At 42.9% G+C, this 57675-nt stretch overlaps 2 protein-coding genes and 1 long non-coding RNA gene across 4 annotated transcripts; 1 reads left to right on the top strand and 2 right to left on the bottom strand.

The window, feature by feature from the left end:
* Window positions 1–522: 522 nt before the first annotated feature.
* On the bottom strand, window positions 523–20969 carry LOC109405053 (uncharacterized protein DDB_G0290685). 2 transcript variants are annotated; one of them, XM_062861129.1, is made up of 5 exons: window positions 20525–20968; window positions 20128–20456; window positions 19575–19835; window positions 18482–19352; window positions 523–1905 (listed from the first exon to the last, which is right to left on the bottom strand). In XM_062861129.1, exons 1-5 carry the CDS (start codon window positions 20712–20714, stop codon window positions 1850–1852), a joined length of 1707 nt encoding a protein of 568 aa, XP_062717113.1. In that variant the 5' UTR covers window positions 20715–20968; the 3' UTR covers window positions 523–1849. The 2 variants fall into 2 exon arrangements, with proteins under 2 accessions (XP_062717113.1, XP_019533596.3); XM_019678051.4 differs by having other exon boundaries at window positions 18482–19835; window positions 20525–20969.
* LOC134292198 (uncharacterized) lies at window positions 5550–9103 on the bottom strand. The gene is made up of 2 exons (XR_009999518.1): window positions 5997–9103; window positions 5550–5913 (listed from the first exon to the last, which is right to left on the bottom strand). It is a non-coding gene; the product is annotated as an uncharacterized LOC134292198 (long non-coding RNA).
* Window positions 20970–33915: 12946 nt separating the features above from the next.
* Window positions 33916–57238, top strand: LOC109405055 (aurora kinase C). Its single transcript, XM_029878437.2, has 3 exons — window positions 33916–34297; window positions 34357–34728; window positions 56347–57238. The coding sequence occupies exons 1-3, from the start codon at window positions 34073–34075 to the stop codon at window positions 57007–57009; spliced, it is 1260 nt and encodes a 419-aa protein (XP_029734297.2). The 5' UTR covers window positions 33916–34072; the 3' UTR covers window positions 57010–57238.
* Window positions 57239–57675: the final 437 nt, after the last annotated feature.

The raw sequence follows: 57675 nt of genomic DNA, 5'->3' as shown, positions 1-57675 counted from the left end.
CTGGAAATGCAGCCAGGAATTCCATTAATGCATTCTCACATAGTATCGTGGAAGTCCTTGAAGAAATATTCTACAAATTAAGGAATTCCACCAGAAAATCATTGGGATTCTTTCAGGAATGTCTTACTTAAGATCAACCAGATGTTTTGTTCATGGTGCTCACAGCTAACAAAAATACAAAAATTAAAAATAAAAGAAACAGCGTTCAAATCCTTTTTTTTTTTGAGTAAGATGACTATGGGAGCACTATGCTTAATATGGGAACCGATGACAACCTAAAATATATGTCTTAATATATTATACAATAATATCCCTTGGCACTAGATCCCCTTCAAAATTAAGGAATCCAAGAATTTTTCAAGTGAAATTAAATTCCTGACAATTCCACGTTTTTCAGAGTTTTCCAAGTAGTAGACACCCTGTGTATTTACTGGCAGTATAACTTTGAGGCAACACTAAAAGATGTTTAAGTTGGTTTAACTATAAGGAATTCTCAATATTTTCTCAGCAGAAACAGCATAGTTCGATAATAAAAATAAACGTGTTTATTGCGAATGCAGAAATACCTAACATTCATTCAGTTTTCTCTTATGTTGCCACATGAATGCAATTTTTACACTTATAAGTAAAACCCAAAGCTGTATTGCTACTCCAGTTAGTAGTGAGCTGGAAAAATTGATCAGCGAGAATCGATTTTCCTACATGACAAATCTTTGTGTGATGATTGCCAAAAGGAAGGCAGTACCATCGATTTTCGCTAGATAAACGTGTCCAGCATCGGATTTGCAATATGTTCAGCTAATCTCTTCCGTTTGAGAGATATAATTTTGACAACTATGTTATTAGCTGGTGCCGATCTAAATTTCTATTAAATGCAATATCCAAATAATCCGACACGAACCGAGCTGCTCACTTCCGGTGGATGATTGTTGTGATTGTTGTTACATGATCAGATACTTAACAAGAAATCAAGTGATACCAAAACATTTTGTGCTCAATAAATGGTTTCTACATTTATAAAGAAAAGAAACAAAACAACACAAAAAAATGCCTCGAACTCAGTGTTGCCCGCAAGCAATTAAATTGAATGTTGTGATCACAGCGGCAAGAAATTATAAACAGCATGGCAAATGAGGAGCATTTTAGGACACCAGTCAACGTTTCGACAATATTCGAGTTTAATAAATTTCTAACGTAAGTAGATAGCAGCTTAAAAAGATAGAGTCTAAATAATCTTAAATCACGTTTGAGCACGTTTTCTTTAATCAATAGAGATCTACATTATGGACGTATGTTTCGTGGTTTCATATCAGAACAATATAGGGATTATTTATATTATGGTTATGAACTCAACGCATCCGGCTTAAACTATATTAAAAAGAAACTACTGCAGCAGGACAAAACAAAGGAATTTGCTATAATTTAACAAGTACGGAAGATGTAATCATTTTTTCATTGCCACAAGAATTCAATCACATTACGGTTTATATGCACGTTAATTCTATGGAGATGTACGAAAAACAGTGCTGATTGCCTTATATTAGATAGGTATGTCATTTCCCTATGAATCTACATGTACACTGCCTGGCCTTAGGAAATGGTATCGCCACGTACTCGCGTAATAATTCTCATCGAAACGGAATGGGAAAAACAAGTCCTTTAACTAACCTATTGAACATATCCTGAATGTACATATGTACCACAGTGCTGACGACTTCGTACCTCGATCGAGCAAAGTAGTGTATGTGTACCGACACAATAAGAGAAAATAATGTTTCTCATTCTTTCAAATCTATTATTCCTAACCCTTGATTTCTCAACGCAATGAAATGACGTTACTAACGATGGTTCAGTTGCGCTCTGCGTGACCTTGCTTCAATGCATTAGGATCGTCATATTCTCCATCTGGGAAGTCGAAAATAGAGTAGATAAATAATTGCCTAATTAGTGAATGTTTTCAAACAGAATTAAAAAACAATTGATTTTTGTGCATATAAGAACAAGTTTATATCAGATTTCCCTAAAATATACTGCATGTAATTGCAAAACTATCCCATTCATATGAGATGGGGCTTAGCAAAGATGGAACTGATATGCGATTACAGGCATTACAGGCGGGATTAACACAAAAGGCCGAATCACGAAAGGCCGAATCACAAAAGGCCGAAACCAGTATAACTACCACAAAAGGCCGAAAGCACAAAAGGCCGAATCACGAAAGGCCGAAGGTAACGAAAGGCCGACTGTAACAAAAGGCCGAAGGTAACGAAAGGCCGAATGTAACGAAAGGCCGAAGGTAACGAAAGGCCGAACGTAACAAAAGGCCGAACGTAACGCGGCCTAATTACGAAAAACGCATATTCACTTGGTTTCCGTTTAGTCAAATACTCTATTAATTAAAAGAATGTATGTATGCTCGTATGTATGTATGTATGTTATAACCACAAATTGAATAGTTAAAAAATAACTCCCCACTCCAACGTTAAATGCACATAAATGTGCCGCATGGAGGATTGAGGAACTGAGGCGGCAGAAGGCCGCCGAAGTATCCGATATCCGATGCACCGTAATTGCGTCGACTCGAATCCAAGGAAAACAGCAGTTCCAATTGTGTGCTAGGTATAATGCGAACAGAAGTTGTTATCTTTTTTTAAGTCCGACGAGCGTTAGCGAGTTCGGACAGCAAGCGTTTCCCTATATATATAACAAACGTAGTTGTTCGGCCAACTATTTCGCCTTTCTATCATTTATGTGCTGCTGTTATAAGCTTATTATGTCATGTTATGTATAATTATCACTATACATGTCACATTTGTAGACAACAGTTCAAACTTCCAAAAAGATTTGAGTATAATGAATTTATGTTGGACAATATGTATTTGCTTATATGTTTTTTTCTTGTTATATGGTACAAGTAATGGAAAGGAAAGGGTTAAGTAATAAAATAACTACTTTTGTAATTCGGCCTTTCGTTACATTCGGCCTTTCGTTACATTCGGCCTTTCGTTACCTTCGGCCTTTCGTTCCATTCGGCCTTTCGTGCTTCGGCCTTTTGTTACCTTCGGCCTTTCGTGCTTTCGGCCTTTTGTGATTCGGCCTTTTGTGATTCGGCCTTTCGTGATTCGGCCTTTCGTAGTAGTCCCGCCGGTACTGCCTGTAAGGATCGGATGACCTGGGCTCCAAATGATGAGTTGACAACGTGAAGCGTCCAACAACGATCGTCAGCTAAGACGTGTGTGCTTAGCTGGTAGTGCAGCCTAAGCCCTTCTGACTTCAGCTAAATTGAAGAGGTACGTCCAGAGGGTCTGTCCACCAAGGAGGTGCGGCTCAAACAGCGTCTGTTCTGGCATCCAGCGACTGAATAAGGAACACTGTATCGCTTCAGCTGAAGCTACGAAGCCTTACACCACCACAAAAAATGAAGATAATACACGGAGAAATCAAACTACCTAATTTTTGGGTAAATTTTACTCAAAGCTGAGTATATCGAATAAACTAGTTACCCAAAATTAGGTTGTTTTCCCTCTTTCCCCCACCGATGTTGACAAAAACAAACAGAGATGCGTCTACCCAATGGGGGTCCTTGACCCTTGAGGGTCAATTTTCAGTAAATGTAGGTATACTCAAATTTGGGTTGAATGAGGGGGGGGTCTTGGGTTGAATTTACCTACTCTTAAGTATATTTTTTTGCTGGAGGTAAAGGCAATTTACCTAGTGTGAGTTTAATCGATTTACTCAAATTTGGCTTATTGGGCGGAACTATGGGATTGCGTCAAAAGAACTCAATTTTGGGTAGTTTGGTGGTTCCGTGTAGAAGAAAATGCAAACGATACTCTCCATTACAAAAATTCTTCACGTCGATGGTACGTGAAAACATACGTAAATTTTTTCCATCGCACTTTCCACATAACAGCTACGTGAACTGTGAGTGACGGAACTCAATGCCTGGTATCTCAAGGTCACTAAGATTCCACGTAACAACTACGTGGAGGTAAGATGAGTTTTACTGGAGACCAATAATAATTATTACCAGTATTCTTTTTGATTATCTTTTCTTTTCAAAAGCTTAATATGAAAGAAAAATTGTCAACTTTTTATAAATATGTACATATATTTCAATTATATACGAATATGCACTTTTAATTTGAATTTTTAGCACTTCGTAACATGAAAAGTACGAATGACTTTTAATCCACTAAAACTCCGCATAATCTGGTCTCCATGGCTCGGTTTTTGTGGTCAGTGCTGTCGGTACCTGAAATTCAACGTTATCTTGGCAAAGCATTACGAAAAAGTTATAAATAATTACAAAAATACCTGTAGATAGATATTCGAGAAAACAAAGTGATGGCTGCTGCTGCTATCTGCTAACTAAAATGTTAGGTTAGAAATTATTGTTTACATTCCTGAGTGGTGGTGGAGCACTCATTTCCATCCAATAACCACGTAGCAATGACGTGAAACTCAGGCGGAAATATGCTACGTGAAAAGTCACGTAGCTCTTACTAAAAACATCAGTACCGTTAACTGAGGCGCAACATGAGTGTCAAGTGGGTCCGGTAAATCCAAGTTGAGTGACTAAAACGAGAACTTACGGGATTTTTCACGTAGCATCGACGTTTGGATTATTTTGAGTGTCGGAAACCGAACCGGCAACGAAATAAGGACTAGGGCTTGTTCACAAATGTCATAACGCCGGAGGGGGTGGGTGGGTGTGGGTGTCCTTCATGGTGTTACAGCCCGAACAAATAAAATTTTTCCCCATATAAATAGTGTTACGGAGGGATGAGTGGGTGTCAGGAAAGGCCAACTTTAGCGTTATGAAATTTGTGGATGAACCCCTATGATAGGAAACTCGGTACCTGGAACGTCAGGACCTTAAATGAACCTGGACGAGCTAGTCTCTCGGCTCGTGAATTGCAGAAAGTTGGTGTGTGCGTGGCTGCTATTTAGGAAGTGTGATGCCCCTATTCTGATGAACGTGAATTCAGGGTGGATCCCGTCGCCATGACATCATTCAAATACATCATCTACCACAGCGGCAGCGATAAGGCAGCACATAGGATCGGATTCATAGTGATCGAGAAACTGATGAAGCGAGTTATGAGGTGTAAGTCTATCAACGAGCGGATCTGCGTATTGAGGATACGAGGCAAATTCTTTAACTACAGCTTGTCTATGCACTGACCAACGACAAACCCAATGACGTGAAATACGCGTTTTACGAATGTCCGGACAAAACCTACACTGAAAAAATGAACATAGTAACCGGCACCATTTCATAGGGTTAAAATAAAACACCTTTACTACTTGATTTTCGTAGACCATATTTTTTTCTTGATTCCACTAGGTGGAGGGTTAAATTTACTATACTGATTAATGTTTACATTTCATAGTATTCTTAAACATTATTTCGAGGGTAACTCTTACTATGTGCATGACAAACAACATGGTAAATGTAACCATTGCTACATGGTTCTGATTACTATGCATGTGGTTCAATGGTAATGGGGTAGTGTCTCCTATTTTGTTTATATTTAAAATAAATATTGAAAAATAAATATTTCATTAAATTTATTCAATATAAACAATATAAGTATAATAAATCTTGTGAACAATATTAATGATTTTGCACACAGGCAACTGCCAGATCTATATAATCGAGTCTAAGCAAGAGTCTAAGGTTCTTGCTGGTAGGTTCTCCGTATTCATTCCGTGATGCGAGCCGTGATGCGATATTCTGATGTCATCTGCTGCCCCGAAAATGAAATCCTCACCGTATCTTCGAAATAAGAAGTTCCGGACCCGCCCGGTGCGCCCGGTGCGGAGTAGCAAACAAACATGATAAGCGCCTACGAAGCGCTGCCTCCAATGAATGGTCTTTCGCAGTCCTCTGGGTGAGCCGCGCGCTAGCTGGAATTAAAAGTAGTTTCAAATATGATTATAATTAAACTTTGCCGGTTTTCTCGCCGGAGATCGATGAAAGATATACTCACCATGATGCACCATGAAAACGTTTCGCCGATTTCACTAGCAGCCGCAAAGTTCCTCAGATACTTCTTTTTCAGAATTTGTGTTTTGAACTTGGGCGAATTTTTGACAAGAACTGACAAGAAAACTGAAAGTACAATTGTGTATATTCAAACTAACCATGTAAATAGTAACAAGTAAACACGGAGATGGTTCTAACAAGTACGGAAAATGTGATTGTGTGTACCACGCTTGATAGTTCCAATTACTATGCTGTTATCTGTCAGATCATAGTGAGTTTGAGCAAAAACATCATTATTACCATAAAAATCATGGTTACCATTACTATTCTTGGATATGGTAAAATTAAACATAGTTGAATGGTTCAAATTACTATAAAATTTATTTCAGTGTATGGATGATGCCCAAGCAGGGATGGGAACACTCACTTGCACAGAGTTACACTCACTTGCTATTTCCTCAGCTCAGAAGCATGCAATCAAGAAACGATGTATGGACGACTTTTGCCTTGTGGTTTTGCCTAAAACATTGCCGAATAGAGTAAGGGTCGCACACGAACCCTAAAGTCGTGACAGAGCTGTGAAAGCGACTCTCCACGAGATGAGTGTAATTTACGTGGAGAGTTGCCTTCACAGCTTCCTCACGACTTCTGTATGCGTGTGCGACCCCTACTCTATTCAGCAAACTTTTAGACAAAATTACGGGGCAAATGTCGTCCATACATCGTTTTCCGATTACACGCTTCTGAGCTGAGGAAACTGCAAGTGAGTGTAACTCTTTCCAAGTGAGTGTTCCCATCCTTGTGCCCAAGACACGACGCGACTTTAAGATTGTCAAAAGGAGACGCCAACGCACACATCCGTTCAACGAGATTAGTCAACTTTGCTGCCGCCAGAGGGATACCAATTAGTAGCACCTACTTTGCACGCAAAAATATTCGCAAACACACTTGTAAGACATCCAAACGGCGAAGTTTGGAACAGATTCTTGGACGTCATTGATGTTAGCACTTTTAAGGGTCCCAACATCGATTCAGATCACTAGTCGTAGTTAGTAAGATTCGAGCTCGGTTATCAACCGTGCCAGACTCTACGAACAGGCGATCGACACGTTTCAACATCCAACGATTTCCAGCAGACGGTACGGTAGCTGACTATCACCACGGACGAGCGGATAAGTGAGATCAACGAGAGCGATAATCTCAACACTCTGTGGGAATCTATCCATGGAGTAATAAGTATGGATGCACAGGTGATGTGATAGTCACTGATCAAAGACGACCTTGGAACGGGTGGTTCTATAAGGAGTGCCAGAGGGTAGCGAACGAGAAGAATGTTACCAGAAGTCGAATGCTGGTGTCAGGGACCCGGCAGAGCAGGCAGCAATATAGTGAAGCAAGAGTATCCGAAAAACAAACCCACCGCAAAAAAAAAGATAATATGAGAAAAACTTGATTGCTCAGGCGCAAGAGGGCATGGAACAGAATGATATGCGGAGGTTTTACGAAACTGCCAATGGCGTTTGGAGGAAAACAGCGCCTTCTCCCGTCATGTGCAACGACCTTGATGGTGACTTGCTGACAGACAAAATAATGGTGGATACCAGGTGGAGAGAGAACCTCGAGGAATACATATTGTTGAATGGTGGAAATTGAAGAGCGACAGACAGAATTCAAATCAACGACGACGGACATGCTGTAGAAACTCCAACGCTAGGCGAGGTCAAGACAGCCATTAGAGGGCTGAAGAACAACAAGGCTGCCGGGAAGGGCGAACTTTTTATGTCCGAGTATTATTGAAGGAGATTTCTTTAATCTTGTTATCTATGGAAACAATGATTGATGGTTGAAATAATAAGAGAGCGATTCCCAGTTCGCCGTGTCTATTTATTTCAGCTTTATGAAAAGGTATTATTCGAGCATAACAATCGTTAGCGCAAATCAAATTACAAATGGTTCTTGAACTTATCGTTTTAAAGTGCTGTTCACTACACTGAAAGGCAGCTTGCAGTAATGACAAGCATAAAAATGTTTATAAATTTAACATGGCAAAACATGATCATCGACCCACCAACGCTTCCTGTGTGCGTTTTGTTTCTTCTTACATCAACCGGTTCGATAGCCGAGTGGTAGCGTGCGAGCCTGGTGATGTCAAGGTTGTTGGTTCGAATCCGATTGCTAACAGAAACTTTTTTAAATTGAAAATCGAATCCATGGTAAAATTGAAAACATAATTCTGTTGAATTGAAACGAAACTCAGTCTGCACAAATTCAGTGGCGTTGTGTATTTAAATTGACCCTCAGAATAGTAATTTTCACCGCAAGCCGCCGTTCAGTGTACAGAACTCTCGGCCGAGCTTCTCAAGCACGATAGTGAGCAGCTGCATCAACTCTTACACCTTGTTATATTGAAGATATGGGAAGAAGAAGAACTGCCTGCTAGTTGGTTGGATGGTTTCATTTGCCCTCTTTTTAAGAAGGGGTATCGACTGAAGTGCGCAAATTACAGTGCAGTGGAATAACACTGCTCAATTCAGCGTACAAAATTTTACCCGGAATTCTGTTTAACAGGCTGAGATCGATTATCAGGCGGGTTTTCGACGAACATCAGACGGGTTTTCATGAGGACTGATCAACAATGGTACAGATATTCACCCTGCGGCAGATTCTCGATCATTTTCGAGACTTGCATACCCATCATTTATCATTTTATTGATTCCAAGGAGGTGTACGATACAGTGAAGAGAAACGAGTTATGGCAGATAATGATTGAACATGGTTTTCCGGCGAAGCTGATACTAATTCGTGCGACGCTTGTCGGATCCAAATTAAGTATTTCGTCATGTAGACTTAGGCGAACTGAAACAGATCGATGCTCTTTTGAACTTAGTATGATAAACAGTACTACCTATGACCGCAATACTGTCCCATATGAATAGGAAACCCAGAAAATATGGGACTGATATGCGTTCATAGGCAGCATAGCACTGAAAGGACAGTGGTGCGACGTGGACGTGGTGAAAAGTTTGATGATGGTGGGGACGAATTTGTTTATTGACCCTCTAGTAACGTGCGACAAGGCGCTGTCCATAAACTACGTAGACTCATTTTGGACCATCTCAGACACCCCCCCCCCCTCGATAGACTTTCGTTCATACAAAATTTTCGAAATTTTTATGGAGCGTAGACTTTGGCCAAACACTCTGGAGCTCACGTGAATGTGATCAGCAGAAAGACTTGGAATGAACTGAAATAGAAGGGATGCCTTTACGTCACAGAGAGGAAACCACGGAATGCCCTTCGTGTATACGGCGACGGTGAACTAGGCGTCCATAAAGTGATCCGGGCTGACATTGCGACGCAGTCTAGCAAAGTGAGTCACCTGATATAATATAATATGTAGTGGACCAGCAGAAAGGAGGGATGCAAAACGGTGAGTCGATAAGGAGAGCGTTCAACATAGCTCTGGTCCTCACAAGTTCCTATCTCATGCTTCCACGGGTCAAGCGATGACAAAGACCGCCAGCTAAGAGTTGTGTGATTAGCTGGTAGTGCAGCCTGGGCACTGTTGTCCTTCTGACTTCAACTAGATTGAGAATTACGTCGCCGGAAAGGTTGATCGGTCTACCAAAGCGGTGTACTCCCTGCTGAATCGACGGTCGAAGCTGCACATTAAGAACAAGCTGCTGGTGGTCAAGTGCGTCATCCGACCAATGATCACCGGCGGTTTGGGGAAGCTGTGCTAAATCTCACCGCAAAAGGCTGCAGGTGAAGCAGAACAAGCTGCTCAAGATAATTCACAACTTAAACCCTCGGTATCCGACCGATGATCTCCACAAGCTGGCCGGAGTTGACACCGTAGATGCAAGCATTGAACGAGCCAAGAGATCCTTCAGGACTTCCTGTGAGATGTCAGCGAATCCGCTCATCGGAGCACTCTTCCCTCAACATCTGTGATACTAGTTTTAAGATAATCTGAGATCTAGGGTTTTTTGCATTATTTTCCCTACAATAGCCGAAAGTACAGCTGTGTTCATAAAAATAGCAGTGAAAGCCGTTTTCCATACAAAATGATCAACTTTGGCATGCTGTAACTTTGTTCTCATATGAGCGATTGAGCTGAAAATTTGACAGCGAATTACAAATATGGTGAATATTGTTATAGCAAAATCTGAGAATTTTCAAAGCACGTGGAAAAAAGTTAAACACTATGTGAAATCGTTCAAAATAATAGCAGTGTAAATAAATTGAAATGTAGCTTTACCTTGAAGAAGCAAGAAATATTTTCGAACGCTTTTCAAACAGTTTCCGCCTGGGTTACAAGATGTTTAAATTTAAAAATTTTAAAAATGTTTGCTGGGTAAAAAATATCAAAACAAACACTGTTATTATTTTGATCAATTTCACATAGTGTTTAACTTTTTTTCAACGTTGTACGCGCCGTACGCGTGCAGAGCTACTGCAATCCATTCCACAATCGACCGACGATTATATACCAGCGAGGCGTTTGCTGCCAGGTGGTGTCTAGCTTGCTGTGCCCCAACTGGGCGGAGCTTGTTGCGCAGCGAAGCGTGCGCTCGCCTACTTTTTTTCATTAACATTTAAGCTATATAAACCATGTCAATTTCATCCTCATCATCAGTATCAATTAAACCATCGTCGCGAACGGAGCAAAGTGTTTTTCTTCAACCAGTGCCGAAAGAGTAGTGATAGTGGTGGCTAGCTGGATCGGTGTGAGGATCGGCTGGCACTTTCCCCCTTCCTTCCACCCAGAGTCGGTGGTAAGCGCTGGTGATCGTGGTGTGCACGATCGTCGGCAACGAGCGTGGCTGTGCTGACGGCCACTAAGGATTCAACCCTCCACTGGTAGCTGCGACGAGAGCAGTTGTCGGTGGCTTCCGTGTCCGCCGGTGGTTGCAGCGTGTACAGCTGTCGGAAATCCATCGTACCGCTGGTGGTTGTTGAGAGAGCAGCTGTCGGTGGCTCGATTGCGGGGTAAGTTCGACGAGATTAAGGTAAGTGCAACCTTGAGTAGCGAACCTACCTCCGTGTGAGAATTGTGTACCCAACATTTGGTCCGGAACGAGCCGGATTGAATCAGTGCTACAGTCCATTGAGGAGTATTGCAATCCCTGAGCGAGTATTTACCTTTTTTAAGTGGGATCGTGTCTGTATTCCCTCGAACCGTAAGAATTCCGTGGAACTTTGAATAGATTGAAGAGCATTGTGTCTATCCGTGAAAATTTGCGATCGTTCCAATCAAGACTTTTGTCAAACGAGTTCGTGTGTCCAGTGAGTCGTAGTGCAGTGGTACCCAAAGAAAGTGGAAGAGAATGCCCTTTGTGAACTGCAGTGAATGGTGAAGCGAAGCCCTTTGAAGTCGAACTGTGTGAATAGTGAATAAATAGCCCAGAGAAGAAAAGTGAAGTGTGAGAACCATGGAGAACATGAAGCAGTTGATCCATCAGCGTGGACAGATACAGGCGCGAGTGACAGCGATCATCGAGAAGCTGAACGAGGCTGCTGAGAATCCCGAGATGGTGAGCCCTTTCCTGCTGAAGGCGTTTGAGAAGCAGCTGGAGGTGCAGTACGCGGAGTTTTTAGCAAAGCATGATTTAATCATGGACCAATGGCCAGCCGCACAATTCGATGAGCAAGACAGGGAGTTCAATGAATTCGATGAGCTGCATACCGATGCACTGATGAAGCTTAATCAGCTGACGGAATTGAGTTGTGTCGTGAAGCGTAATGACCCGCAAGCGATCGTGAGAAAGTATTTCCGGGTGCTCGAGAGATGTGAGGAGAACAAGGTGCAATCTATCAAACCTCCGACGATGGCAGCGTCCGGTTCGCTACCGAGAGTGTCCCACCCAGAAACATCTAGTCCAGCCGAGATAGTGTGTGAGATCTGTGCAGGCCAGCACACGAACTACAAGTGTCCTTCCTTTTTGAGAATGAGTGTCGATCAGCGAGTGTCCGAGGTGAAGCAGTCCGGACTGTGTTTCGGCTGCCTCCGGAAGGGCCACCAGGTCAGAGCTTGTCCGTCGAAAGAGTCGTGCTCGAGATGTTCCGGAAGGCACCACTCGATGCTGCATTTCGGGCGACTAGACCAACTTGAAACTTGTCAGAGTAGTTCCAGTGTAATTTTCGAGCAGCCAGAGAAGAAGATGGCAGTAGAGTCTGCAGCGCCTGAGGAAGTAGTGTCTGAAGCATGTACCGGTGTTCAACTTCGTTCTCACCATGTGATTTTGATGCCGGCGTTGGCGAATGCAAGAGCGAAGAGCGGAGGAGTCAACAAGTTGCGTGCGCTTCTCGATACCGTGTCTCAGATTGGTCTAGTGTCGGAGTCTGCCGTGAAGTTGCTTCGGCTGCCGAGGTGCCCTGCTGAATTGCCGGTTGGGGGAGCAAGAGGAGTCAAGTGTGAAGTTCCGTATTCGGTGGTCAGTAAGAGCGAGCGAGACTTGAACTGTTTGGTGATAGCGAGAGTGACGGGAGGGATCCCATCCATACCGGTGACCATTTGGGAGTTGAGGATTCCGACTGGTATCGTGTTGGTCGATCCAAGATACAACGAGCCGCGAAATGTGACCCTGCTGATTGATGGTGAACTTTTCTTCTCAATCCTGAGACGAGCTCAGTTGAGAATCTCCGAGAAACAACCTGCTGTGTATGGAACCCAGTTTGAAGGAGTTGTCGCCGGTGTCCTTGAGGAATCAGGAGAGGATATCGTCCACGTGATGCGGTCCACCAGTGAGAGCCCGCTGCAGGAGATATTGCAGCGATTTTCCAAACGAAGACAGTTTCCAGAAACGAAGATGTTAGTGAGTGAAGGCCAAGATATCGAAGCATACTTCTGCAGAACGTACAGACGAGAAGTGAACGAGCGAGTCGGGGTTACACCACAGTTCCATGATTTTGTTAGCGAGGTGGGAGACCCTAAGTCGTTGACGATCCAAAGATTCGTGTCCAGCGAGGAAGATCAAGCAAACGAATCCAAGATGAGAGAGTCGTGCCAGGCCTTCGTGAAGGTGGTTGAAGATGTTAACAATGTGGTCCGTCGTCCGAACAATTTTCCAAGTCGTGTCGTAGTGGAGCCTGCAGGTGCCAGTGCAGACGTGGTTGACAGCGATTTGAAGGCAAGGGAGGAGTCCGTCAAGGAAATTCTGGCGATCGAGCTACGAGGAAACTCCGACCGGAAACGAGAGAAACTGGTTCAGAGGAGAGATTCTGGAGGAGAAGCAAAGATGACGGGTGTGTTATGGAGTCTAGAGTGTGATCGAGTATTATTCGGGAGCAGTACAAAAGTGAATCAGTCCTGCAGGAGAGTAATGAAGCCAAGCATCCAGCAGTTGACGAGGAACGAGTTGAGATGGAGTGAGAATGTTGAAATCGAGCTGCTTCAACAATCACTGGTGCAGCTTTGCAAGATCGAAACACGGCTGTGGACCAACAGTTGGGTTGAGTTGCTGTGGATCGGGGAGAGTTCGGATCCGGTCCCGGAGAAAAGTTTTGCTTTGGAAATCTGCAGACAAACCATCGGCTATCCGAAGCAGTCTGCCAGAGCCGAGCCTGGTCAAACGAATTCAGTGTTTGGAGAGTGTTGCCGAGAACTGTTGTGTTGTTTCGATGCGGAGGTTGGTGTTTTTTCAGATCTTCCGGCTACAGAGTATGAGATTCGAGAAGTCATGAGGTCGGTGTTTGGTGAACTGATGAGGTGTGGACGTATCCAGCGTGTTTTTGAGCAGCATTTGCGGTATGTGAAATTACTGTCTAGTGTGAACTATTTGCATTTACGGGCTGAGTGGACAATTGATTACGCTTCGTCGCTTCCTTTAAGGGCAAAGTGGAATATGAGTGCAGAAACGGGTACCATTGTGTTACTGGTGAGGGACAGGATTTCGGATAGGTTGAGGAGGTGGGTTCTCTATGTTGTACTTTACCTGAGAAGATGTGTGATCAGAGCCACCGACACTGAGGCTTTTGTGGATAATTCTGGCATCCCCATCCCCGGAGATCGGGCCGCCGCCATTGGCCGATATCAACGAGCTAGCTATTTCTGCTTTGGAATCATATTCCAACCGGCGGGAGTATGTACGCGCCGTACGCGTGCAGAGCTACTGCAATCCATTCCACAATCGACCGACGATTATATACCAGCGAGGCGTTTGCTGCCAGGTGGTGTCTAGCTTGCTGTGCCCCAACTGGGCGGAGCTTGTTGCGCAGCGAAGCGTGCGCTCGCCTACTTTTTTTCATTAACATTTAAGCTATATAAACCATGTCAATTTCATCCTCATCATCAGTATCAATTAAACCATCGTCGCGAACGGAGCAAAGTGTTTTTCTTCAACCAGTGCTGAAAGAGTAGTGATAGTGGTGGCTAGCTGGATCGGTGCGAGGATCGGCTGGCACTTTCCCCCTTCCTTCCACCCAGAGTCGGTGGTAAGCGCTGGTGATCGTGGTGTGCACGATCGTCGGCAACGAGCGTGGCTGTGCTGACGGCCACTAAGGATTCAACCCTCCACTGGTAGCTGCGACGAGAGCAGTTGTCGGTGGCTTCCGTGTCCGCCGGTGGTTGCAGCGTGTACAGCTGTCGGAAATCCATCGTACCGCTGGTGGTTGTTGAGAGAGCAGCTGTCGGTGGCTCGATTGCGGGGTAAGTTCGACGAGATTAAGGTAAGTGCAACCTTGAGTAGCGAACCTACCTCCGTGTGAGAATTGTGTACCCAACAAACGTGCTTTGAAAATTCTCAGATTTTGCTATTACAATATTCACCATATTTGTAGTTCGCTGTCAAATTTTCAGCTCAATTGCTCATAGGAGAACAAAGTTACAGCATGCCTAAGTTGGTCATTTTGTATGGAAAACGGATTTCACTGCTCTTTTTATGAACACAGCTGTAGCTAGTAATTTTTGTTCTGTGTATTTATGTCTCATAAAATGAATTGAATTATTTTCTCAGTTGAAAGGTAAACCAAATCTCTGAAGTGTAAATGTGAATAGTAGATATAAGAAAGTTGAATTGTGGACAAATAAATTAAATTGAAATTAAATAACATAGGAGAAAATACGACTCGATACAATCGGTAAAGACCCACGTGACGAAATGAGGACTACGATTGGAAACTTGGAACATGGAATTGCAAGTCACTAGGTTTCGCAGGATGTGACAGGATAATCTACGACGAACTACATCTCCGCAACTTCGACATCGTGGCGTTGCAGGAACTTTGTTGGACTGGACAGAAAGTGTGGAAAAGCGGGCATCGAGGGGCTACCTTCTACCAAAGCTGTGGCACCACCAATGAACTGGGAACAGGATTTATAGTGTTGGGCAAGATGCGACAACGTGTGATCGAGTGGCAGCCGATCAACGCAAGGATGTGCATGTTGAGAGAGGGCCGTTTCTTCAACTACAGCATCATCAACGTCCGCTGCCCACACGAAGGGAGACCCGATGACGAGAAAGAAGCGTTCTATGCGCAGTTAGAGCAAACATACACCCTAAAACAAAAGTACACAGCGAATGAGTAACTTGCGAAAAGACAAAGGATTTTTCACTCATATTTGCGTACGACTGGATCAGCACAAAAAAATGTGCTGATCCGGTGTTACACAAATTTGTGTGAAATTTTCACACAAGTTTGCATGAAATCTTTTGTCTTTTTGGTCGCTGCGTGAAAGTTACTCCTTGCTCTGTGTACATCGATCTTTCCGTGTACGATGGTTGCTCGCCGCGTGACGTGAAAATCGTTGTCGGCGACATGAACGCGCAGGTAGGAAGGGAGGAAATGTACAGACCGGTAATCGGGCGAAACAGCCTGCACGCCGTATCGAATGTTAACGGCCAGCGATGTGTAAACTTTGTAGCCTCCCGTGGTATGGTAGTCCGAAGCACCTTTATCCCCCGCAAAGATATCGACAAAGCCACATGGAGATCACCCAACCATCAAACAGAAAACCAACGCAGTGCGAATATAGATTCGGATCACTACTTAGTCGCTGTAAGCATGCGCTCAAAACTTTACCACGCGTCGAAGTCGAACGCCGCGGCTCAACCTCAAGACTACGCGCAGCAGTTAGCAGTGGCCCTACCAACAGAAGAACAGCTTGGCGCAGCTACACTTGAAGATGGCTGGAGGGACATCCGATCCGCCATAGGTATGTAGTACCTCGGCTACAGCACTAGGCTTCGCGACTCCGAATCACAGAAACAACTGGTACGCAGTGCTGAAAATTTCATTTTGTCATGTCTAAATTCAATCAACTACAGTTCATTTTAGAAGCTGAACCTGAGAATATGGTATATGAAAAACTTGTGCGGCTAGACCAGTTCTGCAAGAAAGTCACGGAAAAACCGCTAGTTTTTGAATATTTAAGGTAAATGTCACGGCCTACCTTTGAAAAATGCCAAATGATATTCACCGCGTAGAGGCTTTGTGCCACAAGCCGACATCTTCTTCTTCTTCTTGGCGTAACGTCCTCACTGGGACAAAGCCTGCTTCTCAGCTTAGTGTTCTATGAGCACTTCCACAGTTATTAACTGAGAGCTTCCTCTGCCATTGACCATTTTGCATGTGTATATCATCGTGTGGCAGGCACGAAGATACTCTATGCCCAAGGAAGTCAAGGAAATTTCCTTTACGAAAAGATCCTGGACCGACCGGGAATCAAACCCGTCACCCTCAGCATGGTCATGCTGAATACCCGTGCGTTTACCGCCTCGGCTATATGGGCCCTCCGACATGTGCCGAGATAATCACGGGAATATTCTCACGAGCGAGCGTGAGGTGGTCGAAAGGTGGAGGCAGCATTACGATGAGCACCTTAATGGCGACGTTGCAAGTACCGAAGGTGGCGTGGTAACAGATCTAGGAGTATGTGCACAGGACGAAAGACTTCCGGCCCCTGACCTTCAAGAGATTGAGGAGGAGGTTGGCCGGTTGAAAAACAACAAAGCCGCTGGAGCAGATCGACTACCAAGCGAGCTTCTAAAATACGGTGGAGAAGCACTGGTGAGAGCACTACACTGGGTCATTACCAAGATTTGGGAGGAGGAAGTATTACCGGAGGAATCGATGGAAGGTATCGTGTGTCCCATCTACAAAAAGGGCGACAAGTTGGATTGCGGGAACTACCGCGCGATCACACTACTGAGCGCTGCCTACAAGATACTCTCTCAAATTTTATGCCGCCGTCTATCACCGATTGCAAGAGAGTTTGTGGGGCAATATCAGGCTGGATTTATGGGTGAACGCGCTACAACGGACCAGATGTTCGCCATCCGCCAGGTGTTGCAGAAATGCCGCGAATACAACGTGCCCACACATCAGTTGTTCATCGATTTCAAATCGGCGTATGATACAATCGATCGAGAACAGCTATGGCTGATTATGCACGAATAGGTACGGATTCCCGGATAAACTGATACTGATACGATTGATCAAGGCGAGGATGGATCGAGTGATGTGCGTAGTTCGAGTATCAGGGACACTCTCGAGTCCCTTCGAATCTCGCAGAGGCAGGTGATGGTCTTTCGTGCTTGCTGTTCAACATTGCGTTAGAAGGTGTAATAAGGAGAGCGGGGATAAACACGAGGGGACGATTTCCACGAAGTCCGTTCAGCTGCTTGGTTTCGCTGATGATATTGATATTATAGCTCGCAAATTTGAGACGATGGCGGAAATGTACATCCGACTAAAGAGTGAATGAGTGTAGAATTAGCATAAGTTAAAATACACAAAAATAAAAAAAAATAAATAAAAAAAAAAAACTAAAGAGTGAAGCCAGGCGAATCGGATTAGTCATTAATGTGTCGAAGTCGAAGACAAAGTACATGATGGCAAAGGGCTCCAGGTGGGAATCACCGCGCCCGCCACCCCAAATTTATATCGACGGTGATTAAGTCGGGGATCAGGTTTTGATGAAGAATCTGTTGCCACAGAACAAACCATCTTCCAAGTTTTTGCCAACGCCAGCAACAGTAGTCGACAGGATCGGAAACAGCGTCATCCTCAAAACAAGTGAAGGTCAGGTGTAGCTGAATACGTCACATGCCTAAGGCCATTTATCCAGCAATCCAGCAATGGAACCAGCTGACCTGGAGGTACACTGCGGCACTGCGAACGTGATAGGTGAAAGACCACAACGTGAAAGAAGGCTTCCAAAGCGTTTTGGTCTTTACTTGGTATGAGAACTTTCTGTAAAATAAATGAGATGTGTATGTTGTGCTTATCTCAGACCTGAGACAACACTGAAGAAACTGAAATACATAAACAAATGTTTATCTGTTGAATACTGCTCCTTTCCTTATCTCACTTTCAAGCTGAAATAGTGAACTATTGCTTGGTATTTTAGCAACTTCAGAAAATTTAGACATCCGGCAACAAGTGGATATCTGCTTGGACACTAACAATGAATAACAATGATCGCCAATCCCAAAAACGTAATAATGTAACTTGTGATCAATCGAAGAAAAAAGTATCGCTACTCACCGTCTCCTTCGTCCTCGGCTTCCGGCAGCCCGTCCAGGTGCAGATCCTCTTCCATTTCGTTCGGGTAGTTATCCCCCTCCTTGCCATGGTCCCGCACTATTTCATTGATCAGCTTTTCACCGATACCGTTCTTACCGGCCCCTACACCATTCCGTTGCTGCTCCCCTCCCAAATGGTGGTGCAGTTCGTTGTAGTCACCATGCTGTTGCTGCTGCTGTACGTGCGGATTCCCGAATATCCTCTGATCGTACAGATTGGTGTCCTCCTCGGCAGCATTTTCACCATTCTGGTTCTGATCCTTGAGGTTTGGTTGCTGCAGCTGATTGTTGTTGGCGCCGCCGCCAAGATTGAAATCATTGTCGTTCAGAACTTCGTGCGCTCCATTGTCCAGATCGGCATTGTTGAAATTCAGATCTTTGTCGCTGCGTGCTCGCTTATCGCCGCCGTTCGCGGCATTGGCGTTCTGATGCGATGCCACGTTGAGGTATCGATTGTTTACGGCGTTTTCGCTGTTGTTCTCTTCGCCCTTCATCAAGTCTTCCATATTTTCGGGAAATGGAACGACACCGACTGGAAGTGTTTTGGATCGAAGTTTGCTAGCCGGTTTTTTAACCGAACCATTGGCTGGTGTCGTGGTGCTCGTGGTAGAAGATGAGGATGATTTGGCACCACCCGGGGGAATTACTGTTGGGGCAGCTAGAATCGGCACCTGTAGATTGCTGTTTCGCTCAGAAGTTTTCTTATTCAAAGATGGTGGAATAGATGTTGATGTTTTCATCAGCTGAGGTTGCTGAAGCACATTACTGGCTTGACCGACAGGCTTTTTGCTCTCTTCATTGGTAGAAACAAGCGGCAGTGGCTTAGGAATCATCTGAAAATTTTCCACAGAATTAATTACTCCGCCGTCCACCGCTGCCACAGAGGCCGGTTTCGGCTTGATCTGATCGTTGTTAGTTTCAAAGGGCTTAGCAATAACACCACGACCTTCCAGTTCCTGATCATTATTATTAGGAGAACCTTCCCGCAGGGACCCTATGTGGTTGTTAGTACGGTTGCTCAACACTACTGGAATTTTGTACAAATCTTGACTCACGGAAATCTGCTCAGCGAAGTTTCTCAGCGGGCCCGAGTCCGGGATGCTGGGAGGTAGCTGATCAAAAATGTCGCTGGCTTTGACGTGATGTGGCATCTTTTCCGGTGGGATTTTGCATAGCTCGATGTACTGAGCATTTTCCTTTTCCATCTTATCATTGTGGTCCTTCAATTTGTCTATGGTTTTATCCTTGTATGCCAGCTTCTGTCGGAAAGTGCTTTCCATGTTAGCCTTTTCCTGCTTGAGTTGTGCTATTTGGTTCTGAAAGTAGAGAAAAAAGTGTTTTAAGAACAAGGTATTTGGAGTACATAGCTCAAATTTTCTCGACTCTCGAGCACAACTCTAGAGAACCGTCAAACGGATCTGGCTGAAAATGTAACTCAATGTTTACTGTGCGGATGCATTTTATTTAATTTTGTTGACAACTGGGAGGCATAAATAATCGATTGATGGTCTATTTTAATCCTTTGCCACTTTTTTTTTCTCTTTCCTAGTCCAAGCAATAGCGAAGAATCGCTTATAACGACCCCAACAGCCCAAGAATTGCCCTCACCTTCAGATGCTCCACATCCGTGGCGGAAGCTTTCTGATGCAGCGACACCTTCCCTTGCAGTTCCGTCACCTTCAGCTTGAGCGAGTTGATCTCTTCGAGTTGTTTCTTCTTCGCTTTGGAACATTCCTCTTCCAGATCCTCTTTCTGCGTTTTTATCAAGTTGTAGTGCTGCTGTAGCGAAGCATACCGGATGTTGGCTTCCATCGTTGCCTTGCTGTGTTGTTCCTTTTCATCCTGAGTCTTCTGCTGTTGTTCCAATCGATTCTGTTCGTTTATCATCCGCTCCGATGCCAGCGAATTTTCCAGCCGTAGCTTCTGATCTACGACCACTGAAAGACGTAAGAAAAAGTGTCAATAAAAACTCTTCTTGTATCAAAACATCATTCTTAACCCTCACCTTGCATTTTTGCTGAGATGGCTTCTTGCTGCTGCTCGCATCGTATTCCGAGCTGTCTCAGCTCATCCAGCTGTTGCTGGGAGCTGTGGAAGATGGCCACGAAGCCAACCATCAACACCAGCAACCCAAGACCGATGAAGAATCTACTCCGACTAGCCCGAGCAACTAGTCGTGGAGCGGTCATTTTCATTGCGAGTGGGAGCGGAACTCGTTCCGCAATTTCACCCGATAATGTCCGGCTTCAGTTGATTTTTCGATCACCAATTATTGAGCAACACCACGCGTCACACTTTGATCTCCAAATGTTTAACCTTTTATCGAACTTTATGGATCATTGACGCAATTAAATGTAATTACTTTCTAATCAACCTCGGACGTTCCCGAAGATCGTTCGCTCCGTTTTCACTTCTTCCGTTTTATGATGGATCCAAGCGAAGAAAACGTCAACAAAAGATGTTTTTCGGGCCTATCTGCGAGGTGGTGTGTGTGAGTTGGCAGATGAACGGGATGAACTAAGGAACGAGGGATTCGACGTTCGTTCATGTTAGTTTTTCAACACGCTAAAAAAAGGGCACTCTCCTATTGAGTTGTCCAAAAATAAATCTCACAATAAATAAATTGATATTATGGCGCCAGCACCAAACCGAATAGCGACGTTTTGACTAGCGACACTTTTCGACTAGCGACACTTTTTTTCAGTACCGAGTGCAGTGCGCTGTGTGCGTTCAATGATGCACTATCATATACGTCACTTCCGACGTATGTTGTAAACAACCCAAAATTAGCAAAAATATTTTTCTTAAAAAAAGTTTTTTGATTTCCAACCGAAATCATAATATTTAATACGGGAGAACAACAGATGTTATTTAACAAAATTCTTACAAATTCATACCGCCACCTAATGATGACCCGGCAAAACACAGTACATTTAGCATTGGGCGATTGCGTTTTCGTCCCGGATAAAAACTAACCATAGGATGTTTGGTGAAAACCATTCCTGCACCATACAGTGTACCAGCTACAATAAAGTGTATTGTAATGAAATGGTTCGCTATACTATACATTTACATTGGATTTTAATGTAACAATGTATCATTCTGTTTTTCTTACGTTTGGACCATTCACTTTTCCGAAACATTTTTCCGTGAATTTTTAATTATTTATTCAGTTTCAGATTTTGTTGATGGTAGTGACTTTTTTATGCAAAGGAAAGGAAAGAGAAAAAAGTGAATAAGTTGAAACATTAATTTAAAGTCAATAACATGTTTAAATCAGTGGTAAACCAGATGTCCTAAGAACTGCAGGTCCAAGCAGGGGTCCAAGAGATATGGCGGGCTAGGTGTGTAGAGTGCGATGAGAGAAATACGAATGTAGGCCAACCCGGAAAAATGCAGGTCAGATTACCGTAAATCAGTGGATGAGTTCAACACTATTCTTTCTGTATTTGCATTTAGGGGAGTTTTCTCCTCTTCTCTCATGTGAACTTGCCTTCGACCACAATCGAATCAAATGCGGTTGACAAACTTTATCTTTGACGTAGAGCCATCTTTAACATATGGACTGGACTGAACACTGAAATGACTTCTAATATAGGTTCGTCTGCGGGTTCGCTTTTTAACCTAATTTATATTTGATTCGAACTTGACAGTTTTCTCATGAGTTGTTATGTATTTCAAACTTTAGTCAAACTGGTGCCTCAATATTGCAATAACGGTTAAGCACGCTGTAATGATACTTATGTACCTCGTCACCCACTTCATGCAACTACATTAGTGGTCTAATAACACTTAGCGCGCTCGGCATAGTTCCATCATGCCGCTCAAAGTGTTGCCACAAATAATGCTTAGTTTGCAAAACCCGGTTATCTGGCTGGTGGGGCAAAGGGAGCCTAAGCTTCAACTGTTAATGCAATCAGAGACTATTCAGACTTAGACGTGGGCGATCCTATATATGAAGGGTTGTCCAAAACACTCTGGAGAACTCCCAAAGCGCATTCTAATAAATCTAGTAAGCCTAAGATGCCATTAAGAGACGGAAAATGACAAGATAATATAACTATATATGGCGTATGTAATGTAAAACAATACAACATAACAAAAGAGAACCATTCCAAAACCATTTGATTAAATGTATAACCAGTAGTGTCATTACAATTAAAAACTATTTATTTAGGGTACAATTTATTGTTTGAAACCATTCATGTACCATACAATGTATGGTATATTTAAACCCACGTATCAGTATTTTGAACAATTCATTAACAATAAAATGTATGGTTTTGCAAAAAAATATATATGGGGAAAACTATTTTTTTATATTGTTACGATACTTAACAACCTGTATAATATATTGTAAAAATCTTATTTACAATTCACGGTATGGGTGTCTACATTACATCTTATTGTTTTTGTATTTTTATTTTTACAGTGGTGTCTATTGTAAAAATATAATTCTAAATAGTACTGTTACAATACAACGTTCGGTTTTTCTACTGTATTTTTTATTCGGGGTACGATGTTTCTAATGAAATTTGTTCTAAGTGTTACGTCTGTTTCTCTATGTGTCAATGGTAATGGATTACTGCACGAATTTATTCTGGCCTGCTTACTCTCACACGAAATTTGACGTTTAGGAGGTGTCGGCATCGCTCAAACGTCAAATTTTCTGTGGGAGTGAGCAGGCCAGCGTGAATTCGTGCAGTGGACCATAGGGGTCTGCATGAAATTCAATCCCTTCCTTTCACTCTCATTTAAATGTTTTAAACAAGGCCAAGGAACGCCAAAATCCCATACAAAATCAAAACAATGCAGTGTCCTATAGTCCATTTTACGAGCCGATTTTATGAATGAAATGTTGACAGGAGGTAGCGTCCTAACGGTCCTAACCCGTGAAAATCAATATCATCATCAACATTGTTATCACTTCGTAAAATGGCTCATAGTTTATGCCGAGGTGTAAATGCACGCCTCTTACTCGTCTACACGCAGGTCAGTTTACCTTTTTTCCAAAAAGTGCACAACCGCAAATATGCGTAAATGTGTGTGTATGAGCGCTTGCACGCTGACGTCATCACTGTCTCCTTCTCTTTCTTTCCTTCGGCGTCGGTCCATAAAGCCGTCCTTGCCCTCAAAAAAAATTTGAGGGCAATGTTTACAAATCGTATGAGAATTCGATGAGGTTATGTTTTTGATGCAAGCCTCTATGTGTGTATATACAATTCAACTCCCACTGTCAGGCAGTGCACTGAAAAAATAAATCACATATCCAATGGAAAATTTCCATTAGTTTGTCTATATAACTGTTATTGGATTCCCCGATGAAAATTTCTTCGGAAATATCACATGAAATCAATACGGTCTATGGAAAACATTAGAAAATCACATAGCTTCTATTGGAAAATCACATAACTTCGCAAAATCTATGTGATATTCCCATAAAATTCAATGGACGCGCATATGAAAACAGTCCATGTGAAAATCAGATGAAAACAATGTGAAAACTTTTTTCAGTGTGGTATTATGGAAGAAAGATGTCTGCAGTTGTTTGTACGATTTTAACTGAATGTCACATTGGAAACTGAAATCATCTTTAGCCTGGGAGTTGAAAGGTGATAGCTCTGTTGGGATTCAGTAACCCGTTTCAGAATGCCTGGTTACTCACGTCCATTCCGAGGTCACTTTCACTTACAACAAGCCCCGCATGTGTACATTACCGTTAATAAAATGGCTCATAGTTCAAATGGATAATGATATTGCAAACACACTTCCTGCTTCAAAGATAATTTTTAAAGCTGACGCGTATTTATCCGCAAATATGCGTAAATGATACGTAAATGATAAGCAAGACTCAAATATGGGTAATGTGTACCTAATTGTAACCCAAATATGGGTAAATATTACCCATAAATGCGAATGTGCACTTTTGCAAAATATGTTTTTTTTTTACCCATATTTGCGTAAAGTTTACGCAAATTTGAGTAAAATTTACCCATATTTTATAAAAATAGGCAAACTGACCTTAGCGTGTATGGATTACTGCACGATTTTTTTCTGGCCTGCTTACTCTTACACGAAATTTGACGTTTGAGCGGTGTCGGCACCGCTCAAATGTCAAATTTTCTGTGAGAGTAAGCAGGCCAGCACAAATTCGTGCAATGGACCATAATATACACGCTAAGATCAGTTTACCTATTTTTCTAAAATATGGGTAAAGAAATGAAATGAAAAAAAAAATTATTCAAATTTGCGTAAACTTTACGCAAATATGGGTAAATAAAACTCATATTTTGGAAAAGTGCACAACCGCATTTATAGGTAATATTAACCCATATTTGGGTTACAATTACTCATATTTGGGTCCACATTACCCATATTTGAGTTTTGTTTACCTATATTTGAGTATCATTTACGCATATTTGCAGTTGTGCACTTTTTGGAAAAAATGTAAACTGATCTTATGCTACGTTCAGACTACGCTCTATATCACGTAATATAGCGAGATGATATCCTATATCAAGAAAGGCGTTCACACTACGCCGACATGATATAGCTTGACGTTTATGTTGGCGAGCTGAAAAAACAATAACATTGCGCGTAAACTTACAGAAAATATTCATTTCTATCGATATGGTGAAGGTTTCGGTGAAAATTTGCTGCAAATTAATGTTTCCAGGATTCTGATTTCTCAAGAAAGGATTGCGGAGATAGTCTGGTTCGCAGATACGAAACTTAAAGTGAATTACGGGCAGTATATTGAAGAAAATTCGGAAGAAACGCTGACGGCATTCCAAAAAATTCTTGTGAACATTCCGTAACCTGATTGCATTGGTGAGATTTCCTCCATCGGGAACATCTCAAACAGCTTCGCTAGTATTTTGCCAGTTCACCGGGTAGTCCTCCTGGAGGTCCCCGAGAATTAGTGTAGGAGCCGTCCAGGTATTCTTTCAGGAGTTTCCCGTAAATTGATTCAGGAGTTCTCAGGCAATTTCTTCAGTAGTGCCCAAGATTTTCTACTGGAGTTCCCAGCAAGTTTTCTAGGCTTTCCCACGGGAATTCATCCAGAAGTCAACGTGAATTCCTCCAAGAATTTGCCAGAAATCCCTCCGTTATTTCTCCGTGAATAAATGGGAAATCCTTTAGAATCTCGCCAAGAATTTATGTACCATTTGTGGCAGAATTGCTCCAGTATTTTCTTGGCTCCAGAATTTCATTGGGAATATTTCCATGAGTTCCACAGGAAATCACCGGAAATTACTCCAGAGACCAGAAGCACCTCAAGAATTCCACCAGGAATTCTTCGGAAATTCCTACAGGAGTTCCCCAACAGTTCCTGCAGGTGTTTCTCAGAAGTTTCCAGAGATTTTTTCACATAAATCCAGATAATTCTTGCATGAGTTTCCCCGATATACCTTCAGGAGTTCACCGGAAGTCCCTCCAGCGGAGCTTCACGGGCGTTTTCTCATGAGTTCTCCTCCAATTTCTTAAGAATTTCCCGGTAATTAATCAAGCATTTTAATAGGAATTCTTTCAATAGATCAATATATATTTATCGAAAATTTTTTCAGAAGAGCTTTGGGAATTGCTCCAGGAGTACCACGGAAATCTCTTCAGGTGTTCCCAGGGAATCCCTACAAGAGTTCCTCGGGAATCCCTCCAGGAGTTCATTGGCAAATCCTCTAGAAGTTCCACAGAAATTTCTCTACAATTTCTCCAGGAGTTAATTCAAAGGACTCTTTTATTAGTTGCCTGGGAATTCATCCAGGAGTTCAGCGGAAATTCCTCCAGAAGACCCCCAGAAATTCATCCAAGAGACCACCGGGACTTCCTCCAGGAGATTCCCGGGATTTCTCTAGGAGATACCCGGAAATTCCTCCAGGTGCTTTTCGGAAATTCCACCATAAGTTTTCCGGGAATTCTTTCCGATGCTTTTCGAGAATTTCTCCAGAAGCTCTTTGGGAATTCCTTCAGGAGTTCCACGGATATCCGGCCTTCCAGGAGTTCCACGGCAAATCCTTTCTGCAGTTCCCCGAAAATCATTCCAGCAGTTCCTCGGATATCCTTCCAGCAGTTCCCTGCAAATTCTTCCAGTAGCTCTCCGGAAATCCTTCCTTGAGTTCCCCGGAAATCCTTGCAGCAGATCCAAGGAAATCCTTCTAGCAGTTCTCCGGAAATCCTTGCAGCAGTTCCCCGGAAATCCTTCCAGAAGTTTCCCGGAAATCCTTCCAGGAGTTCCCCGGAAATCCTTTCTGCAGTTCCCCGGAAAACCTTCTAGCAGTTCCCCAGAAATCCTTCCAGGAGTTCCCCGGAAAACCTTCCAGCAGTTTCCTGGCAATCCATCCAGCAGTTCCCTGGCAGTCCTTCCAGCAGTTACCAGAAAATCCTTCCAGCAGTTCCCCAGAAATCCTTGCAGCAGATCCAAGGAAATCCTTTTAGCAGTTCTCCGGAAATGCTTCCAGCAGATCCCAGGAAATCCTTCGAGCAGTTCCCCGGAAATCCTTTCAACAGTTCTCAGGAAATCCTTCCAGCAGATTCCAGGAAATCCTTGCAGCAGTTCCCAGGAAATCCTTCCAGGAGTTCCCCGGAAATCCTTCCTGCAGATCCCAGGAAATCATTCAAGCAATTCCCCGGATATCCTTCCAGCAGTCCCCTGCAAATTAATTCAGGAGTTCCCCGGAAATCCTTCCAGGAGTTCCCTGGAAATCGCTCAAGAAATGCCCCGGAATTCCTCCAAGTTCTCCGGGAATTTCACCAGGAGTTCCCTGGGAATTCATCCAAGTTCCTTCGGCATTCCTCCAGGCTTTCTTTAGAAACTCCTGGAATAATTTTCGAGGAACTCTTAAAAGAATTCTTGAGGAACTCGTGGTGGAATGCTGAAAGTAATTCTGAAGGAACTCCTGAAGTAATTCCAGAGAAACTCCTGGAGGAATTCCAGGAGTACCGCGGGAAATCCTCCAGAAATTCCGCTGGAGAATTTCCCGGGGAACTCCTGGAGAATTTCCCGGGGAACTCCTGGAGAAGTTCCCGCGGAATTCCTGCAGGATTTCCCGCGGAACTCCTGGAGGATTTCCCGCGGAACTCCTGGAGGATTTCCCGCGGAACTCCTGGAGGATTTCCCGCGGAACTCCTGGAGGATTTCCCGCGGAACTCCTGGAGGATTTCCCGCGGAACTCCTGGAGGATTTCCCGCGGAACTCCTGGAGGATTTCCCGCGGAACTCCTGGAGGATTTCCCGCGGAACTCCTGGAAGGATTTCCGGGGAACTCTTGGAAGGATTTCCGGGGAACTCCTGGAAGGATTTCCGGGGAACTCCTGGAAGGATTTCCGGGGAACTCCTGGAAGGATTTCCGGGGAACTCCTGGAAGGATTTCCGGGGAACTCCTGGAAGGATTTCCGGGGAACTCCTGGAAGGATTTCCGGGGAACTCCTGGAAGGATTTCCGGGGAACTCCTGGAAGGATTTCCGAGGAACTCCTGGAAGGATTTCCGGGGAACTCCTGGAAGGATTTCCGGGGAACTCCTGGAAGGATTTCCGGGGAACTCCTGGAAGGATTTCCGGGGAACTCCTGGAAGGATTTCCGGGGAACTCCTGGAAGGATTTCCGGGGAACTCCTGGAAGGATTTCCGGGGAACTCCTGGAAGGATTTCCGGGGAACTCCTGGAAGGATTTCCGGGGAACTCCTGGAAGGATTTCCGGGGAACTCCTGGAAGGATTTCCGGGGAACTCCTGGAAGGATTTCCGGGGAACTCCTGGAAGGATTTCCGGGGAACTCCTGGAAGGATTTCCGGGGAACTCCTGGAAGGATTTCCGGGGAACTCCTGGAAGGATTTCCGGGGAACTCCTGGAAGGATTTCCGGGGAACTCCTGGAAGGATTTCCGGGGAACTCCTGGAAGGATTTCCGGGGAACTCCTGGAAGGATTTCCGGGGAACTCCTGGAAGGATTTCCGGGGAACTCCTGGAAGGATTTCCGGGGAACTCCTGGAAGGATTTCCGGGGAACTCCTGGAAGGATTTCCGGGGAACTCCTGGAAGGATTTCCGGGGAACTCCTGGAAGGATTTCCGGGGAACTCCTGGAAGGATTTCCGGGGAACTCCTGGAAGGATTTCCGGGGAACTCCTGGAAGGATTTCCGGGGAACTCCTGGAAGGATTTCCGGGGAACTCCTGGAAGGATTTCCGGGGAACTCCTGGAAGGATTTCCGGGGAACTCCTGGAAGGATTTCCGGGGAACTCCTGGAAGGATTTCCGGGGAACTCCTGGAAGGATTTCCGGGGAACTCCTGGAAGGATTTCCGGGGAACTCCTGGAAGGATTTCCGGGGAACTCCTGGAAGGATTTCCGGGGAACTCCTGGAAGGATTTCCGGGGAACTCCTGGAAGGATTTCCGGGGAACTCCTGGAAGGATTTCCGGGGAACTCCTGGAAGGATTTCCGGGGAACTCCTGGAAGGATTTCCGGGGAACTCCTGGAAGGATTTCCGGGGAACTCCTGGAAGGATTTCCGGGGAACTCCTGGAAGGATTTCCGGGGAACTCCTGGAAGGATTTCCGGGGAACTCCTGGAAGGATTTCCGGGGAACTCCTGGAAGGATTTCCGGGGAACTCCTGGAAGGATTTCCGGGGAACTCCTGGAAGGATTTCCGGGGAACTCCTGGAAGGATTTCCGGGGAACTCCTGGAAGGATTTCCGGGGAACTCCTGGAAGGATTTCCGGGGAACTCCTGGAAGGATTTCCGGGGAACTCTTGGAAGGATTTCCGGGGAACTCCTGGAAGGATTTCCGGGGAACTCCTGGAAGGATTTCCGGGGAACTCCTGGAAGGATTTCCGGGGAACTCCTGGAAGGATTTCCGGGGAACTCCTGGAAGGATTTCCGGGGAACTCCTGGAAGGATTTCCGGGGAACTCCTGGAAGGATTTCCGGGGAACTCCTGGAAGGATTTCCGGGGAACTCCTGGAAGAATTTCCTGGAATCTGCTGAAAGGATTTCCTGGGATCTGCTGGAAGGATTTCCTGAGAACTGAGAAAATCCTCCAGGAGTTTATCATCGATTCCTCCAGGAGTTTCTTTAGAATTCCTCCAGGAATTCTCCTGGATTCACGCCAAGACTTCTCCGGGAAACCCTCTAGGAGTTCTCCGGAAATCCTTCCCAGACGCGCCAACTTGGTCAAATTATTGGGGGGGCAAAGCCTGGTTTTTCAGATTTTTTTGTATGGGAAAATCGAAAAATCATTAAAAATCGTCAAACATTGGGGGGGCAAAACCATGCTCGCCCCCCCTAAGTTGGCGCCTATGCTTCAGGAGTATCTCGGGGAACTCCAGGAATTTCTCGGAAAATCCTCCTGGAGTTCCTCTAGAAATCCTCCAGGATTTCCTCGGGAAATCCTCCAGGAGTTCCGCGGGAAATCCTCCAGGATTTCCTCAGGAAATCCTCCAGGAGTTCCTAGGGAAACCCTCTAGGAATTCCTACTGGAGTTCCTCGAGAATTTCGTCAGGTTTTTTTTCGAGAATTTTTCCAAGAGTTCCTCCAAAATTCCTCCAAGAGTTCCTCAGGAATATCTTCATTAGTTCTCTGGGAGTTCTTCCGGAAGTTCATGGGGAATTCCTCCAGAAGATTCCCCGGAATTCCCCCAGGAGATCCTCGGAAATCCTCCAGGAGAAATTTTCGATGATCTCCTGGAGAAATTGTCCAGAAACTCCTGGTAGAATTATTGGGAAATTTACGGATGAATTTTCAGAGAACTCTTGGAAGAATTTCCGGGGAGCTCCAGGAAGATGTCCAAAGGAACGCCTGAAGAAATTCCCAAGGAACTCCTGGATTAATTCCCTATGAATTCCTGGAGAAATTCTTGGGGATTTTTGTAGAAATTCCCTGGGAACTCCTGGAATATTTCCCAGAAATTTCTGAGTAACTCCTATAAGAATGCCCGAGAAACTTCTAGAGGAGTTCTCGTGGATTTCCTTGTGGAAATCCCTGGAAGATTCTGGTGGAATTTCTTAAGAACTCCTGAAGAAATTCCCGTGGAACTCTTGGAGAAATTTCCGGGGAACAGGTAGAACAATTCTCGAGGAACAGTTGGAAATATTACTGAGGAACTCATTTTGAAATTCCCGAAGAACTCCTGGAGAAATTTGTGAGGAACTCTTGGAGGAATTCCCGAGGAACTCCCGGGGAACTCCTGGTGAAACCCTCGAAAATCTGGAAAATTCCCAAGGAGTTTCCAGGGACATCCTAGAGAAATTTCCGCAGAAATCCTGGAAGAATTCCCGAAGAACTCTGGAGGAATTTCCGGGAACTCCTGGAAAAATTCCCGGAAACTACATGTGCAATTCCCAGAAAACGGGGTAATTTCGAGGAACTGCAGGAGAAATTTCCGAAAAACTCCTGGAAAAATTCCCGGAAATTACATGTGGAATTCCCAGGGAACTCCTGGAGAAATTTTTATCAATTTCTGCAGGAATTCTTGGGGACTCCTGGTGAAACCCCTGACGAATCGTCGGTAGAACCTCCGTTGAACTCCTGGAGAAACTCCCGATTAACTTCTGAAGAACTCCTGGTTGGTTTGCCAAGTAACTTCTGTAGGAATTCTCCAGAAGCTTCTGGATAAATTTCCAAGAAACTCCTGGAAAAATTCCCGAGAGTCCTATGGATCCCCTGGAGGGATTGCCAGAAAACTGTGGCAGACATTTTTGGGGAAATCCAAGAGAAATTTCCAGTTTACTTCAGGAGGAATTCCCGAAGAACTAGAGAAATTCCCGGGGAACTCTAGTAGAAATTTCCGGGGAACCCAGGTAATTTCTTACGAGATTTCTCGATAAATCCATGGTGTGTTTCGGGGGATAACTTGGAAAAAATCCCGAGTAATTTCTGCTAGAATTCTGATGGAAATTATGGACGTATTGCCTGGAAAGTCCTGGAAAAGTTTTCGCGGAATTCGCCTAATTGTTCCCACCAAGCTCCTGGAGGAATAATCGAAGAAAGCCTGAAAAATCTCAATGGGAAATCGTGTGAGAATTCACGTGGAACTTCTGGCAAAATGCACGGAAAACTCCTAGAATTCTCATAAAGATGCTGCTTGAATTTACGGGTAGTTTCTATAGGAATATCTCTGAAAACTCCTAGATATATAGTCGGGGAAATCTTGGAAAAACATTTGGATATTTAACTTCTGGATGAATTTTCATGAAAATTATGGACGTATTTCGGGAAAGTTTTGAAGAAATTTGCTGGACAATTCCGAAGTAATTTCGGAGGACATGTTGGAAAAATTTCAGCGGAACTCCCGGAAGTATTACGGTATTACTGGAGAACACGGAGGAGTACCAAGAGAAATTATGCGGCGAGCTCATCCACGGGAAGCTTGTACCTAGATGAATTTCCGTGGAGCTGCTGGTTTTTGAAAAACTACTGGATAAATTCCATGATAACCTTGGAATAAACCCACTAAATGATTTTCTCATTTAATCGTGGTTATCTTGCAACAATTCCCAGGAAAACACTGGAGGAGTTTGTTGCAATTCACCTACATACATAGAATTCCCGGGGAATTTCCTACGAAAATGTTTATGAATTTCTCATGATGCAGCCTGGTGAAAGATGTCCGCGGAATGTTCACGGATTCGCACATAAACGCCCGGGGAATTCTCGGGGAGCGTCTTGAGGAATTCCCGTGGGGCTGGTGGAATTTGTTCTGCAGAATTTCTTCTCATAGTTCTCCTGGAGGCACGGTATTCCCTCCCGGATCTGTTGAAGAAATTTCTGAATAACTGCTGGAGGGATTCACGGGAAAATGCTGTTGTTGATGTTCCGGCTTTCTTCCTTCCCGTTCCCTTGAGCTTCTTGGCTTGCGTTGCTTGAAATTTTCAGGTTTCCCAAAGAAACTGTGGAAGAAACTCTAGAAACCGAGTGCAGGAAGTTTTTTTCGATTTTTTCTAAAGTTTTTGTTTTGGTTGCGAGCGACTTGACGTTTCGCAACATAAAATATCGCCCAGCGCTATGTAGGCCGGGTTGCCAACCATCACTTTTCCGGTTTATATAACGAAAAGAACATGATATACGCGATATCATGTTCGGTTCGTAATATTGGATGACAGCTCATTTGTATGGGATATGATGTAATATAGAGGGTGATATAGCTCCTATATCATGAAACCCTCTATATTACGTAATATAGGGCCTAGTCTGAACGTAGTTAGCGTGTAGGCGTAATATACACTGAAAAATATTTAAACCCAAAGAATAAGTTCTAAAAACTCAAATTTGGCTGAACAGCTTATAGTTTTTACTCAGCATTGGGTTGTTTTCTCCCTCACCCCACACGAATGTTGTCAAAAAAGCGGCTCCGTGGAAGAAGCCAAATTTGGGTTATCTTGACTAAACCCAAATTTGCGTCAAATCCTCCGCTGGGTGAAAATAACTTACCACTGGGTGAAAATTTTTGCAGCGATCAAATGAGATTTACCTAGTGACCACTATCGCTGTTTGACGCAAATTTGAGTAATTCCACGGAGGTGCGGGATTGCGTCAAAAGAACTTAAATTTGGGTTGATTTGTAGTTCCATAGATTTTTAGTTCCGTGTAATGGAGTGCGTTCACACGTTCTATAAGAGATGAATGAACTACTGCGGTAAAATAGAAAAAATCCAACGGGGTTGCGGTGGTTTCGACCGCCGCAGTCGTTCCGCAAACGTCAAAAGTGCTCGGTTCACGCTAAAAAGCTCTCACTCACTTGGTTGCCATAAAATTCAAAAATAATGAAAATTGTTTCATTTATGGTTTATATAATCGCAATTGCTGCCACAACATGTAACTTATTTCTAAACTATATTAGGTGTAGTTTTAGCACTTTAGGGTGTGAACCATTTCGCTTGTTCGTTTAACTTTTAGTTAAAATTTGACACTTGGATAGTTATTTGCCATCGAAAAGTTAAAAAGTAACCACGACGGTGGCCCATTTGAAATTTGACAGAGGAGTAGTTATTTGGAACAAAATACAGTACGCAGCCAAATCATTGCGAACAAAAAATAACTATCGAACTGTCAAGACTAACCCTGCTCGCGAGTAGGGTTATTTTCAAAATAACTATCGAAGTGTCAAATTTTAACTAAAAGTTAAACGAACAAGCGAAATGGTTCACACCCTTAGTATGCAGCTGTACGCCATTAAACATAATTTAGATTCTCAACTATTTATTTTTGTTTCAAGGTTGTGTGCATACTTTTTGAAGTGTGCAGCAGTTTGACGTTTGCGGAACAGGTCTTCTTTGTCTTCTTCACTCCGCCAGGTTGGAAGATTTCTCTGGATAAGCAATATTAGATCACTTTCAAGCATTCGAAAATTCATCCATTCATCTGTCAAACTCTTTTGAAAACAGCGGAGCGCAAAAATAAAAAGATCCCGAAGAAACGTTCGTTGCACTTTTTATGTTCGTGCGCTAGAATCCCAGAGATCGTCAACCTTGCTCTAAAATCAGTTGGATTTGTCCTGATAAGTTTCGATGGTGTTGTAAAACCGTGCGAGTAGTTTTTATTAGTTTCATAAAGTGCCTTAGAAAATACAATAATGTCGCAGTTAAACAAAGAAAACCGAAAAATATTCTTGCAACCACCAGTCGCAGTCAACGGTAAACTACAGCTCGGGTCCGGTGGCAGCACAACTGCCGGTACAGTGCCATCTCGATCTTTGAAACCAATAAATCCGTCCGGTGCTGGTGGTACCGCAGTAGAATCGTCCAAGCCACAAAGTGTGTTCAAGCTACCACCCCCACCTGTTGCCGCCCCGAGAAAGGTAATTCAGATCCTAACGCTCATTGAAAATATTCCAAGCATCTAATTTTGCACCCACAGCCACAGGAACAGCCGAAAGCTGCCACAAAGCCGCAGATAAGTGTCGCTCAGCCAAAAGACAACCCACAGCAGTTTAAAATTCCAGCTGCGCCTACAGCGGCAGGTAAACCAAAACCGGATGTGCAGCAGAGCTCGTCGTCGGCAACGACGACGACAGTTACACAGGCAAAACAGCAGCAATCCGGATCCGGTGGCGGTGCTCCCAACAAAGAGAAAAAGAGCTGGACGCTTAGCAACTTCGACATTGGGCGGCCGTTGGGCCGGGGAAAGTTCGGTAACGTTTATCTGGCTCGTGAAAAGGAAACCAAATATGTGATCGCCCTCAAGGTGCTCTTCAAGAAGGAGGTCCACGCCCAGGGAATTGAACATCAGGTAAGATATATGATTATATTTTTATTAGAATGGAAGAAATATTCATATTTGTTGACTAGTTATAGAGAAGAGCGGTACATATTTAAATTATAAACAAATTACTTTAATTTGCTTTACAAAAATAGAAACTTCAAAGAATTTAACCCTCGAACGATCGCGCTGTTGTATTTTGTACAACACTTTGAAAAAACCTCGCTTTTTATACTCAGCATTAGCGTGGTGCTGACGCAGGTAGTCAACCGCGCGAGTTACGGAAGGTTAAAATAAACTGATTCATGATCAATGATTCATGGATCTCTTCAACATTATCGACAAAAATATTTCTGGTGGCCTCTCTTTGAATTGTTCCACAAATTTCGTCAGAAAGCACTACAAGAATTTAGAATTCTTGTAGTCTCTCAGGTAGTAGTGATGCTTGAAGCATCAAACATAAAATAATCAAATGATATTACAATATTAAATAGAATTGAAAATTTCACCTGAAACTGATTCATGAACTCCTTTAACATTTTCGACAAAAATACCTCTGCTCAGGGATTGCATTCCGCACTTAAAATGTGCTCAGTGCAGCTCAGTTCCATATTTAAACCGCGCACACTTGCACTCACACTGACGAGCATACCATCTCTGTCTCCCATGACTTCTCGCGGTAATTTCTTTCAGAAGTTTAGTCAGAAACGAAGACTACTTTATCAAGAAAACATGCACTCTGAAAAATTTTCACGTCCGATTTACGTGAAAAGATTAGTTATTTATGTAACGAGTTGCAAAAAGTTGATTTTTTCAACACGAGTCGTACATTTATCTAACGAGGCTTGCCGAGTTAGATAAATACGAAGAGTGCTGAAAAACCGAGTTTTGCAACGAGTTCCATACAAAATTTTATGCAATCATAATTTCTATTTTATACTACTCATTTCAGTATCATAATGACCAACTTTTCTGTACCAGTTCATTATGCAACTGAAATGAGTTGCATAATGAAAAATAGTTGCATAATGTTCATTATGCAACTCATTTGAGTTGCATTATGAACATTATGCAACTCAAATGGGTTCTATAATGAAAAATATCATTGCATAAAGGTAGTTTTCATCCACCATATTTTTCACGTAACCTTCGCCTGAATGTCAGGTAGCTGGACAAATTTTAGTTTCGCTAATCGACGTCAGGTAAATTTGACAGGCTTTTTACGTATCGTTTCCGTGAAATGTGGGTGAGTGATACTGATATTTCAGGTAACTTTTACGTGAAAACATGATAATTTCTACATGAATTCCACGAAATTCATCCATGATTTTTTAATGAAAATTAAGCAGCCGCACCAGCTTGCAACGTATTTGAAGAGGCAAGAGATGTTAAATCCTACAAAAATGCAATGGAAAATTTGTATGCTTTTATACTATCACTAAATAAATATACCTACCGTTGCAATTTACAGGGATTTCAAAACTCTTGCCTCCTCAAATACGCTACAAGATAGTGCCAATATGTAACAAAGATAAATCTATAGTTTTTTTTTATTTGGAGTAAAATCTCGGGTTTTAGACGCAACATCTTAAGCCTAGCTCAAGATCCAGCCGTTTCGAACACTCGTTGAACTGAACCTCCGTCACCGTCATACACCTATTCCAGCTCCTGAAATTATTGAAAATAGAACTGTGTGTTTTTCTGAATTATAATTAATAACAATCAATTGCCCTAAACAATTAAATTACCTCAATACTTGCAGCAACTTGCACAGAAACTCCCTATCAGCAAGCAGCTCTTTCGCCAACCTACTTCTCGACGCCATATTGAACTGTTTTTCACACCTGAAAATTCACGTAACTTTCGTTTCGCGGAAACTTCCAAGTCGGAAGTACACCAATAAAACGCATTGAAACGATTTACGTGAAAATAAGGTGGGTTTAACCAAACAGGGCCACAACACACTGAGCCAATTCTCCCGATCATCGTTATATGTCAGTCCTATATTACTGCACTATTGGAATATCATATGAATGCAATCTTGGGTTGAAAATGGGGAGTGAGAGTTATATGCGACGCATGTGGTATGACTCTCAGATCGCCATTATACTGTTATATGTCTTGCATTTTGCTTCTATCATGTGGGCTGGGTGCGCCAATGTATATGCAACTCCAATAATATCCTTCACATTTTGAAAAAAAGTCTCCTTAGGCTGGAGCGGGAATCGAACTCACAACGCCTAAATGACCGACGCCGCTAGCCGCACGACCACGAAGCACACTTAGAGGAATTGCGAAATTCTGCAAAACGTATTCCACTTTGTCTATCAATGTTGCTTTTCCACCCGGCTAAAGTTATATGCACAGCTAATGTATCGATCGTGTTATGTGCATATAACTCCGATATGCGCAAGTGTCATTGATTTTTATTAGAAGGCTTTTCAATCGAAACTGTTTATGATATGATACGTATAACGATTCATTTGCTGAGCACGTGTCAGACTACGGGTACAATGTACGTGCAGTGTCTGATAAAATAGGCTCTTAGAATTATTTCAGTGCATGACGTGGTTTTCGAGTGAGACTTACTGACATCACATAACTTTTGAGGTTTTCAGAATAAGGATGAGCTACGTGATATGTCACGTAAATCGGACGTGAAAATTCTTTAGAGTGTGGCACTCTACTATTTTTCCCACTCAAACCGTCATTAAGAGCATCGCCACGGGAGTCCTCATCGCTATCCCTATTATACCACTTCTTTTCGGGTGCTATTTTAGGATAGCACCCCACCTTCCCACCAGTGGTTTCTATTTTGAGTTAAGGGACTTCAAAAACATATTAACATAGTAACTCTCGCTGACACCGTCCCACTATTTACACCATGTCTTCAAAAATGTTTAAGGACAAATGTAAGGGAACGTAATCGCCCACTGCTATAAGCTTGTTGAATGGCCTGAGGAACGGTGCATCCCTAGGAGAGAAGTAACAACACAAGTTGGCAACCCTGAATTCCGCCAGCTTTGGACAGAAGTATTCGCGATCGCGGGCGCAAAAGACGCCATTGTTTTGTAACCATTTTTGAAATACACGAATAAAACGTAAAAACTAGTTTGATTGATACATAAATGGTCCTTCGACGATGAATAAATGCGAATTGGATTACAGTTCATACGCAAGGCTGAAAAATGAAGGTTTTTGCTGACGGCGGAGTTGTGGCAGACAGGATTGATGCCGCAAGACCGGGCGATCTGGTTCTTCTGCATAGGATTTTGTTTTGCGAAGACACGACCCTCAATTGGATACGGAGAAGAGTGCTGCGGTTCGGAGGCTTTGATTTCGAACGACAATCTCCTCAATTCGAGGTTAGGTTGCAAATAATCGAAAATGCAGAACCAGAATGTGTGAAGACGACGTGTGAGATTTTGGATGTTCAAATCGGAGAGGCTGCTTGTTCGCGGCAAACGGTTGCTGTAGCCATTATGGAGCGACTGTTTACGATGGCTAATGAAGCCGGCAATGTTGCGGAAAATGTACCGGCGCGTACGCTGACGCCACCGCCAATGTCATTGTTGGCGCAAACTACGGAATATGGATTTTCTGTACAATCTCAGCGACCGGTAGGACAAGTGAACAAAAATCAGAAGGAAAACTCGATTGCGAGAAGTGTTGCCTCTTCTAAAAGCGTTCAAGTGACTGTGATGAAAGCAAGATTGGAAGCGGAAAGGAAATTGGCGGAACTGGAAGAGCAAGAGGCGGTACAAAGAAGAGAGAGACAGCGGAAGCTGCTTAAAGCTGAACTAGAGCTGAAAATCGCGGAAGCAGAACTGAACGAAGAGCTGGTAGAGCAGCGCGAGTTAGAACCCTGTTGGCAAGTTCAAGTGGCAGATCCTCTAGATCGTGTTCAACGGTGGGTACAAAACCTGCAATCTGCATCCTCTGAGGTGAAAGGTAAGGATTCGACCGTTCAGCAGCGTAACACAAATTCTTCGTCACTATTGGAGCAAAGCATGCAAGAGAGATCAGCTGTGCTGAATTCACCGAGCACGTCTGGAACAGCGTCCTACAGCCATGGCTTTCTACAGCAAGATCGTGGAATACAACTCGGAGACGTCAACACCGAAATGCTGCAAATTACGAAATCGATGCAACGAATGCTTGCAAGATCTACTGGTAACAACAATCTGCCGACCTTCGATGGAAATGTTCGTGAATGGCAGTTGTTCATCAACCAGTACCGTTTGTCTACAGAAGCGGGAGAGTATTCCGGAATCGAAAACGTAGTACGACTGAATAAATGTCTTGTAGGAAAGGCCCGTGAAGCTGTTCAGCACATGCTTATGACGTCTGTCGACGGCGAGGAAATCATAAAGGCACTTGAACTACGCTTCGGAAGACCGGAACTGCTGCTTCGAGCTTTGATCAACGAAATCAAGTACCTTCCGGCGGTGTCTGACTGGTCAACATTCATTGAATTTGACGGTGTTGTTCGTAACCTGGCCGCTGGAGTTAAAAGCTTGAAACAACATGTCTACAATCCGGAGCTTTTGGGATTGCTTCTACAAAAGCTGCCACAATACCAAATTATGATGTGGGGTCGACATATTACGGAGCGCGGTATTGATGATCCAACTGTACTGGATTTTGCGGCGTGGGTGGAGCAAACTTCAAAATACGCTTCGTCTATCAATTGCACCTTGGCAGCCGGTGGATTTTTCGACGCACCAATCCAGCATGGTCAATCGAACATAAGGAGCGAAACTCGAAAAGGTGAACTGAAAAGGTGTGGAGTCTGCCATAAAGATGTTCATGACGTGACGATGTGTGAGGTGTTCAAGTCCGCTGACCCGAAGCGAAGATTTCAAATAGCGATTGAATCGAAGTTATGCTTTTGTTGCTTGCGAACGCATAGCGGACGTTGCGACAGGCGGCAACAATGTCCAGTTGAAGGATGCAGCCGATACCACCATGCCCTGTTGCATAAGGGAGAAGCAACAGCACCTCTATCTGTACCGCAGAACAATCCCAGCGTCAACGTGATGAAGTACGATCATCGCATCCTTCCTCAAGCGCTGTTGAAGATACTAACAGTGAAGGTTCGTGGTCCCAAAGGTGTAATTGAGATTCCTGCTCTGATCGACGAGGGATCAAACTTGACGATCCTGGATGCTAGTGTTGCCAAAATCCTGGGAATATCTGGCAGCAATAAACGGCTTTGTTTCACCTTGATGAGCGGTATGATGCAAGTGGATGAAAATTCAGAAGACGTCCAAATTGAAGTGAGCGAGAATCTAGCGGAAAAACCTTTCTACAACCTGGCAGGAGTTAGGACAGTCCGGAAACTAAATTTGGTTGGCCAGAGAGTAAACGTCCCAGAGCTGGTGTCGCGTTATCCGTATGTGAATAAAGCTGATTTGAAGTGCTTGAATGGAGAATCACCTTTGCTGCTGATTGGACAACCTCACATCAACGTTATCAAAACGACGGAAGTCAATCAATCTGAAGCCACTGCCCCAGCTATTTCGAAGTGTTCCTTGGGATGGGTAGTCCATGGCCCAATGATGGTGAGTACTGGTGGGGATTATCCTGGCACCGTGAATTTGTGCTGTGAAGCTGAAGAAAATCTCCACGATCTGGTGACGTCGTACATTCTGCTTGAAAACATGGGAGTTGTGATCAGCAAACCGGATCGACAGCGTTCGGAGGATGACAGGCGCGCGTTGGCAATCATGGAACAATCTACACGTTTCGTGGATGGGCAATTCGTTGTGAATCTACCGTATAAGTCCTCTACTCCTTTCCCAGAAAGCAAAAAGATGGCATTGTCTCGTTTGAAGTGTACAGAGCGAAAAATTGCGAAGATGGGAATTGCTGGCAAATATGCAGATATCATGCAAGATTATCTGGACAAGAAATACGCTGTTGCTGTTTCAGATGCAGAGCTCGAGTTGCCAAGGGATAACATCTGGTATCTGCCACATTTCCCAGTTGAAAACGTGATGAAGCCGGGCAAAATCCGAATTGTGTTTGATGCAGCAGCGAAGTCAAATGGTATTTGTCTGAACGACATGCTCATCACCGGACCGGATCTACTCAAATCGTTGCAAGGAGTACTTCTACGGTTTCGCCGTGGAAAAATTGGATTTGTTGGGGACGTCAAAGAAATGTTCAACCGGATCTGGATCTCTGAAGCAGACAGCTGGTCACAGTGTTTCGTTTATCGCAGCAGTCCCAGAGACCCCGTACAAACTTATCGGATGAAAGCTATGATTTTTGGAGCGAATTCGTCCCCATTTATTGCTCACTATATAAAAAATCATAATGCACAACTTCATGCTGATAAGTATCCTGAAGCCAGCAATGCAATCGTGCACGATCATTATGTCGATGATTTTTTGGGAAGTGAGGACGACGTATTCAAGGCTGCAGAGCTTATCCATGATGTCATCCAAGTCCACAAGGCTGGTGGATTCGAGATTCGCAATTTTCGATGTAGTTCTGAAGAAGTGTTGGACAGCATCCCACCTCACCTGAAAGCAGAAACGTGCAGTTCGGATATTAGTGATGGAGTACAGCGAGTTCTTGGGCTGCTATGGGATAGCGAAAAGGATTGTTTCACTTTCTCGACCAATTTCTGCAAAATTGATTCAGCTATACTCTCAGGCAAACGCGTACCAACGAAACGCGAGGTTTTGTCTGTAGTAATGTCAATTTTTGACCCACTTGGATTTGCCACTCCAATGACAATCGGAGGAAGGATCCTACTACAACAGATTTGGCGCAGTGGAATTGGATGGGATGACCAGCTGGAGGATGGTGCTAGGAAGAAGTGGTCGAAATGGTTGAGCAATCTTTCTGCAATAACAAATGTTCGCGTCCCTCGTTGTTACAACAGCAATCTCCGAACCAGCGACAGGACAGAACTTCACGTGTTTTGCGACGCCAGTACTATGGCAATGGCTGCAGTGGCGTACTTGAGAGTCGTCAAAGGTGAGCAGGTGGATGTTTCGTTTGTTGCTTCGAGAGGAAGGGTTGCTCCCGTACGCTTCATGTCAGTCCCTAAATTGGAGTTGCAGGCTGCGTTGCTGGGATATCGACTGTCCTTAATGGTCAAAAAAGAGATGGAAATAGACATACACTAGGATAGGATACGACAACTAGTCAGCCCAAAAGAGACCAATTTGGGGACCAATAATCTTAGCAACGCGGAAAAACAAGACAGCAAGCTGTTAAATTAGACAGAGAAGTTGCAGGTGTCACATCCTATCCTAGGACATACACAGTATTGTTTTCTGGACTGACAGTCGCACGGTTTTGTGTTGGCTGAAAACAAAGAAGGCGTTGAAGACATTCGTTGCTAACAAAGTAGGGGAAATATTGGAGCAATCATCCCCGGACGATTGGCATTATGTCTCCACACTGGATAACGTAGCTGACGAAGGGACAAGAGATACGGAAGAACTGGACATGTCTACGACTGGAAGGTGGTTCACCGGACCGGATATGTTGAAGCACAATGTCACAGACTGGTCAACGGTGGCTGGAAACGAGGATACATCCGAAGAAGCTGAAGATGAATGCTGTACAGAAACATTAGCAGTGAACACTGTGCTCGAATGTGATGCAGGGCTGCCTGATGTTAACCGGTTCAGTCAGTGGAGAAGATTGATTCGTTCGACAGCATTTGTACGCAAATTCATCGATATGTGCAGAGGCAAGATGAGTAACGGAAAAATTCAACCACGTGACGAACAGGAAGCGAATATGCTATGGGTGAAAACTGTGCAAAAGGATCAGTTTCCTGAAGAGTACGCTGTTTTGATGAACCATGGCGAGTTGAAAGCTGAAGCTAAGCTGAAAACGTTAGCACCTTTTTTGGACTGCGACGGGATAATGCGTGTCGGAGGAAGGCTGAACAAAGCAAATGTGGAACCAGCTGTGAAGAATCCAATCATACTTGGAGCATCAGGGAGATTTGTATCTCTACTAGTTCAAAGCTATCATCAACGGGCTCATCATCATGGACGTGAACTTGTGTTGAATGAAATCAGGCAAACCTACTGGATAATTGGCCTTCGAAGTTTGTTGCGGAAAATCATCTTCGGATGCCAGTATTGTCGTGTTACGAAGCCCAAACAGATCATACCAATCATGGGGCAGCTCCCGGAATGTCGTGTGGAAATGTATAAGCATCCTTTTACACACACCGGCATGGACTTTTTCGGGCCCTTCGAAGTTACGGTTGGACGGCGCAGAGAAAAGAGGTATGGAGTAGTCTTCATCTGCATGACGACACGAGCCGTCCACGTTGAGATGGCTCACTCATTGACAACAGATTCGTGTGTCATGTCAATCCGACGAATGATGGCGCGACGTAGAAAACCTGATTACATCTATTCTGATAATGGTACCAATCTACGGGGTGCTGATAGAGAATTGAAAGACGCGTTGAATCAGTTGAGCTTCGGAGATGTCGAACGAGAAGTGATGGAACAAGGCATACAGTGGGTGTTTAATCCGCCAGCGACGAGCCACATGGGTGGTTCATGGGAAAGGGTGATTAGAAGCATCAGAACATCGCTACGAGTAACGTTGAAAGAGCGAGCACCGAGGCAAGAAGTGCTGGAAACACTACTAATTGAAGCCGAACACCTCGTCAACAGTCGCCCATTAACCTATGTGTCTTCTGATATCAATGATTGTGAAGCCCTCACCCCAAATCATTTTTTGATTGGGGCATCAAGCAATGTCCAGTCACCAGGGGTTTTCAACCAGGGTGATCTTGACTGGGAAAAACAGTGGAGGAAGGCGCAAAAATTGATCGACAATTTTTGGTGGCGTTGGGTTAAAGAGTATATGCCGACTCTGCTTCCAAGACAAAAGTGGTGTCAATCCGTTGGAGAGATAGGAGAAGGTGATATCGTCTACGTGTCGGATATGATCAACGAACGTGGCAAGTGGCCCCTAGCTGTTGTGAAGAGATGCTGGACAGGCGATGACAACATAGTTAGAGTTGCAGAAGTCCGAACTCATTCGGGAACATACCGACGACCATGCACCAAGCTGAAGAAGATTTGTTTGGAAGGAGATATTCGTGATGACAAACCAGTGTCACACCAGGGGGCGCAATGTAAGGGAACGTAATCGCCCACTGCTATAAGCTTGTTGAATGGCCTGAGGAACGGTGCATCCCTAGGAGAGAAGTAACAACACAAGTTGGCAACCCTGAATTCCGCCAGCTTTGGACAGAAGTATTCGCGATCGCGGGCGCAAAAGACGCCATTGTTTTGTAACCATTTTTGAAATACACGAATAAAACGTAAAAGCTAGTTTGATTGATACAACAAACGTCTTGAAATCCCGGTTCAACAGTGCATCAAAACTTCAGACGCACAAATCTCAAGATGCAAGCTTCAAACAACAATGCATTTTATTATTCTGTTCTTGCTCACTTGTAAAGGGAACGTAATCGCCCACAGCTATAAGCTGGTTGAATGGCCTGAGGAACGGTGCATCCCTAGGAGAGAAGTAACAACACAAGTTGGCAACCCTGAATTCCGCCAGCTTTGGACAGAAGTATTCGCGATCGCGGGCGCAAAAGACGCCATTGTTTTGTAACCATTTTTGAAATACACGAATAAAACGTAAAAACTAGTTTGATTGATACAACAAACGTCTTGAAATCCCGGTTCAACAGTGCATCAAAACTTCAGACGCACAAATCTCAAGATGCAAGCTTCAAACAACAATGCATTTTATTATTCTGTTCTTGCTCACTTGTAATAAACTTAAAATAAGAAGCTCAAGTGCGCTGGTTTTGTTTACGAACAGATTTGTGCCCTCAAAATCATGAGTAGGTGCAAAAGTCGGCCATTGTGGCGGCCATATTGGGATTCTAACAAGTCTCTCCTTAAGGTGGCGATTTTCTGAAAGTCCTCCCCAAAAAAGTGAGGAAAATGCATTTGGTTAATCAAATTGGTGGACCCCCCGTTAGTTAGAGCCACAAGCATTTTGGTGAACCCCTCGATTTTGGTCAATTGTTGGCTCATTTAAACCGTTATAACTCGAAAGTTTCGCCAGAAACCACTTTAAAACTATAGGTTGTTGGAAAGAGAAAAGATAGAGGTACTATTTGCAGTTATAAAAAGTTTGGTCGGCCATATTGATTTCGGCCGCCATCTTGAATTTATGTACCAAAACATTTTTTTCACCATGTTGGCAACCACCGATTTTCAAATTTCTTGCGTCAATCTAAAGCTGGGACATTTTTACACAACATATCGAAAATTTAGAGATGTATCTTTTTCATATCAAAAGTTATCTGCACTTTTGTAAATCATGACACGTTTTCTCCATACATTTCCATGCGCACCGGCAATGACACGCAACAGCATCAAAGTTGGCGCCTGCTTGTATACACAAACGCACCCGCAGGAAAATTAGGGCAAATCGGAGGATCGTTCTCATTTTTAACTGTTTCTCAACGATGCGGGCATTGCTTTTTAAACTTTTTTGGTGTTTTGAAAAGCTGAAAGTTTCAACTTTTCATTAGTGGATTCAGATTTAGAATAAATGTTCGTAAACACTGTGAAATAACGCTGCATTTATGTAAACAATCGGCACCTGGCCCAGTGCGCAAAAGTGGCATGATTCACAAAAGTGCAGATAACTTTTGATAGGAAAAAGATACATCTCTAAATTTTCGATATGTTGTGTAAATATGTCCCCGCTTTCGAATGACGCAAAAATTTTGAAAATCGGTGATTGTCAACATGGTGAATAAACAGTTTTAGTATAAAAATCCAAGATGGCGGCCTAAATCAATATGGCCGACCCAACTTTTTATAACTGTAAATAGTAGTCCTGTCTTCTCTCTTTTCAACAACCTATAGTTTTTATGTGGTTTCTGGCGAAACTTTCGAGTTATAACGGTTTAAATGAGCCAACAATTGACAAAAATCGAGGGGTCCGCCAAAATGCTTGTGGCTCTAACTAACGGGGGGTCCACCAATTTGATTAACCAAATGCATTTTTCTTACTTTTTTGGGGAGGACTTTCAGAAAATCGCCACCTTAAACATTTTTGAAGACATGGTGTAAATAGTGGGACGGTCTCAGCGAGAGTTACCCATTGATTTTCCACCGTGCGTTGCTAACAGTCAGTGGTCCTTACATTTTATCGGACGTTGTACAAACTAAAACATTAAATATATCCAAACTTTTGATGAATCCTGCATAAAATGGCATAAAGGGTCACAGACAAGCACACATAACACATAACACTTCTAACATTTCGTCACAGACAAGCAGACGTCTCCAGTCTCCCTCTAGTCATCTCTTATCGTTTTATTTTTTAAAGAAAATTTAAACCAAATCGCAGACAGACGTTCAAGTTTGACTCAGCAGCTTGTGTAAAAAACATGGCCGCCACAAATTGCCAAGTGGCAATCAGCGAACAGATGGCGTTAGCGGCGTTCATATTCACTCGCTGCCTCACATGTGCGTTGCGACCAACAACTGTCACCACGATCGTCTTCTAGCCGGATGGCGGGAAAAAAACGCACGTGTTGCACGCTAATAATGTTTCCACATAATTTGTGCAGAGTGCAGAACTAAGAAATTTGCGGAACAGGTTAAGGAAAGCTCGCAGGAAATATTTTCGATTGAGAAGTGATGATCGAAAAGCACAGGTGCGCGACTTAGAATGCCAATTCAATTCTCTGAACGCAGCTCGCTTTCAATCATACATTTCCCGACTCGAGAGTAATATGAAGGATGACCCGAAACATTTTTGGAAATATCTGCGCAGCCGCACTTCGAACCACGGGATTCCTGAAATTGTCAACTATCGTGGAGTTACATCATCAACGTTGGTCGAGTCCGCAAGCTTATTCTCGTCTTTCTTTCGAAGCGTGTTAAGTAATAACTCACCACCTTTGTCTGAAACGTACTTGAACAGACTGCCGACTTTCGATCTCAACCTTCCTATCACTGTCTTTACGGAACGTGCCGTCTTCGCAAAGCTACGTGATGTGGACAACTCCAAGGGACCAGGATCCGATGGGCTGCCGCCGTCTTTTATCAAGGAATGCGCTACTTCTTTAGCTCTCCCTGCATCGGTTCTTTTCAACCGTTCACTGGCAGAAAACATTTTTCCGTTGAAGTGGAAGGAGGCGTTAATCACACCCATTCACAAAGCCGGGAATGTGCACGATGTCCAAAATTATAGAGGGATCTCCATTTTGAGCTGTTTTCCTAAGGTTTTCGAGAGCATGGTGTTAGATTTTCTGTACCCAGCGGTACAGAACATTATAGCCGTGGAGCAGCATGGCTTCGTCAAACAACGTTCAACAACTACAAATCTGATGAATTATGTGTCGATGATAATCGAAAATCTTGACAAACGCCAACAAATTGACGCAGTGTACGTGGATTTCTCGAAGGCTTTCGATCAAGTTCCCCACCAACTGGCAGTAGAAAAACTCAGAAGGTTTGGGTTTCCCGATTGGATGACCAGCTGGATCGCTTCATACCTCAACAACCGCTTTGCATCTGTAAAACTTGAAATCGGAACCGTTTCTGATTACTTCAGGCGTGCCCCAGGGTAGCCATCTCGGCCCTCTTCTTTTCGTGCTTTTTGTGAACGATTTGTGTAGCGAACTGGATTCCTTCAAAACAATGTACGCCGACGACTTGAAAATCTTTCGCATCATTTCATCTCTAGTGGACTGCTGTGCGTTGCAGACGGACATCGAACGTGTTTTGGATTGGTGTGATAGGAACGGAATGGAGGTGAATGTGCAGAAATGCAGCACTATAACATTCACACGCATTTCGCCGATTACGTTCGGGTATACAATGAAGGACTGTACCTTGAACAAAGTCTCCCTCATCAAAGATCTTGGTATCCTGCTGGATAGCAAACTTCGTTTCACTGAGCATATTTCCTCTGTGATTGCCAAGGCATATGCTGTACTGGGGATTGTGAAACGCAACACTCGCGAATTCAACGACGTTTACTGCCTCAAAACGCTGTACATCTCTCTGGTTCGCAGCATCCTCGAGTATGGTGTGGTGGTGTGGTGCCCTTACCACGCAGTGCATGTCGATCGCATAGAACGGGTGCAAAAGGCGTTTCTAAGATTTGCGCTCCGTGGGCTACCGTGGCAAAACCGTCTTCAGCTACCACCGTACGAGCACCGCTGTGCGCTGATCAGACTTCCAACACTGAGGGATAGAAGAACGTTATTGCAGAGGCTATTTATCTTCGATTTGCTTGAAAGCAATATTGACTGTCCTGAGCTGCTATCGCGACTTCGATTCAACGCACCTGAGAGAGTTACTCGAAGGATGGGATTTTTCCGGCAACCCCTGCAGCGGACGCAGTACGGCCAGAATAATCCACTGAATGTTTGTTGTCAATTGTTTAATGTTGTTTACTATCTGTATGACTTTAGCCTAAGTAGAAATGTTTTTAAATCAAGAATTAGTAATTAAGTTTTAGTCTGTGCGACATAAAAATCGAAGACTGTAGATAAATAAACAAATAAATGACTTATTTAATGTCTAAAATCTTTTGCACAAACTAACGCAGGACTCTTGTAACATATTTTACACATTATTACTTTTATGTTACATAGATTTGCTTGAATAAAACTGCATTTGGATGAACTTCACTCGCATTGGGAAATCTTTGTGAATGTGACGCAAATGTAGGAATGATTTTGACAGTGTTTGTTTTGATTTTATTTTTCGGTGGGTGGTGAATTGGGTGGTAAGTAAGCGACTGGAAGCACGTGGTTTCTCAAACTGTCAACTGCTCGCGACTGCACTGTGGCAATCGGTTGCCTAGGTGTCGCTAGTGAAAATTTACATAGAAAATTTGAATAAATTTGTTCGAGCTAGAACGTCTGTCTGCGACAAAATATAGACGAGTGCACCACCCGCTGAAAGTTCACTCGGGCCGCGAATTTTGACACCACAGCGGGGTCGACTCTCAACAACTTCTACCCAGCTGAAAATTTGTTTAATTTATTGCATCTAGTTTTCGCGATGAAGTTGCAAAAATATGGGCTAGTGCATTAACTATATGCATATGCATCACTTTAAAACCTTTTCCATAGTCTTCAACAAAACTGACTATGAAAACCTTTTCCATAGTCAGTTTTGTTGAAGACTATGGAAAAGGTTTTGAAGGATTTTATCAATTCTTCTTACATAAAAGAGCATCCCCTATCTGACTTCCAGTTTGCTTATCAATCTGGTAAGTCAACGGTTACGGCACTTCATTCGCTAGTAACAAAGGTGGAAAAAACGTTTTCAGCAAAAGAAATAGCTCTATGCGCCTTTTTAGACATAGAAGGAGCATTTGATAATGCCTCCTATTCATCTATGAAGCGTGCCATGGAGAACAAAAACTTCGACCAATGTATCATACATTGGATTTATACTGTGCTTGCAAAAAGAGAAATCACCTCTGAGCTGGGAAGTTCTTCTATAACAGTAAAGGCAACGAAAGGTTGCCCTCAAGGAGGAGTCCTCTCACCACTATTGTGGTCCTTGGTTGTAGACGATCTTCTAAGAAGCTTGAAGGAAAAAGGTTTCGAAGTTGTGGGCTTTGCAGACGATATAGTCATAATAGTGAGAGGAAAGTATGACGAAACTGTTTCGGAGAGAATGCAAAGGGCCCTAAACTATACACATTCATGGTGTATTAAGGAGCGCCTTAGCATCAATCCGTCAAAAGTCGTAATTGTCCCTTTCACTAGGAGAAGGAAGATCAACCTAAAAGCTTTTCGGCTTGGAGGGATACAAATTCATCCTAGTGATCGAGTCAAATACTTAGGTTTGATACTGGATGCTAAACTGAACTGGAATGCTCAAATTGAGTACGTGATCGGTAAGGCAACAAGTGCGTTCTGGTTATGCTCCAAAACTATTGGCAGGAAGTGGGGCTTGAAACCAAAAATGATAATGTGGATTTATACTGCCATAATCCGCCCAAAAGTGACGTATGCTTCGTTTGTCTGGTGGCCAAAAACGAAAGAGGCTACCACACAAACAAAGCTTGCCAAAATTCAACGTCTTGCGTCCATTGCTGTTACAGGAGCGATGCGAAGCACTCCATCAAAAGCTTTAGATGCGATTCTCAATCTGCTACCTTTGCACGAGTACGTGCAATTAGAAGCAGAAAAGGAATTGCTGAGACTTGAACGAGTTGAAATGTTTATGCCAGGTGATCTTGTAGGTCACCTGAGCATTTCACAATACTTCCAAAATAAGCCAGTAATGAAAATGATTAAAGACTGGATGAAACCTGTGGAGAACCATGATGTTCCTTACAAGTTGCACGAAACAACTCGTGCAGATTGGGAAGTCGGAGGTCCCACTGTTCGTCAAGGGTCAATCAAATTTTTCACAGATGGCTCAAAAGTTGGAATAAAAACGGGAGCGGGAATCTACGGCCCTGGAATACAAATTTCAGTGGCGATGGGACACTATCCTACGGTGTTTCAAGCAGAGATTCTTGCTATTTTGAAATGCGCAAATATCTGCCTTGAGAGAAAATACAGATACGCAAATATTTGTATTTTCTCAGATAGTCAAGCTGCACTAAAAGCATTGTGCGCTTACAAATGTAATTCAAAGCTTGTCTGGGAATGCATTCTTTCACTGCGCAGGCTGTGCCAAGGGAATTCAGTAAACTTATACTGGGTTCCAGGTCACTGTGGCATTGAAGGAAATGAAATGGCAGACGAGCTTGCTAAAAGTGGTTCCAATTTACAGTTTGCTGGCCCAGAACCATTCTGTGGTATATCAAACTGTACAATTAAAATGGACCTGAAACGCTGGGCTGAGCAGAGGGTGATATCCAATTGGATGGATGTCAAAAATTGCAATCAGTCAAAACGATTTATAACACCAAATGCTTATAAAACCAAAAAGCTCTTAGAGCTCAACAAGAGAGCTCTATGTACATACACTGGCCTAGTAACTGGACACTGCCCGAGCAGGTATCACTTGAAAAATATTGGCCATATTCAGAGTGATATCTGTCGTTTCTGTAATACGGAACGTGAAACCTCGGAACATCTGCTTTGCAGTTGTGGTGCTTTATACACGCGCAGGCAAAGATTTCTAAATAGTGGTTGCTTGCAACCCAGTGAGATCTGGTCTGCAAAACCTGGGAAGGTCTTGGAGTTTATTAATTCCATTGCACCTGACTGGGAGACGACGCGTCGTGGCAGTAGCTGATTACTTGACACATGGTAATTAGCTGGCTAGATGCGAATATCAAAACGGGACATGCCACAAAAGTTCAGCCTATTGGACGCAGTGGCTTAATTTCCCCAACAGGGGAGGAAAAAAAAAAAATCACTTTAAATGTAAATTCATGTAAGAAATCAAAGAAAAATATTATCAGCGCATTTTGGTGATGCATCTCTGAGTAGAAGTAGTTGAGAGTCGACCCCGCTGTGCTGTCAAAAAATTTCAGGCTCAGTGAACTCAATGTTCATCGGTGCACTCGTCTATTCTGTAGTTTGCAAATTGTTCACAGACGTGAACACACAGTGCTGCAAGTCCTTTTGATAATGTGGCCTTCGCTAGAAAGTAATTCCAGAATTTCCCTGAAAGCTCTTCTGGAATTTCAATATTCAGAGAATACAGATTTTTTGAACGAACTTTGGCAAATATTTCACCAATCTATGCAATATATAAATACAATCAAAAGAATAAACGTGTATCTAAAGTTTACAAGAATTTTACTCAGAAATTTTACTGAAATTTCCAAGAATTCAAGGACAGACTTGTTATTTGCAATTTTAACCACTTTCTGTAATTGCCATTCATTTACGTCAACAATCCATAATGGTGATTAGTTATCGAAAATTAATAATGTCGTCGATCAACATTTCTCAAACAAACAAACTTATACTGCCCGAACTGGCTCCGTTTCCGCTGTGTTTTCGGTTAATCAGGTTAATTTTTTAATGCGTAACCTAAAAAAACCCGAGAGGAATGCCGTAAGTATTGATTGATTGATTTGTCTTTATTAAAGAGACTTTCAGCGCTTGGCTGGTTCGTCTCTTTCCCGTAAGTAGTTTCTATTAAAACACAAGTTCCGGATAAATCCCTTGAGTAATTTCTGAATGAATCTTTATTGCAATTTCCGAAGAAATCCCTAGACACCTAGGGAGTCTGGAGAAGTGAATAAATCCATGAAGTAATTCTTAAAACAATAATTGGATAAATTCCTGCTGAGATCTTCAAAAAAATCATCTCAGTGTTAAGGTTTGTCTGTGATTAAGGTATCAGATAAAATTTCTGAAGGGAAAAAAATATTGTGGGAATATCTGAAACAGTTCCAGCTGAAATGCTTTGATAAATTCTAGAATAAATTCCAGGAGAACTCCCAGCATGAATTTCTACATGGATTCCGAAAGCAATGCCAAGATATATTCTTGTAGCTTGTAGGAATACCCAGAGGAAATCCTGGAGAAATGCCAAGTTTAATATACCGCATTTAGTTCAGCACTGACGCGATTGCATCAAATCAGGTTGATGTCTTCGGCGCACTATTTCTTCAATCTATGGTGAACAAGTGCTCTGAAGACACCTAGTTGATTTGATGCAATCGCGCACTTTTATTAGCGTTTTCGCACTCGTGAAAACTAGTGCGATAGTCCAGTGGTGAACTAAATGCGCTATACAACCCCCGGAACTAGCTGTGCCCGGCAAATTTTGTCTTGCCTACTGCGTTTTTTTTTGACGTTTCAAGTTTTTAGCCAAGAACAAGTCCCCGGTCAAAATGTATGGAAAATCAATTTTCAAAAACTCAGATTTTCAAAGTTTTTTGGCTCATAAACCTTCCTTGGGTGAAAACTAACAGAACAAAACTAAGACGACCATGTTATGCGCGGTCCCACGTATGGATGCCACTGCATTTTTATATATATAGAAGATATTTTAGGAAGTCTCTAAATCCCTGAAGCAATCCAAAGAGAAAATCCTGAAAAAAATGCGTAGGAAAATCTCTACATTAATAAATCCACGGAATAATCACAGGGTATCGCGCCACTTGGGCGGTGGCTTCTACATTCGTCTGTCTTCCACTATAACTCAGTCAATTTTGAACCAATTGACTTGAAATGTTGTACACGGGTAGATACTATACCTATCTCACCACATTCCAAAAGTTGTGTCAATTGGTTCAAATTTGACTGAGTTATATTGGAAAATAGACGAATATAGAAGCCACCGCCCAATTGGCGCGATTCCCTAGGAGATTTTTTGTTATTGAAATATATACAGAAATCTCTGGATACATACCTAGAAGAGTTTCTGTAGAAATTACTGTATAAAGTCCTGCAGAAGTACCAGCAAGAATTTGGAGATATCCCAGCATGCAGGCAGGCCAACTTGATCAAATTTTTGGGGGGCTGATGAATCCGTGGAGTAATTTTAAGACAAACTTAGAAAAAGCTAACAAATTTCAAAATGTTGTAAATGGAATCGATCAAAAAAACATAATTGAAAACTATGAAAATCGTTACAATAAGGGTATGAATTCCAATTAGCTGCTACTTGGACAAACACACATTACTCAAGGATCTGTTTTCGGAATTAAATGACATAAGAAAGTCAAAATGCCTTCATTTCCTAATTTCGAAAATTCTCCGCCCATATCAACAACAAATCTACAAATCTGGGATTTCGTAAGTTACATGATTGGTCGTTGTTAATCAATCTTAACGATTGAATAAAAGTGACAAGAAGCAAATTTGACGGACACTTTTTTGCCACAGAATTTTGGCCACTTACTTGGCATAAACTTAAATGAAAGAACAGTCGAACGCGCTCCTTGTCCTTTTATTTTAACCCTCTAATACCCAATCCCGCCTTTAGACGGGGTATAGTTTGTGTTTGAGAATTTTTGTATTTTTTCTTGCCCGGGCAATCAAAACTTTTATATTATTAGCTGATATTTAGGACTGTTCTGTACATCTCACAATTGTTTTTGGTGTCTTTTGAAACGTATTAACATTTTTTTAAAATCATTGAAAAATTGATGTTTTGGTCACCTTTTCAATGTCATTGTTTCTTTTGTATTCAATCGCAACAATTTACGTATTTTTAATTTTTCCTCAATCATTCTATTATAGTAGAAGAGTTTAAGGGAGTTAAATACACACTAAAATTATTTTCCTAAAAGTTACACGGAAAATAAAATTTTCTATGAATAAAATTTAAAAAATAATAATTTAACAATAATCATAAAATCTCAAAATGTTTTCGTCTTGAAAAATCGGTAGGCCAAATAGGCTTCCAGGAAAAATATAAAAGTGTAGGGATGTTCAAAAATAAAAATTAGAAAAATCAAAAATCAAAATTCACAAAATTGAGAATTAAAAAGAATCATCTTCCAAAACATGTTTAAATCGATTTTAGATGACGAAAAATGATATTTAGATCAAAATCAAAAATTTTGGTATTAGAGGGTTAAATGATCGGTAAAGAAATATCGATAATTTTACTTACTGGGTAATTCCAAGATACAATGTCACAAGCAATGTCATGCCATAATTTAGAATAGAATTAATCCATCCATAATCAATAAAATTGGAATACGAATATTATTTTACTTGCGCCATGAAATTCATAATTAACAATATCGATTTCCACAAGTATTAGTAGTTGAATTCAATAAGAGAAAACACACGATAATCGTAGTTTTTATCCGATGATGTAATAAATGTCATAACGCTGAAGGGGGTGGGTCGGTGTCCGTCATGGTGTTACAGCCCGAACGAAAAAAATATCTCCCATACAAACAGTATTACGGAGGGTGGGTGGGTGTCAGAAAAGGAAATTTTCAGCGTTGATATTTGTGAATGAACTCTATTCATAAGCCAAAACTTGTGATTTTGTTAAAGGGATATTGAATTTTTCCCTCGTAATCATAAGGGAAATTTGTGGCTTTCAACTATAATCGTAGTGTCTCCAAATCATAAGTGGTTCTTATGTTCTTTCTAAGTTTGTTTTTGCCTCAGTGTAATGGCCACTTTGCATATTCAGGCACAGAAAAACTTTATGCTTAACCCTCGAGCAGTCGCGTCTTTGACCACCCTCTGCGACACCACGCACACGCTGTGTACCACAAGCCAGATTTTTTCATGGTGCGTGTACTCAGTACACGACGCGACCGCTCCCGGGTTAATGAAGTCCAGACAATTTCCGTCACAAAAAGTTCTTGGGCTGACTAGGAATGGAACCGGTCACCCTCTGTGTTTCGCGCTAAAAGTTGTTGCCGTTGAATTAGTTCGTAATCTTTCAATTACGGTTTCTGTAATGTTTTTTTTTTTTTTGATTTCGAGAACAGTAGGTTATTGTCCTAAGGTACCCTATCCACCGTGGTGGGGCTGCCACCTTAGGTATAGCTTCCGATGGAGGAGCATTTCATACTCAGCCGATGGATGCCAGAACAGACGCTGTTTGAGCCGCACCTCATTGGTGAACATACATTCGGGATGTACGACCTTAAACTAGCTGAAGTCATAAGGACAACATTGCCCAGGCTGCAGTACCAGCTAAGCACACAACTCTTAACTGGCCGTCTTTGTCATCGATTGACCCGTGGAAGCATGGGCTTATGAGGACCAGAGCTATGTTGGACGCTCTTCTTATTCACTCATCGTTTCGCTACCAAAAACGTAGTTATTCAAAGGTGCTTGAATAAAAGTTATTGCGAATTGGAAAAATTTTTAGAAATCAAAAAATGTGCTAAATCGTTATCAATAGTTCTACTTTTTAAACCAGAAATTGGTATTTTGGTTAAAATAATGGGATTATATTCAGTGGCGATTTCCTAACCTCAAACCTGTTCAACAAGTGTAAATTCTTGAATTTTCTGAAATAATTAGCTTGTAGTTACTAAAAAAGGGCGAAAAAAAGCTGTTTTCTTCCATTTTTAATTTGATTTTGATCGTAAATTCTTTGCACTTGCCAGTTTTAGGGTCGTTGAACAGCTGCAAAGGTTCAAGGGGGTCACCTTGCATTAACCAGTTAATTCACTATGCTTAACAATGACAGTCTCCATAATTTTCATATTATTTTTCAGCAAACATAACCCATAAGTTCCCTTTTTGTTCTGTCACTGTTCACGACGGTTTGATTGTATTCATTGTTCAATATTCTTCACTGTTCCACACTGGATTTGGTTTCGATTTTCATTGATATAGCACGTGCCGGTAGTTCTCTAGCGTGCGCAGCTTTTCCTTTTTTTCGTGACCACACACGAGAAAGAGAAAGATATAAAAGGGCACTAGGCCCCTCTTCTATCTTGTTGTTTCTTGTGTTTATCAAAGAGAATGTTGGCATCGGCTTCTCCCTTAGTTTCTCCTCTCTGGAGCCACCAAATGTTGGCAGCAGTATATCCTCTCTGGAGCCACCAAATGTTGGTGTCAGCACAATCTTCCAATTGACAGCACGATTGGTTTGGTATTCTTCTTACGGTGGGACTAGACCAGATACCTACGATTTGGTGCACCAAATGGATGAAAGTGAATGGGCAACCCCCATTGTTTCTTGTTATGAACCAGGTGTACTATCGCATTATTGATTTAACCGTAAATAAATTTAATTTTTTCAGGTGCGACGTGAAATTGAGATCCAATCCCACCTACGGCACCCGAACATCCTCCGGATGTACGGCTACTTCCACGATGAAACTAGGATTTATCTAATTTTGGAATACGCCCCCGGTGGAACACTGTTCAGCAAACTGCAAACACAGCCCGGAAACAAATTCCCTGAAGAACAGTGTGCAATCTACGTGAACATGCTGGTGTCGGCCCTGATCTATCTCCACGAGCGGAACGTCATCCATAGGGATATTAAGCCGGAAAACCTGCTATTGGGTCACGGAGGAGCGCTGAAAATCGCTGACTTTGGATGGTCGGTTCACGAGCCAACGTCCACCCGGACTACACTCTGCGGAACGTTGGACTATCTGTCACCGGAAATGGTCCAAGGGCATCCTCACTCGAAAACTGTCGATCTCTGGAGTCTGGGAGTGTTGGCGTACGAATTGCTGGTAGGGCGAGCACCGTTCCATGCCACCAGCTACGATGAAACCTACAACAAGATTATGAAGGCACGCTACGTGATCCCACCGGAAATGTCCCGTCCAGCGGCACATTTGATTTCGCGGCTCTTGGTCAGACAGCCGGAACAGCGTATACCGTTAGAGCAGGTAGCCTTCCATCCTTGGATTCAGCTGCACGTTGGGTCCAACCAGTCAGCTTGCAAGTAAGCACACGCGGAGAGGAGCGATATTTGTTCTAAACAGTAGTATTTTACGTTCTTTCAATGCCATTTTAAGTTGTCCCGTTGTTTATTGCGGAGTTCTTTATCTGATACTTTTAGCTTTTAACTGGTCAATTAACAAATTCCTTGGAGAGAAACGACTTAAGAGTGAGTACTCTAATGTATTTTTGAGCGTCAAATAATAATGTAATAAAAGCCTAGTAATAATCGAGTAAGCCAAGGTGTTTCATTTACTTCTCCATTCCCTATTATGTCTGGGTTCATTAAAAATAATTTCGTTTTGCGTTTCTTGAATGTGAAAGAGCGTGCAAATGATTGGTGATTTGATGTTGCATGAAGAAAAAGAAGAAGAACGATGGTGTTTTGAAAAAAATCTATCCCTATAACACAGGGGAAGTTTTTAAAATGCCTCTATAAAATCTAAAACAAAATCTAATTAAAAACGGTTTTATGTGCGGTGTTAGACTTTGAACGGACTACAAATTAAGTACCTTATCAAGAAAAAATGTTGAATTTAAATTTATACGTTCAATATGTAGTCCGTCCAAATTCTAACACCGTACATCAAACCGTTTTTAATTAGATTTTGTTTTAGATTTTATAGAGGCATTTTAAAATCTTTCCCTGTGTTGTAGGGATAGATTTTTTTCAA

The sequence above is a fragment of the Aedes albopictus genome, chromosome 3 (assembly GCF_035046485.1).
Source record: "Aedes albopictus strain Foshan chromosome 3, AalbF5, whole genome shotgun sequence".
Lineage (NCBI taxonomy): Eukaryota > Metazoa > Arthropoda > Insecta > Diptera > Culicidae > Aedes > Aedes albopictus.
This window is presented reverse-complemented; position numbering and strand designations above follow the sequence as displayed.

Bases quoted from the DNA above. Each gene is read 5' to 3' on its own strand.
- LOC109405053 (XM_019678051.4), bottom strand. From the start codon at position 20,714: ATGAAAATGACCGCTCCACGACTAGTTGCTCGGGCTAGTCGGAGTAGA. The intron at 19,836-20,127 runs GTGAGGGCAATT...CTCTACTTTCAG, and splicing joins CGGATGTGGAGCATCTGAAG to AACCAAATAGCACAACTCAA. The intron at 1,906-18,481 runs GTGAGTAGCGAT...TCGACTTCCCAG, and splicing joins AGCCGAGGACGAAGGAGACG to ATGGAGAATATGACGATCCT.
- LOC109405055 (XM_029878437.2), top strand. From the start codon at position 34,073: ATGTCGCAGTTAAACAAAGAAAACCGAAAAATATTCTTGCAACCACCA. The intron at 34,298-34,356 runs GTAATTCAGATC...TTGCACCCACAG, and splicing joins CTGTTGCCGCCCCGAGAAAG to CCACAGGAACAGCCGAAAGC. The intron at 34,729-56,346 runs GTAAGATATATG...TAATTTTTTCAG, and splicing joins CCCAGGGAATTGAACATCAG to GTGCGACGTGAAATTGAGAT.